This window comes from Epargyreus clarus, unplaced genomic scaffold, assembly GCF_041222505.1.
Source record: "Epargyreus clarus isolate Ecla_fem2 unplaced genomic scaffold, WU_Ecla_fem_2.2 ptg000033l, whole genome shotgun sequence".
Taxonomy (NCBI): domain Eukaryota; kingdom Metazoa; phylum Arthropoda; class Insecta; order Lepidoptera; family Hesperiidae; genus Epargyreus; species Epargyreus clarus.
In genome coordinates, this window is record NW_027332238.1 from 3007187 (window position 1) to 3079275 (window position 72089).

The 72089-nt window shown below is 36.7% G+C and overlaps 3 protein-coding genes across 8 annotated transcripts; 1 reads left to right on the plus strand and 2 right to left on the minus strand.

Moving 5' to 3' along the window:
* Positions 1-397: 397 nt before the first annotated feature.
* On the minus strand, positions 398-22754 carry Ns4 (Nucleostemin 4). Its single transcript, XM_073090978.1, has 12 exons — positions 22597-22754; positions 21467-21592; positions 18404-18548; positions 17751-17898; positions 17001-17141; positions 15534-15744; positions 4466-4639; positions 3888-4090; positions 3289-3404; positions 2338-2472; positions 1427-1524; positions 398-605 (listed from the first exon to the last, which is right to left on the minus strand). Exons 2-12 carry the CDS (start codon positions 21558-21560, stop codon positions 406-408), a joined length of 1665 nt encoding a protein of 554 aa, XP_072947079.1. The 5' UTR covers positions 21561-21592; positions 22597-22754; the 3' UTR covers positions 398-405.
* Positions 22755-24041: 1287 nt separating this feature from the next.
* On the plus strand, positions 24042-24684 carry LOC140755583 (U6 snRNA-associated Sm-like protein LSm4). The gene has a single exon (XM_073090865.1). It carries the CDS (start codon positions 24138-24140, stop codon positions 24546-24548), a length of 411 nt encoding a protein of 136 aa, XP_072946966.1. The 5' UTR covers positions 24042-24137; the 3' UTR covers positions 24549-24684.
* Positions 24685-26185: 1501 nt separating this feature from the next.
* On the minus strand, positions 26186-44570 carry LOC140755687 (uncharacterized). 6 transcript variants are annotated; one of them, XM_073091007.1, is made up of 6 exons: positions 44432-44570; positions 42135-42399; positions 41880-42015; positions 41271-41355; positions 34909-35019; positions 26186-34681 (listed from the first exon to the last, which is right to left on the minus strand). In XM_073091007.1, the coding sequence occupies exon 6, from the start codon at positions 34481-34483 to the stop codon at positions 29870-29872; it is 4614 nt and encodes a 1537-aa protein (XP_072947108.1). In that variant the 5' UTR covers positions 34484-34681; positions 34909-35019; positions 41271-41355; positions 41880-42015; positions 42135-42399; positions 44432-44570; the 3' UTR covers positions 26186-29869. The 6 variants fall into 6 exon arrangements, with proteins under 6 accessions (XP_072947108.1, XP_072947107.1, XP_072947104.1 ...); XM_073091006.1 differs by having other exon boundaries at positions 26186-31302; positions 31372-35019; XM_073091003.1 differs by having other exon boundaries at positions 26186-35019; positions 42311-42399.
* Between the last annotated feature and the right edge of the window lie 27519 nt (positions 44571-72089).

Below are 72089 nucleotides of genomic sequence, written 5' to 3' on the forward strand. Positions count from 1 at the left end.
ACAGAGCTACTGAGCTGAAGTGAGTTACTGAGCTAAAAGAGTGATATATATCACAGAGTTGAAAAGATATATCTCTCTCCTTTCACTTCAGTGATATATATTGCGCGCCTCTAATTTATAGTTCTTATAATTCAATCATTTTTAGCATACCTGATGGCCAAGAGCTACAATATATAAAAAATGCTATAATTTTACATTTTTTAGTCCCTTTTTATTATTTATTAGCCAATTTATTTCGGACCTATTTGGACTCATACCCGATAGACCAGAGTTTATAATACTTTACATTCTGTAGCTCTTATAGTTATGACATTTTTAACATAGCAGAAGGGCAAGAGCTACAATATATAGAATGTGCTACATTTTAATATTATTTGCTACATTTATTGCAGATATTTGACACAATTACTCCTCCTGTAGTAACGCCGCGAACTTATTGCACACAGCGGTGTTGTCCTCACTGTCCCCGCTGTCCCCGTCGCTCTGCTCCTCGTCCTCGCTATTGGACCCCGACTGTGACCCGATGTCCCCGCTCTCCCCCGCGTCGCTTGTTAACGCTTGGACCCACTTTATGTACTTTATTTCGGGACATGTTTCATATTTTTCTGTAATGAACAATGTATATCATTTTTTTAATATTGAACAATCTATAATCAAAGTGGTAGAACTCAATTTTGGCACCACCGCCACACCTATTTCTGTTATAACAGCAGTGTTAAGCGCTGCTGTGTTGTGATTTGAAGGGTGTGGTTAGGGAGACATACTTTTTCCGAGGCGTTTCAGCTTAGTCCTCAGAGCTAGTGACGCATCTGTAGCCGAGCCCAGGTAGGACTCTATCCAGGATTGATCACAGATGTCCATGGGCGGCAGTAGTCACTTAACATCAGGTGGACTGCATGCTCGTATACTATTCTCATAATATAAAAGTAACTGCGGATCCGCTAGGATTAAGCTGGACACCTTGAATAAGTATGTCTCCCTTACCACAGCCTTCAAACCGGAACACAGCAGCGCTACACTGCTGTTATAACAGAAATAGGTGTCGCGGTGGTGCCGGAGTCGAACCGCAGAGGGTTCTTTACGCAGCTGTTATAACAGAAACAGGATATGGTAAAAGTAACATAAAATTTGAGGAAGCTAAAATATATAATGATTTGCCTGAATACATAACAAACACTAAATCTTTTGATACATTTAAGAAACTTCTAAAACAATAACATTAGATTACATTATATATATTACGCACATACAATTTAATAGACACGCATGCACACACACACACAGACACTATATAATACTCACGACTCCCGGACACAGCTTTATTATTATGTAAACAGTTTAAGTTTTCTCATTTTAAGTGACCATGTATGTCTTATGAGAAAATAAAGATTCTTTAAACCCAAATAGGCGTGATAGCGGTACATACCTCTTTCTTCAGTGAACTTGGGCGGTCGCAGCCACAAACATATCTTTCCGTCGAGTGCCATTCTCAAAATGCTATTAGCCGCTCTGTATGTGTCCAATCTGTAATCGAAATGGTTTCCTAAGTTATATTTTTAACGATTTAATTATTTGCAAAGTACAAGTCATTCGAAGAGGTACGCATTACCGATTATTTGTTTATTTTTTATTTTTGGTATTTGTTATTATAGCAGCCGTTAAATAAATGCATCATGAGAAACGAGTGAGACACAGAAAAACACCCAGACCCACAACTTACACAGGACACAAACAAACACACACAAAGTTAAGCGCACAAAAACACCCAGACTTACCTAGCAACAGGTATAGGCGCACACGCACACATACAAAGACACACAAAACACCCAGACCCAAAGGTCGCCTAGCAACACGTATAGGCGCACAGAAACACACGCGCGCGCACGCACCCATATACTCCCTAACTCACACACACACAAAGAAAGAAAGAAAGAAACATTATTATTCGGATAAATTGCAACACAAAAGAAATATAACGGAAAGACAAAAAAAAATTACATAAAACAAAAGAGAAAAAAAATAAAACAAATCATCTACAAAAGGATAATAAAAAAATGTACATTCAATTTTTACTGTAATATGTGTTGCAACGACCGAAAAGGAATAAAAAAATTAAATAATAAAAAAGTGAAATAAATATAAAGTGAGACGCACAAAGGCAGCCCAGACCCAGAGTTTACCCAGCAGCACACACACACACACACACACACACATACACACACACACACACACACATACACACACACACACACAAAGTGAGTAGCACAAAAACACTTAGACCCAGAACTCGCCTAGCAACACTTACAGGGGCGCACTCGAACACCCCCAGAGCCTCACCTGGCAGCCTTGGCGGTGATGTAGCCTCGCTTCTTCGCCCAGCCGTCGCAGATGTCCCTCGGGGACCACGTGTCATCGTTCTCCGGATGGTCGATGCGCAGGAGTTTCGGGAGGTCCAGCCTCTCTGCTAAGTACCTGAGGGTCAAAACAGGAGGGTTTTAAGAGGACTGACTTCTTTCTATAGGGGAGGCGGACGAGCATGCAGTCCACCTGATGGGAAGCCCCAGATAGGATTAGATTCCTACCTGAGATAGGCCACAGATGCGTTGCTACCTTAAAAACTAAGTTCGAACGCCTCGGAAAAGTATGTCTCCCTTACCACACACTTCAAACCAGAACACAGCAGCGCTACACTGCTGTTATAACAGAAATAGGTGTGGCGGTGGTGCCGGAGTCGAACCACAGAGGATTCCACCGCTATTCGATTTAAGTTATTTGAAATACCACAGGTTTCAACAAAATCTTTGAGAACACTTCTCGTCCCCACTAAGTAGTCCAGAACGCCTCATGTCCCTACTTAGTTTTCAGTTTTTCGTACACATCTATCGGCACCATTTAGTCCTCAGAACAGTTCATATCCCAACTTAGTTAATAGTAATTCTCAACTGTTCGAGATATCTCAATACATACATTTATTTAGTCCTCCGGAATATGTCATTTCCCATATTAGTTTCTAGTTATTCGTACACATCTCGACACACCATTTAGTAATCAAATCAAATCATTTTTTATTCAAAATAGGTTCTTTACAGAACACTTTTTGAATGTGAATACAACTACCACCACTTCACAAGGTGTTTCGTTATGGAGAAGAAGCGGCGAAAGAAACTTCATAACACACATCTTTTAAAAATTTTTTTTTTTTTTACAATGGCAATTAGTATTCCGGAACGCTTCATGTGCCAAGTTAGTTTTCAGCCTATCCACATACCTAGATATACAGAATAATACCTGATGGTAGTATACGGTTCCCGCAACTGCGCGATGGGGTAGGAACCCATCAGGATCTGGATAGACCTGGGAACCTTCGACGGGAAGACCAGACCGGGACAGTCGCACAGACGAACCTAAGGACAAAGTTATATCTATATAGAATGTGAGGTTTAGTTGGTATGGAATTTGAGTGAGGGTCCAAGCTTCAAATCCCGTGAACTTTTTTTACAGAACTCTACAGGTATATAGAATCCGAATTTTCGTCCGAAACTTCGGGCAGATCCGAATTTTCGAAAATTCAGACAGATTGAAAATTCGGACGAATTCTATATACCTGCTGTAACGTGATGTTATTACATCGGAAGTGTTAAATAACTATTGGGTGAATCCGAAACTTGATCCGAACTTTCGTCCGTAACATCGGATAAATCCGAATGTTCATTCGATTTTTCGGCCGAAACTTCGGCCAGATCCGTAAATTCGTCCGAAACTTCGGCGACATCCGAAACTTCGGACAAATTCGTAAATTCGTCCGAAACTTCGGTCAAATCCGGAAATTCGTCCGAATTTTGCGGCCAAAACTTCGGACAAACCCAAAAAATCTCAGCAAACCTCACCTGTGGCGTCAGATATATAGTCTGGAAGTGCTTCGTGTGCCCCGGCGTGCGCGACACGGAGACCACCTTGCGGCCCATCACCGCGTTCATCAGCGACGACTTGCCCACGTTCGGTTGCCCCACACAGCCGATGGTCAATACACCGTTCTTGTAACGCTCGTGCGTGTAGAACGACGTGTCTGGTTTCTCGAGGATTGTTTCGCCTGTGGATTTAAAAAAATAGGTAGGTTGGTATGGGGGCTATAAGAGATCGAACGATCATATAAAGATCGAACTACAGAGTCCAGGTCGTTGCATCGAACAGTGACTTTCGGCTTGATTTGAAAGTTTGTCCGAAACTTCGGACAGATCGGAAAGTTCGTCCAAAACTTCGGACAGATCGGAAACTTCGTCCGAAACTTCGGACAGATCGGAAAGTTCGTCCGAAACTTCGGACAAATTCGAAACTTCAGTAAAATCCAAAAAATCTAAACTAATCTCACCTGTGGTACCAGGTGCTTGACCAAGGATCGAACCTGGAACCTCCACATCAAACCAGTATGTTTACAACTTCAACCTATGAAGGCAACTCCACTCACCCACTTCAGCCTGCTCATCATCATCAAACTCCACGTTGGTCTCCTCCCTGATCTTGGTCTCCCAGGAGCCGAGGTCCACCGCCCCGGCCACCAGGTCCTTGCAGGCCTCCAGGATCTTGGTGGCGCCCTCCGCACACATCCGCTGTCTGCCCTTACGTCTGCGTACTTGGAGCCCTAGGGACAACAGGGCACAAATGTTTTTCAAATGAAAAATTTTTTTTTTTGAAAATAATAATTGACCAAGTCATAGACAAGTATAGATATCTCACCGCCTTGTAATTGAAGGACGCCATTAAATGGCTTAAACGGCTGACAATTCTGTCAGCCATTTAATGGCTGTCATGGTGTAATTTACGCGGAACGCGAAATCTAAGTAAAAGTACGGAGAAATACCGTTTCATTCGTAAATGCTCTAAAAACTACATTTTTTTAATATTTATCAAACACGAAAATAGATGACAGTGACAATTTCAATTGTCAAAACTGGTTACATTTTCTTGTTAGGAGTGAGTAATCTTTACTAATCTATGGACCTACACAGGGCTCTACCTTCTGAGATAGAGCCGTGTGACAGACGGACAGACAGCGGAGGCTCAGTAACCCGTTTTTACCCTTTGGGTACGATTCGCACTTGACCATTTTTTCTGTAAAAACATAATGCACCAGATTGATCCACTGTCCCCCGTTATTAATATTCAATCTGACAATTTTGAACGAAGATCGTAATTTGAAAATGCCTTGTACGAAAGTATATCTTTAGTAGGCAAAACCGTGGATAGATTGGTTATTAATAACGTCTGTTAAGATCGAAAATAACCCGGACCGACCATCCACAAGATACGTTGTGAAATTATAAATTAAATCTTAAGGACACTAGAAATAGTGCCTTTCCAAAAATAGAAGAAGAAGAAAAACTCTTATACAACTACATCTGGGTTGTGAGTGGAACTTATAGTATCAGTAACGTAACATCGTTAGCGTGTTTCAGGATACACACAACGACATCTGTTGAATATATTTGTAAACAACTACAACTTCAGCGGCCTAGTGGTAGAAACTCCGCCTCTCCATCGAGGGATTCGAGGATCAAACCCCAGGTTCCTCAGATTTTTCAAAATTATGTGCGTATTAGAAATTAATTATAACTAACTACATATATAAAGATGAAGAAAAACTCTGATAAAACGAATTTCTAAATTATTTCTTTACAATTTTAAAGCATTATCATTTTTATTATATTTATACAGTTATTTTTTATTATTATTATATTATAATTTTAAATTATATAAAAAATCATTTAAATTGAAAATAATCTATGCTTTGTTCATAATTTAATTTGTTAATTAAAATTGCGTCATAAATAGTTATATTTTTTCTGTAAAAACTTGATGAACCGGATTGATCCACTGTCCCCCGTTATTAATATTCAAACCATGCAATTTCTACCTACCAAAGACCGAAATTCGACATATCATAAACAAATTGTCCTATGTCGATCATTAGTAGACAACAAATAGGATAGATTGAATATTAATAACGGGTGTGTATCTTATGTATTTGATCCAAAAATAACCCGAACGATGGCAGATGTAAGACCTAATATTATGTGGACAAAATACATTTTGCGAGGCCCTCTGCCACAACACAATGTAAACAGTGGCGACTGATGTCGGGGGCCCGCGGTGGGAAGTGGAACGGAGGCCCCAAGTCTGAAAGGTTGAAGGTGGTAGAACCCTTTGTGGTTCGACTCCGGCGGCACCACCGCCACACCTATTTCTGCCTAATAACAGCAGTGTTAGGCGCTGCTGTGTTCCGGTTTGAAGGGTGTGGTAAGGGAGACAGACTTTTTCGAGGCGTTCCAGCTTAGTCCTCAGGGGTAGCGGCGCATCTGTGGCCGACCTCAGGTAGGAATATCTAATCCTATCTGGGGTTGATTACAAATGTCCATGGGCGGCAGTAGCCACTTACCATCAGGTGGACTGCATGCTCGTCTGCTACTTCTATATTATAGAAAAAAATACAAAATTACAAATGCCACATAGATTTATTCGCCGACAAATACGTATTTCACCGATGGGTTCATTCCGGCGACTTTCTTTCGTTGACCGCTAGAGGCTTACGCCACCTCTGCTCTGACCGACCATTCCCAATATAAATTGTGAATAATAAATTAAATTTTAAGGACACTAGAAAGAGTGCCTTTTCAAAAATAGAAGCAGAAATAATATATGTAACAACTTCGGAGTTGTGGGTGGTACTTGTAGTATCAGTAACGTAACATCGTTAGCGTGTTTCAGGATACAGACAACGACATCTGTTGAATATATTCGTAAACAACCAAAGTTTGTGCAGCCTAGTGGTGGAAACTCTGCCTCTCCATCGAGGGATTCGAGGTTCAAACCCTAGGCACCTCCTATTTTTTTAAATTATGTGCGTATCAAAAATAATTGTCACTATAACGATGAAGGAAAAGTGACAAAGATTTATTTCAAAAATCCTTTACATTATTGTTATGTTTAGTATTTTTGAAAAGTTCTATGACAGTTTCACCTGTTTTGTAGGGACCCGTAGTCAAAGGGTTAAAACGGTACCCTATTATAGTCCGTGTAAAACTGCTAGTCCGCTCTGAATATAAAAATGAATCGCGTCGCCATAGCAAATTGTATGACTGCTCGCAACAACTTCAGAGCGGACTTGCAGTTTGGCGACAACTGTACTACATTATTATTGTAAAATTATAAATAAGAATTTAGGTTTAAATAATTTAAGGACACTACAAAGAGTGCCTTTTCAAAAATTTGAGAAATTCAGTTATTTTGGATTGTATATATCATTTATAACAATTGGAACTTATAGTATCAGTAACGTAACAACGTTAGCGTGTTTCAGGATACAGACAACGACATCTGTTGAATATATTTGTAAGCAACCAAAGTTTGAGCAGCCTAGAGGTAGAAACTCTGCCTCTCGATCAAGGGCTTCGAGGTTCCAACCTCAGGTTCCTCAGATTTTTCAAAATTATGTACGTACTAGTATTTACTACTACGTACATAATTTTGTACGTACATAATATAATTATTTAATTATATTACAATATAGCTGAAGGAAAGCTGCGATAAATCCAAGATTTCCAAATTATTGCTTCATATTTTAAATTGTTATTTTAAATTATTATATTTTATATTATAAATTATAATAATTTTGATATTCTTTTTTAATTTTAAATTAAATAAACAATAATTTGACTGAAGTGGAAAATAACCTTTGCTTTCTTCATATTTTTTGTTACTTAAAAGTGCGTCATAAATAGTACTTTTTCTGTAAAAGCCTGATGCATCGGATCGATCCACTGTCCCCCGTTATTAATATTCAATCCTTCCAGTTCTTACCTTTACGAAACCAAAGATCGAAATTTGACATTGTCTAACATTCATGAACAAATCGCAAATGTAACGTATCTTCAGTAGGCTTCAGTAGGCAAAACATTGGATAGATTGAGTATTAACAACGGGCGTGTGTATATCTTCAGTTGGCAAAACAATGGATAGATTGAGTATTAATTTCAGTAGGCAAAACATTGGATAGATTGAGTATTAACAACGGGCGTGTGCATATCTTCAGTAGGCAAAACATTGGATAGATTGAGTATTAACACCGGGCGTGTGCATATCTTCAGTAGGCAAAACATTGGATAGATTGAGTATTCACTTCAGTAGGCAAAACAATGGATAGATTGAGTATTAACTTCAGTAGGCAAAACATTGGATAGATTGAGTATTAACTTCAGTAGGCAAAACATTGGATAGATTGAGTATTAACACCGGGCGTGTGCATATCTTCAGTAGGCAAAACATTGGATAGATTGAGTATTAACTTTAGTAGGCAAAACATTGGATAGATTGAGTATTAACTTCAGTAATCAAAACATTGGATAGATTGAGTATTAACACCGGGCGTGTGCATATCTTCAGTAGGCAAGACATTGGATAGATTGAGTATTAACTTCAGTAATCAAAACATTGGATAGATTGAGTATTAACAATGGGCGTGTGTATATCTTCAGTAGGCAACACGTTGGATAGATTGAGTATTAACACCGGGCGTGTGCATATCTTCAGTAGGCAAGACATTGGATAGATTGAGTATTAACAACGGGCGTGTGCATATCTTCAGTAGGCAAAACAATGGATAGATTGAGTATTAATTTCAGTAGGCAAAACATTGGATAGATTGAGTATTAACAACGGGCGTGTGCATATCTTCAGTAGGCAAAACATTGGATAGATTGCGTATTAACTTCAGTAGGCAAACATTGGATAGATTGAGTATTAACACCGGGCGTGTGCATATCTTCAGTAGGCAAAACATTGGATAGATTGAGTATTAACATCGGGCGTGTGCATATCTTCAGTAGGCAAAACAATGGATAGATTGAGTATTAACTTTAGTAGGCAAAACATTGGATAGATTGAGTATTAACACCGGGCGTGTGCATATCTTCAGTAGGCAAAACATTGAATAGATTGAGTATTAACTTCAGTAATCAAAACATTGGATAGATTGAGTATTAACACCGGGCGTGTGCATATCTTCAGTAGGCAAGACATTGGATAGATTGAGTATTAACTTCAGTAATCAAAACATTGGATAGATTGAGTATTAACAATGGGCGTGTGTATATCTTCAGTAGGCAACACGTTGGATAGATTGAGTATTAACACCGGGCGTGTGCATATCTTTAGTAGGCAAGACATTGGATAGATTGAGTATTAACTTCAGTAATCAAAACATTGGATAGATTGAGTATTAACACCGGGCGTGTGTATATCTTCAGCAGGCAAAACATTGGATAGATTGAGTATTAACAACGGCCGTGTGTATGTCGACAATACGATACGTGTGACAGGATCCAACATAACCCGGACCGATCATCCACAATATACATTGTGAGATTATTAATTAAAATTTAAGGACACTAGAAAGAGTGCCTTTTCAAAAATAGGTAGCGCTGCGAAATAGTGCACTACAATGAAGTGTTGTGCTGTGAAGTGACTTCTGATGAGTTGTGAGTGGAACTTATAGTATCAGTAACGTAACATCGTTAGCGTGTTTCAGGATACAGACAACGACATCTGTTGAATATATTTGCAAACAACCAAAGTTTGTGCAGCCTAGTGGTCGAAACTATGCCTCTCCATCGAGGGATCCGAGGTTCAAACCCCAGGTCCCTGACTTTTTTCAAAATTATGTACGTACTAGAAAATAATTATAACTTACAATATAGCTGAAGGAAAGCTGTGATAAAACGTTTTTCAAAATTCATATTTTAAATTGTAATTTTAAATTATTATTATTTTATATTATAAATTACAATAATTTTGATATTTATAAGAATTTTGATTGTTTTTTTTTAAATTTTTTATTATACAAAAAAATATTTGACTGAAGTTGAATAATAACTTTTGCTTTCTTCATATTTTTTGTTACTTAAAAGTGCGTCATAAATAGTTACTTTTTCTGTAAAAGCTTGATGCAGCGGATCGATCCACTGTCCCCCGTTATTATTATTCAATCCTTGCAGTTCTTACTTACCAGAGATCGAAATTTAACATTGTCTAGTATTCATGAACAAATCGCAAATGTAACGTATCTTCAGTAGGCTTCAGTAGGCAAACATTGGATAGATTGAATATTGACTTCAGTAGGCAAAACATTGGATAGATTGAGTATTAACACCGGGCGTGTGTATATCTTCAGTAGACAAAACATTGGATAGATTGAGTATTAACAACGGGCGTGTGTATATCTTCAGTAGGCAAAACATTGGATAGATTGAGTATTAACACCGGGCGTGTGTATATCTTCAGTAGGCAACACATTGGATAGATTGAGTATTAACAACAGCCGTGTGTATATCTTCAGTAGGCAAAACAATGGATAGATTGAGTATTAACAACGGCCGTGTGTATGTATTCAACAACACGATACGCCTGATACGATCCAACATAACCCAGACCGATCATCCACAATATACATTGTGAGATTATAAATAAAAATTTAAGGACACTAGAAAGAGTGCCTTTTCAAAAATAGGTAGCACTGCAGAATAGTGCACTGCAGTGAAGTGTTGTTCTGTTAAGTGACTTCTGATGAGTTGTGAGCGGTACTTATAGTATCGGTAACGTAACATCGTTAGCGTGTTTCAGGATACAGACAACGACATCTGTTGAATATATTTGTAAACAACCAAAGTTTGTGCAGCCTAGAGGTAGAAACTCTGCCTCTCGATCGAGGGATCCGAGGTTCAAACCCCACGTCCTTGAGTTTTTTCAAAATTATGTACGTACTAGAAAATAATTATAAATTACAATATAGCTGAAGGAAAGCTGTGATAAAACGTTTTTCCAAATTATTTTTTCATATTTTAAATTATAATAATTTTATATTATAAATTACAATAATTTTGATATTTATAAGAATTTTGATTGTTTTTTTTTAAATTTTTTATTATACAAAAAAATATTTGACTGAAGTTGAATAATAACTTTTGCTTTCTTCATATTTTTTTGTTACTTAAAAGTGCGTCATAAATAGTTACTTTTTCTGTAAAAGCTCCGGATCGATCCACTGTCCCCCGTTATTAATATTCAACCCTTCCAGTTCTAACCTACCAGATATCGAAATTTGACATTGTCTAGTATTCATGAACAAATCGCAAATGTAACGTATCTTCAGTAGGCTTCAGTAGGCAAACATTGGATAGATTGAATATTGACTTCAGTAGGCCAAACATTGGATAGATTGAATATTAACTTCAGTAGGCAAAACATTGGATAGATTGAATATTAACTTCAGTAGGCAAAACATTGGATAGATTGAGTATTAACAACGGGCGTGTGTATCTCTTCAATAGGCAAACATTGGATAGATTGAGTATTAACAACGGGCGTGTGTATATCTTCAGTAGGCAAAACATTGGATAGATTGAATATTAACTTCAATAGGCAAACATTGGATAGATTGAGTATTAACAACGGCCGTGTGTATGTATTCGACAATACGATACGTCTGATACGATCCGACATAACCCGGACCGATCATCCACAATACACATTGTGAAATTATAAATTAAAATTTAAGGACACTAGAAAGAGTGCCTTTTCAAAAATAGGTAGCACTGCAGAATAGTGCACTGCAGTGAAGTGTTGTTCTGTTAAGTGACTTCTGATGAGTTGTGAGCGGTACTTATAGTATCGGTAACGTAACATCGTTAGCGTGTTTCAGGATACAGACAACGACATCTGTTGAATATATTTGCAAACAACCAAAGTTTGTGCAGCCTAGAGGTAGAAACTCTGCCTCTCGATCGAGGGATCCGAGGTTCAAACCCCAGGTCCCCGAGTTTTTTCAAAATTATGTACGTACTAGAAAATAATTATAACTTACAATATAGCTGAAGGAAAGCTGTGATAAAACGTTTTTCCAAATTATTTTTTCATATTTTAAATTATAATAATTTTATATTATAAATTACAATAATTTTGATATTTATAAGAATTTTGATTGTTTTTTTTTTAATTTTTGATTATACAAAAAAATATTTGACTGAAGTTGAATAATAACTTTTGCTTTCTTCATATTTTTTGTTACTTAAAAGTGCGTCATAAATAGTTACTTTTTCTGTAAAAGCTTGATGCACCGGATCGATCCACTGTCCCCCGTTATTAATATTCAATCCTTGCAGTTATTACTTACCAGATATCGAAATTTAACATTGTCTAGTATTCATGAACAAATCGCAAATGTAATGTATCTTCAGTAGGCTTCAGTAGGCAAACATTGGATAGATTGAATATTGACTTCAGTAGGCAAAACATTGGATAGATTGAATATTAACTTCAGTAGGCAAAACATTGGATAGATTGAGTATTAACACCGGGCGTGTGCATATCTTCAGTAGGCAAAACATTGGATAGATTGAGTATTAACAACGGGCGTGTGTATATCTTCAGTAGGCAAATCATTGGATAGATTGAGTATTAACAATGGGCGTGTGCATATCTTCAGAAGGCAAAACATTGGATAGATTGAGTATTAACAACGGGCGTGTGTATATCTTCAGTAGCCAAACATTGGATACATTGAATATTAACTTCAGTAGGCAAAACATTGGATAGATTGAATATTAACTTCAGTAGGCAAAACATTGGATAGATTGAGTATTAACACCGGGCGTGTGTATATCTTCAGTAGGCAAAACATTGGATAGATTGAGTATTAACAATGGGCGTGTGTATATCTTCAGTAGGCAACACATTGGATAGATTGAGTATTAACAACAGCCGTGTGTATATCTTCAGTAGGCAAAACAATGGATAGATTGAGTATTAACAACGGCCGTGTGTATGTATTCAACAACACGATACGCCTGATACGATCCAACATAACCCAGACCGATCATCCACAATATACATTGTGAGATTATAAATAAAAATTTAAGGACACTAGAAAGAGTGCCTTTTCAAAAATAGGTAGCACTGCAGAATAGTGCACTGCAGTGAAGTGTTGTTCTGTTAAGTGACTTCTGATGAGTTGTGAGCGGTACTTATAGTATCGGTAACGTAACATCGTTAGCGTGTTTCAGGATACAGACAACGACATCTGTTGAATATATTTGCAAACAACCAAAGTTTGTGCAGCCTAGTGGTCGAAACTATGCCTCTCCATCGAGGGATCCGAGGTTCAAACCCCAGGTCCCTGACTTTTTTCAAAATTATGTACGTACTAGAAAATAATTATAACTTACAATATAGCTGAAGGAAAGCTGTGATAAAACGTTTTTCAAAATTCATATTTTAAATTGTAATTTTAAATTATTATTATTTTATATTATAAATTACAATAATTTTGATATTTATAAGAATTTTGATTGTTTTTTTTTTAATTTTTTATTATACAAAAAAATATTTGACTGAAGTTGAATAATAACTTTTGCTTTCTTCATATTTTTTGTTACTTAAAAGTGCGTCATAAATAGTTACTTTTTCTGTAAAAGCTTGATGCAGCGGATCGATCCACTGTCCCCCGTTATTATTATTCAATCCTTGCAGTTCTTACTTACCAGAGATCGAAATTTAACATTATCTAGTATTCATGAACAAATCGCAAATGTAACTTATCTTCAGTAGGCTTCAGTAGGCAAACATTGGATAGATTGAATATTGACTTCAGTAGGCAAAACATTGGATAGATTGAATATTAACTTCAGTAGGCAGTATTAACACCGGGCGTGTGTATATCTTCAGCAGGCAAAACATTGGATAGATTGAGTATTAACACCGGGCGTGTGTATATCTTCAGCAGGCAAAACATTGGATAGATTGAGTATTAACAACGGCCGTGTGTATGTCGACAATACGATACGTGTGAGAGGATCCAACATAACCCGGACCGATCATCCACAATATACATTGTGAGATTATTAATTAAAATTTAAGGACACTAGAAAGAGTGCCTTTTCAAAAATAAGTAGCGCTGCAAAATAGTGCACTACAATGTAGTGTTGTGCTGTGAAGTGACTTCTGATGAGTTGTGAGCAGTACTTATAGTATCAGTAACGTAACATCGTTAGCGTGTTTCAGGATACAGACAACGCCATCTGTTGAATATATTTGTAAACAACCAAAGTTTGTGCAGCCTAGTGGTCGAAACTCTGCCTCTCGATCAAGGGCTTCGAGGTTCAAGCCCCAGGTTCCTCAAATTTTTCAAAGTTATTTGCGTATTATAAATTCATTTGCTATAACGGTTAAATTCGCGGATAAACTTGTTTACAATAATAATAATAATCTTTTATTTCTACTAAAATTAAATCACAAACTAAATTAGTTTTTATAATATAGGAGTAGCAGACGAGCATGCAGTCCACCTGATGGTAAGCTACTGCTGTATGGACATCTGTAATCAACCACATACAGTGTAAACTCTATATAACGGCACTGAAGGGACTGTGCATTGTATGGCGTTATAGAGAGTGGTCGTTAAATGGAGAGAAAAAAATCAGAATTAGAAAAAGAAAAAGTTTATTTCAGTCTAGTGTTAGTAGTTATGTAGATAAAAAATAATCTTATTTGAACGCTATTGCGTGTAGTCTGCAATTTTTTCTGACGTCTTTTGCTGCACCAGTAATTTTGTTGTATTTTTTTAATTATTTTATTCATATCTTCTGATATTGAGGCATCTTGGTGACAAAGGAAGTAATTTTCCATTAATTTTGCGAATTTCTTAGAAAGTTTCGTATGCATCTTGCCGACAGTCGAGTTTATTGCGGGCTAGGATAATAAAGCGACAAAAGAACGTACACAGGTGCGCAGTTTTTACTAATTTTAGCAACTTAAAAGGTACTTTTTATTACTCAATTGTGGTCGTTATTGAGAGTGGGTGTAATACTATGTACATATATGCTAGAGTGTATCATTGTATGGAATACAAGCTAAACCAACTAAGCCAATTGTTTTCGACGCTTTAGAGAGTTTGTCGTTAAATCGAGTGACGTTACATGGAGTTTACACTGTATGTGATAATATTTTTTTTTATTACTCAGGTTAGGTTTCGAAAGTTTTCACGTCTGCGGGCACTCCCGAAGTGTAACCTATTTTTTTTTTTTTTTATATTTGAGCCTAACGATAAAGCGGACGTGCTACCTGATAGAAAGTAGTCAACGTCGCCTATGGACATTTGCAACACCAGAGGAGTCGGCAATGCATCACTGGCTGAAGGAGAGCTCTTTTTGCACCTTTTTTGAAGAGCCCCATGTCATAGCGCTCTGGGAATAACTCAGGAGGAAGTTCATTCAACATCTTGCACGTTCGCGGCAAGAACGTCCGTGCAAACCGACCCGTCGAGGACCGCCACGGGTCCAGTTGGTGTGGATGGAACTTCATCCTTCGGCGAGTGGTGCGATGGAGGAATGGTGACGTAGGCACCAGGTCAAATAGTTCCTCGGAACACGGTGATTTTTTTAGTATCAAAGTAGCACCAACATAATATGGTAATTTATGTGTAAACTTACCAGCCTTATCACTGGTACCACCAGCGAGGTTATACCCCGGGCAGGAGGTGAAGTAGACCACCTTCAGCCCCGGGCACCGCGCACTGAGGTACTGCTGCCACCCGGCCACCACGGACGCTGGTACCAGGTCTATCTTGTTCAGCACTAGGATCATGCTCTTGCCCTGCTGGTTCACTACGTAGTCGTATAGGGAGGGGGGAAACATCATGCCCTGGAAGTCAAATTTAAATATATATATATATATATATATATATTTTTATAATATAAGAGTATCAGACGAGCATGCAGTCCACCTGATGGTAAGTGGCTACTGCCGCCCATGGACATCTGTAATCAACCCCAGATAGGATTAGATATTCCTACCTGAGGTCGGCCACAGATGCGCCGCTACCCCTGAGGACTAAGCTGGAACGCCTCGGAAAAGTATGTCTCCCTTACCACACCCTTCAAACCGGAACACAGCAGCGCCTAACACTGCTGTTATTAGGTAGAAATAGTTTGATGATGACTTCCTGCTCGAGAGATGGCGCCACGAGTATTCTGAATCATGCTATCGAAGATTTCTAAACATCTTGCATATATACAAGTTCGGAGCACTACTGCTGTCCGGACATGATCACTGAACACACAGTGATCTCCCTTTGCTAAAGTTATTTAGTGATCTGTACGCAAACCCTAAAAATAAAAAGAAGTTGATAATAAATGAGGACCCTCCCCATACAAGAAACCAACATTTTTCGACGTTTTTAGCTTTATCTATTGAACTGTAATAGATAGATTTACTAATAGATTGATTAATAGATAGATTAATTTTTCACAATACATTCACTTCTATGGCTGCTATGGTAACAAATACTAAAAATAAAAAAAAAAAAAATTTTGGTGGTACTGAACCCTTCATGTGCAAGTTCAACTCACTCTTAGCCTATTATTAAGTTTAATTTTAGGATAGAATTCGAACACCTCTCATATTTTATACCACATCTGCATTAGCTTGACCTGTATGTATGTATGTAACGGAATCTTTGAACTAAATTTTCACCCACTTTGAACGGTCAGAATAATTTAAAATTTTGTACAATTATCAAGAACTGATGACAATACAAGATTTTAATAATTTTGTCCCATTCTCCTCATCAGGATCGTCAGGATTAACGATTTTCCTTGTTGAATTTGAGCATGGTTTTCAGTTCTTTAAACTATAATTTTTATAATATTTAAGTGGCAAACAGACATGCGGTCCACCTGATGGTAAGTGGCTACTGTGACCCATGGATATCCATAATCAACCCCAGATAATTTTGGATTCCTATGTGAGGCCCTATATTACTGCCCTGAGGACTAAGCTGGAACACCTCAGAAAAATATATATCTCCATCCACATCAAACCAGAACACAGCAGCGCTACACTGTTATCACAGAAACAGATGTGACAGTGGTGCTAGAGTCACACCAGAGGCTACTTACAGCGAATCTGACATCCACAATCAGCAGGAGGATATCACACATCTCCAGCACCCTCCAGAGCTGCCTCCAGGTCTCCAGGTTCAGCTCGAAGTAGGACATGTCCTTCCAATGAGGTGATGCTTGCAGACGGTCTACATACTCCTGGAATCATTTGGGTACAAGTCACAGAAAAATATTGAAGTACCAAAGAAGCCTTCATCATCATCACCAACCCATCTGTTCCGGCTATTCTGTTCTGTTCTGGCTATTCCCTGAAATGGCTGCACCGATTTTGACGGGACTTTTATTGGCAGACAGCTAATGTAATAAGGAGTAACTTAGGCTACTTATATTTTAGAACTAGCTGTGCCCCGCGGTTTCACCTGCGTTAGAATTACTTGTTAACGCGGGTAAAACCGCGGGGCACAGCTAGTATTATAATATAATGAGACAACATTAAAATTATACCAACCCCGCTGTTTACTGGGGGGTTGTCTATATGGTGTTGGTTAATACATCACTGACTTACCATCAGGTGGACTGCTTCTTCGGACTAATACGCACTTGTCCAGCGCGGTGGACTATGACCTAATCGTTCTCATTCTGAGAGGAGACCCGTGCCAAGCAGTGGGACAGTGATGGATTGATTAAAAAAAATCTTTCTTCCACCACAAAAAAATCGGTTCATAAAGGAAGAAGTTATGGTCATATACCTACGGTCAAATTGAGAAACCTACTTTTTTGTTAAAAAGTATTAATATTCCTTCTCACCTTGAAATACCTCTGCTCTTGAGCGTCTAACTGTGCCGGAGTCATGTCGAAGTTCCACGGAGGACGTTTGGGGAACGATATCTCCTCGGGGAAGAAGTCTGAAGGGTCCACCTCCATATCCCTCTCCGATACTGGGTTGAGAGACTTTCTGTCAACAATAATCTTAGTTCTAATAAAATCTATTGAACTAACATGACAATGTTAACTATATTGTAGGTTGTAAATACAATCCATCTGAAAGTGGACATTTCTGATCAATCCAAGATAAGATTAAAGTCCTACCTGAGGTAGCCCACAGAAGCGTTACCACCTTTGAGGGTTTGGAACGCCTTATACAAGTTTGCCCTTATCACACCCTTCAAACCAGAACACAGCATCGCTTAACACTGATATAACAGAAATGGGTGTGACGGTGGTGCCTTTGGAATCAAACCATAGAGTATATAACTACCACCTTCTAAGTGTTTTTTAATATAGGAGAAGCAGACGAGCATGAAGTGTAGCTACTGCCGTATGGTCATCTGTGATCAACCCCAGTTAGGATTAGTTATTCCTACCTGAGGTCGGCCACAGATGCATCACTACTCCTAAGGACTAAGCTCGAACGCCTCTAAAAAGTAGATAAAAGTATAACAAAATGTTTGAACACTCACAAAGCCTCCTCCTTCTTCATCTTCAGCTCCTCATCTGTCTCCCGGTAGAACTTCAGGGCGTACCGGTTTCCCTCACCACGCCCTCTGGACCGACCAGGCTGGTAGTTGACTGACACCACATCGTACGAGGTGGTGCCCCCTGGTGCTGTGAACGTTAAGATGCATTTATCAGCCGCGAGAATAGAAATGAGGTTCAATTTAGAAGTTCCAAGTTCGAATCCTGTACACAATCAAATCTTTTATTTTAAGTTCTATATGTATTAAAAATTAATTATTACTTGTGTGGTTTTAAAATAATTGAATCAAATCATTTATTTGCAAGAACATAGTATTTAAATTAAAATAATTGATTAGGATAGTTTCCTGTGTGAAAAGTCTTGGGTTTTCTCAAACTTACACTTTTACCAGGGGCACAAAATTCAAAATATGTCAGGGGTACAAAATTCAAATCTTGCCAGGGGTACAAAATTCAAATCTTGTCAGGGGTTTAAAATTCAAATCTTGACAGGGGCACAAAATTAAAATCTTGTCAGGGGTTTAAAATTCAAATCTTGCCAGGGGTACAAAATTCAAATCTTGTCAGGGGTTTAAAATTCAAATCTTGACAGGGGCACAAAATTAAAATCTTGTCAGGGGTTTAAAATTCAAATCTTGACAGGGGCACAAAATTAAAATCTTGTCAGGGGTTTAAAATTCAAATCTTGCCAGGGGTACAAAATTAAAATCTTGTCAGGGGTTTAAAATTCAAATCTTGTCAGGGGTTTAAAATTCAAATCTTGACAGGGGCACAAAATTAAAATCTTGTCAGGGGTTTAAAATTCAAATCTTGCCAGGGGTACAAAATTAAAATCTTGTCAGGGGTTTAAAATTCAAATCTTGTTAGGGGTACAAAATTCAAATCTTGCCAGGGGTACAAAATTAAAATCTTGTCAGGGGTTTAAAATTCAAATCTTGTCAGGGGTTTAAAATTCAAATCTTGACAGGGGCACAAAATTAAAATCTTGTCAGGGGTTTAAAATTCAAATCTTGACAGGGGCACAAAATTAAAATCTTGTCAGGGGTTTAAAATTCAAATCTTGCCAGGGGTACAAAATTCAAATCTTGTCAGGGGTTTAAAATTCAAATCTTGTCAGGGGTTTAAAATTCAAATCTTGACAGGGGCACAAAATTAAAATCTTGTCAGGGGTTTAAAATTCAAATCTTGCCAGGGGTACAAAATTAAAATCTTGTCAGGGGTTTAAAATTCAAATCTTGTTAGGGGTACAAAATTCAAATCTTGCCAGGGGTACAAAATTAAAATCTTGTCAGGGGTTTAAAATTCAAATCTTGTTAGGGGTACGAAATTCAAATCTTGCCAGGGGTACAAAATTCAAATCTTGCCAGGGGTACAAAATTCAAATCTTGTCAGGGGTTTAAAATTCAAATCTTGTTAGGGGTACAAAATTCAAATCTTGCCAGGGGTACAAAATTAAAATCTTGTCAGGGGTTTAAAATTCAAATCTTGTTAGGGGTACGAAATTCAAATCTTGCCAGGGGTACAAAATTCAAATCTTGCCAGGGGTACAAAATTCAAATCTTGTCAGGGGTTTAAAATTCAAATCTTGTTAGGGGTACAAAATTCAAATCTTGCCAGGGGTACAAAATTCAAATCTTGCCAGGGGTACAAAATTCAAATCTTGTCAGGGGTTTAAAATTCAAATCTTGTTAGGGGTACAAAATTCAAATCTTGCCAGGAGTACAAAATTCAAATCTTGTCAGGGGTCCAAAATTCAAATCTTGGCAGGGGTACTAAATTCAAATCTTGTCAGGGGTTTAAAATTCAAATCTTGCCAGGGGTACAAAATTAAAATCTTGTCAGGGGTTTAAAATTCAAATCTTGTTAGGGGTACAAAATTCAAATCTTGCCAGGGGTACAAAATTCAAATCTTGTCAGGGGTTTAAAATTCAAATCTTGCCAGGGGTACAAAATTAAAATCTTGTCAGGGGTTTAAAATTCAAATCTTGTTAGGGGTACAAAATTCAAATCTTGCCAGGGGTACAAAATTCAAATATTGCCAGGGGTACAAAATTTTAACCCAGCCAGGGATACAAAATTTAAACCTAGCCAGGGATACAAAATTTAAACCTAGCCAGGGTTACAAAATTCAAATCTTGTCAGGGGTTTAAAATTCAAATCTTGTCAGGGGTCCAAAATTCAAATCTTGGCAGGGGTACTAAATTCAAATCTTGCCAGGGTACAAAATTCAAACCTAGTCACGGGTACGAAATTCAAATCTTGTCAGGGGTTTAAAATTCAAATCTTGGCAGGGGTACTAAATTCAAATCTTGCCAGGGTACAAAATTCAAACCTAGTCACGGGTACGAAATTCAAATCTTGTCAGGGGTTTAAAATTCAAATCTTGGCAGGGGTACTAAATTCAAATCTTGCCAGGGTACAAAATTCATACCTAGTCACGGGTACGAAATTCAAATCTTGTCAGGGGTTTAAAATTCTAATCTTGCCAGGGGTACAAAATTCAAATCTTGTCAGGGGTACAGAATTCAAATTATGTCAGGGGTACAAAATTCAAAATATGTCAGGGGTACAAAATTCAAAATATGTCAGGGGGTACAAAATTCAAAATATGTCAGGGGTACAAAATTCAAAATATGTCAGGGGTACAAAATTCAAATCTTGCCAGGGGTACAAAATTCAAATCTTGCCAGGGGTTTAAAATTCAAATCTTGACAGGGGCACAAAATTAATTAATTTATTTTTATTTTTATTTATAATATTGCTAATGACGCTCATGACTGTACCTATGTTTGACAATCCATGTGGCGGAGTGATCACAATATCAATGTGACATGCATACAGTTCCTAGTTTGATCCCCGGCCTGACATACATCTAAATGTACATTTACATATCTGTTCTGGGTCTGGGTGTTTGTGTATTTGTCTATGTGTGTGTCCATGGCACCCACACAGGGAATCCTAATAAGGGGCTATGAGTGTAGTAAGTTAATTTTTCCTGTTAATGGTTAAATTACATTACAGTTTTTTCTAATAATAAAATTTCTTACTTGAAAGGAGAAGAGTTTTGTTTTGTTTCTTAGCTTGTAGCTGCTGTTTCTTGGCCTTTCCGCTAAACGGTGTCTTTCTTCGTGCTTGTGGCATTGTCGATCTATACCTGAAAATACAAGTTATACCTGAAAATATAAGTTATATAATGTAGGAGTAGCAGACATGCCACAATCTACTCCATGTTAAGATGCTACTGCATGGACAACCCGTGTGGCGGAGCGGCCACCATACCGGTCTGACGCGCAAAGGGTCCCGGGTTCGATCCACGGCCCGAAAGATATCTAAAATGATGAATTTAGATTTGTTTCGGGGTCTGGGTGTTTGTGTATTTGTCTATGTGTGTGTCCATGACACCCACGACACAGGGAATCCTAGTGTGGGGCTGAGAGTGTAGAAAGTGTTTATTTATTTTATTATTTATTTATCTGTGATCAACCCCAGATAATATTACATTCCTACCTGAGGTCGGCCGCAGAAATGCTGCTACCTCTGAGGACTAAGCTGGAACCTCTCGGAAAAGTATTTTTTTTTTATAATATGGGAGTAGTAGACGAGCATGCAGTCCACCTGATGGTAAGTAGCTACTGCAGCCCATGGACACCTCTAATCAATCCCAGATAGGTTTAGATATTCCTGCCTGAGATCGGCCATAGATGCGCCACAACCCCTAAGGACTAAGCTGGAACGCCTCGGAAAAGTATGTCTCTCTTACCACACTTCAAACCAGAACACAGCAGCGCTACACTGCTGTTATAACAGAAATAGGTGTGGCGGTGGTGCTGCAGTCGAACCAGAGGGTATTAAGCCGATAGCACGCAATATAAAGGATGGACCACGTGTATAAACATTGTATCTGTCCGATATTAACTTAAGTATGTAAACACACCGACCGGCCGTCTTTAGTGAATCAAAATTGCATTTTTACATAAATAGCTCCATATTACCCGTTGTTCCTCCCATCGTGGTTGGGTCAACGACCTCAGCCATTGATATAGACCGCAAATAAGACCTAATTAGCAAAAAACACGCGGTTCCTACCTACTATGTATGGAACCGGTTAAGAATTTATATAGTATTTTTTCTTATATTTAAAGAGTGTATACCTGAATCGAAGTTTATATGTACTTACTCGCATTCAGCAAGAAATTGTGAAAGTTAGGTGTAAGGTTTCTGAACTTTTTTACTGTTATCTTCAAGTAAATTCTGGAAAAACTTAAAGAAATTCGTCTTCGAAATTAAAATGACAGACATGGACTGGACATAAACTGAAACTTCGATGACAGATATTGACAGTTAGCCACAGATTGTTAAATAGTAATAGACAATTTTTAAATCATGTGCACAGATAATTTGTTATAGTGATTATCTTATCGCGTATTGAAGTCATGAAGTTATAGGTAAATATGGAGGCCAGACTTAGAACAAAATCTTGAGGCAAATACCTACGTATCTCCATCCCGCTTTCTGTGGGCCGACCTCTCTTTCTAGTGTGGACTATAGTATTGCTATCTTCTTTTTTAAATCTCCTAGAAAATTCTTAGAATTAGTCACCACACTAGCCTAACCAGAAGTTAAACACTGTCAAATAATTTACCTTTAAATAAATACTTGGACTATGATTAGTTCAATTGAAAATCCCAAAATCGTAGGTCACGTATGCATATCTGGGTTGGCAATTCAACGAATTATAATCCCATTTCTTAAGGATTCGGTAATGTGGCAACATTGGCCCTATGTGCCAAAATAAATAAAGGTTACCCTACTTAGACAGAGAGGGTCTGCCCACAGAGAGCGAGATGGTGATACATAGGTTTTGCTTCAAGTAGGTATTCGAAGTGTGTTCTCCATATTTACCTATAACTTCATGATTGAAGTAAAGCAAGATGGAGATCAAATGGGGATGTACTTCCCTACTTACATTTTTTTTACCCTTTATTTATTAACACTTTCATATAACTTTCAAGTGCTTTTCTTTAGCTATTTTTAATTTACGAATCCAACGATTTAATTACTGGCTGTATCTTAATTCAACCAATACCCCAATTGATACTTTAGCCCCCTCACACCTAGCTAATACTTCAGTGAAAGCGGGGGCTGCAGCCGACCATGCCCAGACTCTCAAGCGTCGTAAATATAGTAATTTATTAGACAATTACTTGTTTGCGGCGCTTGCTTTAGAGACAATGGGTCCATGGTCATCTGACATGAAAAAATTCATGTCAGATATGTCGACCAAACTTGTCACTGCTTCCGGTGACCAAAAAGCTGGCGGCTATTTTGCACAAAGATTAAGTCTGGCCGTGCAGCAAGGAAACGCCGCCAGCGTTTTGGGAACCATGCCTCACACGGAAATTTTAGATGGCTTATTTTATTTATAATTTTCTTGTATATTTTGTAAATAAGTCCTTTTTTAGTTTATAGTTTAAAGTTTATTTTATTACTTAAAATTTCCTATATTTAGTAATTATAATTGTAAATAACATAGATATAATATTTAACATCGAATAAATCTTCATGTAACCAATACCTATATCAATATTTTGTCAGTCCGGTCATTAATATCAATTGTCAATGTCAATGTCACTCTGAACTGAAAGCAAGTAAATAAATAATTCTTCTAACCTCATTTATTTGTTTAAAAACAGTTTTTAGGAGTAAAAGTTTACAAAAATGCTTCCATTATCATTATTACGAACTGCGCAAAACCATCCAATGTTGGTGGAGTTGAAAAACGGCGAAACATACAACGGGCATCTTGTAAGCTGCGATAATTGGATGAACATAAATCTACGCGAAGTTATTTGCACATCGCGAGACGGAGATAAGTTTTGGCGGATGCCGGAGTGTTATATCCGTGGTAGTACGATCAAATATCTTAGAATCCCAGACGAAGTCATCGATATGGTTAAAGAAGAGACTCAGGTAAAAGCTCGGGGGAGAAGCGAGGTGTCTAAAGGTAGAGGGGGACAGAATATGCGAAGCGGTCGTGGAGGAAGCCGGGGCGCGTTCGGAAACAGAGGCCGACCGGCGCCGCTAGCGCGCGGTGGCGGGAACGCGCGACCACAGAATAAAAAGAAGTAATATTCCACTTAACTGCGACAATGGTTATGTAGCCTCTCTTTACTAAATATATGAGAGTACTCAGTCGAGGTTATCGTGATTACCAAGTGGAAAATGGTGAATCTGTATACTTTATAATTAAATTAAGGTGAATAAAGTCTTTGTTTTATTTTTAATAAATATTTAGGTATAACTTAGTATTTAGCGATTAACGTTAATTTTAGGACTGATCATATGGAATAAAACTTCTGAAGAAAACAATATTTCTTTTATTAAATTTAAGGGACGGGAAACTTTCAGGGTGGTACCTATTTATTTGATAGTTAATTGTATTAGGCGTTACTTTGCAGAAATCCATGCTATTAAGTTAAGATTAAAACTACTTTGCAACAATCCGCTACAAATATGTATGATGGTATATATTATAAACCATGCAGTATGTACCACCGTCCCTCCCTCAAAGGATGCGTGCAGATGCAAAAATTAAAAATATACACCACCATACATACCACCACCAACACGTGTTTCGCTCCAAAACGGAGCATCATCAGGGTAAGTTGACTTTACGGCGGTTAATCGCTAAGTCAATCTATTTATTTGAATCAAAGAGTTTTGTACCTTAAGGATCTATAGTAAGTGTGTGGCTGAGGTAGGGATCAAATTCTATCAGAGACTGATTAAAACATCCATGGGTAGCACCACGGCAGCACAGACCACTTACCATCAGGTGGACTACATGTTCATTTTCTACCTACTTCTCTATTTTAGAAAAAAGAACTACCTATGTTTTACAAGTTTTTATTTATTTTGGGATGAGTCTCTTTTTGTGCATTGGTTTACGAATGGAAATTAAAAAAGAAAATAATATGTGATGAAATGTTAAATATCTTTCGTAAATGATTCTTAAAAAATATTTTTATAATCTAATATATAAAATTTGTTAGTTACTTCCTCTGAAACGGCTTTACTAATTTTCAACAAATTTTATATGCATATTCAGTAGGTCTGAGAATTGGCTGCTATCTGTTTTTCATACCCCTAAGCATAGATTAGTAAAGATACTTTGCTGCCTTGAAATTGAATGAAGCCACAAACGGCTTATTAGTAAGTTCCTTTTTTGAATTCTTGACAAATAAAAACATTTTTAAAGAAAATTTACGAATAAATAACTAATACTATGTAATTTAAATAATAAATAAATAATTATTTCAAATATTTTAGGGACATTTTAGCACGGAGACGTGGCAAAACTTTTTTATACAACTATTTCAATTCTCATAACTGGGTACATTTTCTTGTTAGGAGTGAGTAATCTTTACTAATCTATGCCCCTAAGTGATAAGGGTTGTTCACCCTTAACATTTTTTTATTTATATGGCAACACCAGGTTTGCCGGATCACCTAGTAAGTAAATATATTAGTCATTTGGGGCTCTATGGCCTCACAGGGGCCCGAGATTGAATAAGGAATACCTATAGATAGAGGTACCTATAGATTAAATATGATTGATATGATTTGACTGACAAAACGGTGTGGTCTGATATAAATCAACCACTACTGGTGGGGTTGATTACAGATGTCCATACGGCAGTAGCTTACCACCAGGTGGACTGCATGCTCGTCTGCTACTCATAAAAAAAATAGAAATAATATAGATGAAAAAAAAAAACGCAATTTTTGTATCATTTTAATAAAAATACAAAATAACAATAAAAGCACAATACAGGTACAGTATCTTACTTATTCATATAAAAAGACAAAAATAGTATATTCAAAAAGTATTTTCTATACATCAAAACATTTATTTAAAATATTTGTTATTATTTTAAATAATTAACAAATATACGCTTAAAATCACATTTTGGTAAGCTTGCATATAAATTCGCATTCTACACTCACAGCCCCACACTAGGATTCCTGTGGGTGCCATGAACACACATAGACACAACACGCAGAACATTCCTTTCCATCTTGATTCTCTTGGCTAGCGGTACATCTGTGGCCGATTCAGATAGGAATCTAATCTTATCTGGGGTTGATTACAGATGTCCATGGGCAGCAGTAGCCACTTACCATCAGGTGGACTGCATGCTCGTCTGCTGCTCCTATATTATTAGAAAGAGATTATCTTGATTAAAATGCATGCAAGCTCAATTATCGACGGATGGAATTACAAATGCATTATTAATTATTGTATAGTCCGCGCCAAACTGCTAGTCCGCTCTGAAGTTGTTGCGAGCAGGTGTAGTCATACAATTTGTTATGGCGACGCAATTCATTTCTATATTCAGCGCGGACTAGCAGTTTTACGCGGACTATAACATAATATGTATAACTAACTTAAAAATAACTGGTTTTTATGGCACAATTATAAATCACATACTGTGTTAAATTGGAAACAAAAATCGTTTTGGCAGTTTCACTGCTTTTCAATAACCAATCTATAGTCCGACAAACTTTTCTGTGCGGTAGAGAAACTGGTGATAATGTTGCTAAGTTGTGAAAACTACTTAAAAAGTGGAAAATAATGACGATTTTTATCAGTATTCAGTATTTAATATAATATTACAATTTTCTAATAATATCCAACGTAAAAATATATTCAATTTATTGACAAACTAGCTGACCCGGCAAACGTTGTTGCCATATAAATAAAAAAATGTTAAGGATGAACAACCCTTATCACTTAGCGGTATGAAAAATAGATAGTAGCCGATTCTCAGGCCTACTGAATATGCATATAAAATATCGTGAAAATCGGTAAAGCCGTTTCGGAGGAGTACGGTAAGTAACATTGTGACAAGAGAATTTTATATGTAAGATAATAAGACTTCCCGCACTCGTTAAGAGTTGGCGCCACGAGTCTGAATCACGCTATCGAAGTTTTCTAAACATCTTGTACATATACAAGGTCTGAACTGAGACTGTCGTAGCACGGCCGCTGTCCGGGCATAGACCAAACTCATAGGGAGATCTCTTTGCCAAAGAAATAAAAACATCTTGAAGACGTTTTATTATGTAACGGGTACTCACGATATGCGTTTTTTATTGCCGATATTTCGACCCAGTTGCATGGATCGTGGTCACGGCAAGTAGTTTATGCAAGTCACAAATAGTGCAAAGTACGGTGCGTAAGGATATTGTTAGTGTTGTGTGTCGTGATATGAAACCTAGAAAAGAAAAACGAACTAGACGTGGGGTAGATAGATTAATCTACCACTAGTACTTGTCAACGGTTTCTCCCCGCCACCTCAGTTTCGCCGTGACCACGATCCATGCAACTGGGTCGAAATATCGGCAATAAATAATAAAATAAACGCATATCGTGAGTACCCGTTACATAATAAAATGTCTCAATTCCGCGATAATTTTAGTCTAAAATCATATATCTTGAAGACGCTCTTGAAGTTGACAACAAATCCCTCTTTTCGCAAACCCCCACACGCACAGAAAAGTTTTTCACACTATATCTATCTATACTTATGATAATTATAAAATGACGTAACATAAAATAAAAGCTCTTTTAAAAGTTTGATACTTTTTGGAAAATTAAAACATTTACTACAATAAGCGCAAAATCAAAACATTAGCCGTAAAAATACATAAAAATGTCACATAATAAATCAGATTCTAATTTAGAGAAGTGTGTGTACTAATGTACACATAGAGAAGTTAAACTTCTTATACGTACTCACTTAAATATTATTGAAGTTACACTTCTTTGGGCGTTTGTGTCAAATGGTGTGATTACAAGAATTACAAAAACAATTAACACCATAATTTAGTTGCAGATACTTTTATAGAAATTGATTTTTGAAAATAGTGCAGTTTTCGTCAAAATAGGCAATTACTTATTTTAGGATTTTGCTACGAAGGCCCGCTTGATAAATTTGCGCTGTATACGCACGCTTTTCTAATTTTTAATCAGCGAAAGCCAAAGAAGTGTAACTTCTTACATAAGTATATACGCTTTTTACCACGCTTTTATCAGCTTGACCTGTATGTATGTAACGGAATCTTTGAACTCGATTTTTACCCCTTTGAACGGTCCGATTAATTTTAATATTTTGAACAATTGTCAAGAACCGATGACAATACACGATTTGAATAATTTTATCCCATTCACCTCAAAAGGATCGTCAGGAATCAGGATTACCGATTTTCGATGCGATTTTAGCATGGTTTTTAGTTTTTAATCTATAATTATTAACCATTCCAAGAAGTTTAAGCAGAATATTATCAATATTTTAATTACACTAAAGAAGTATAACTTCTTTAGTACACAAGTAAAGCTTTTTAATTTTGTGTAAAACTATTCATTTATATCTTATTTCTAATCAACTTAGGGTGGGTTGCATCACGTAACTTTAACATTTACAAAAGCTTAAACCGTCAAACCCTTTGTTAAAAATTATTTAGTTCCACCATTTTGAAGTTCAAATTGCGTCATAACTAACACTTAACATTAAAGTTAAAGTTATAGTTATAGTAATTGTCAACTTCCGTATCCGTCAACATCGACCAAAAATGGTGATGACAGCGATAAGCGCGATGACAGCATTATGACAAATACATTAGAATAGAATTCTAATTTAATTGTCATAATGTCGTTTGTCGCTGTCATCGCCATTAGAATAGAATTAGGCAACACAGAATGGTTATATTCCATTGTTACCCTCAAAATTATTGTTATATTTAACTTTAACGCAAACTTTAAACAGGCTTTCGATGCAACCCACCCAAGCCCGCTTCACATTCTCGCGAGAATCTTCCGAGAACGCAAGAAAAACCCGTTTCGTACTCCACATTCTCGTTTCTCGTGCTTTTCTCGCGTTCTCGCGAGATTCTCGCGAGAATGTGGAGCGGGCTTTAATCTAGTAACTTAACATACATTACGTAACAATATAATTGGAGGTAGAATTCGTTTTATTCTTACAATAATACCCTAAATTGAAGCGTTATAAGTCAAAAATTGTGATTATGAGCCCTCTGAAAACATAGTTCTATGAAAAACATGCTCAAAAATTCGTATTATTTAATTTAGAAAGTGGAGATTCTGATTTCAATTGAGTTAGAAAATATGACGTCACTGGTAATCCAGTCTAATTTATCTATTTATTTATTAAGTCAGAGTCAGAATTGAAAGTGTCCGAGCTGTGAGGCTTAGCTTTATAAGATCTAGTAGCGGTGGTTACTGAAACTCTTCCAGTAACAAATTCAGTGTCTCATTCATCAATGTCTAAGTCTATGTCTGAGACTATAGGTAGAAAATTAGAAATAGCTGTTTCTGAGACTCCTGGCCTGTTCCTGTACATTTTGATTAGAAACAGTAGTATCTGAGACTACAAGTACATAATCACAGTAGAAGTGCCTGTAACTGCAGGTTCAGAATTAGAAATAGCTGTGTCTGACACTACAGGTACAGGGTCAGAAATAGTAGTGTCTGAGACTACAGATACAGAAGCAGTAGTGTCTGAGACTACAGGTGTAGAAGCAGTGGTATCTGAGGCTTCAGGTACATAAGCAGTAGTGTCTGAGACTACAGGTACATGATCAGTAATGTCTGAGACTACAGGTACAGAAGCAGTAGTGTCTGAGACTACAGGTACAGAAGCATTAGTGTCTGAGACTACAGGTACAGAAGCAGTAGTGTCTGAGACTACAGGTACATGATCAGTAATGTCTGAGACTACAGGTACAGAAGCAGTAGTGTCTGAGACTACAGGTACAGAAGCATTAGTTTCTGAGACTACAGGTACAGAAGCAGTAGTGTCTGAGACTACAGGTACAGAAGCAGTAGTGTCTGAGACTACAGATACAGAAGCAGTAGTGTCTGAGACTACAGGTACATGATCAGTAATGTCTGAGACTACAGGTACAGAAGCAGTAGTGTCTGAGACTACAGGTACAGAAGCAGTAGTGTCTGAGACTACGGATACAGCATTAGAAACTGTAGTGTCTGAGACTACAGGTACATGATCAGTAATGTCTGAGACTACAGGTACAGAAGCAGTAGTGTCTGAGACTACAGGTACAGTAGCAGTAGTGTCTGAGACTACAGGTACATGATCAGTAATGTCTGAGACTACAGGTACAGAAGCAGTAGTGTCTGAGACTACAGGTACAGAAGCATTAGTGTCTGAGACTACAGGTACAGAAGCAGTAGTGTCTGAGACTACAGGTACAGCATTAGAATCTGTAGTGTCTGAGACCACAGGTACAGGATTAGAAACAGCTGTGTTTGAGACTACAGCTATTTGTGATCCTGTGCTTGTATCTGTATTCGATTTCGTATTAAAAGTATAGGGCTCGACTAATCCAAACGTAAATGGATTTAACGTGTCCGTCCTAGGCTCAAGGAATGATTTTGTGTTGGAGCCACTCACCTCGAAAGTGGGTTTAAAGCCAGAGGTCACAGGTTCAACTGTGGTCGACTTAGTGCTGGAAGCAGTAACCACCAAAGTGGGTTTAGCACCAGAAGTCCCAGGTTCAGTTCTAGGCGAATTTGCGCTGAAAGCAGGGGTCCAACGTTTAAAAGAATTTGAACTGGAAGTCCCAGGTTCAGCTGCGGTCGACTTTGTGTTAGAAGCACTCACCCCGAAAGTGGGTTTTAAACCAGAGGTCCCAGGTTCAGGTGCCGACGGCTGTGTGTTAGAATTACTGGAGCCAAAGACTGAAGACAGTAAATTGCAAGTCCCAGTTTCAAAGGTAGAGGACTTCATGTTGGGTGCACTAATCCCGCTAGTGGTTTTAAAGCCAGAAGTCCCAGGTTCAAGTGTAGATGACTTTGTGCCGGAGCTAGTCACCCCGAAAGTGGGTTTAAAGCCAGATGTCCCAAGTTCAGCTGTAGCCGACTTGGGGTTGGAAGAACTGGGCCAAAATGTAAAAGCATCTGAACCGGAAGTCTTAGGTTCAGCTGTGGTCGACTTTGTGCTGGAAGGAGTAACCCCGAAAGTGGGTTTAGCGCCAGAAGTCCCAGGTTCAGCTGTAAACGACTTGGGGTTGGAAGCAGTAACCCCGAAAGAGGGTTTATCACCAGAAGTCCCAGGTTCAGCTGTAGATGACTTTGTGCTGGAAGCAGTAACCACGAAAGTGGGTTTAGCACCAGAAGTCCCAGGTTCAGCTGTAAACGACTTGGGGTTGGAAGCAGTAACCCCGAAAGTGGGTTTATCACCAGAAGTCCCAGGTTCAGCTGTAAACGACTTGGGGTTGGAAGCAGTAACCCCGAAAGTGGGTTTAGCACCAGAAGTCCCAGGTTCAGCTGTAAACGACTTCGGGTTGGAAGCAGTAACCCCGAAAGTGGCTTTAGCACCAGAAGTCCCAGGTTCAGCTGTAAACGACTTGGGGTTGGAAGCAGTAACCCCGAAAGTGGGTTTAGCGCCAGAAGTCCCAGGTTCAGCTGTAAACGACTTGGGGTTGGAAGTACTGGGCCAAAATGTAAAAGGATTCGGCTTGCAAGTCCGAGGTTCAGCTGTGGTGGTCGACTTTGTGCTGGAAGCAGTAACTCCGAAAGTGGGTTTAGCACCAGAAGTCCTAGGTTGAGATGTAGATGACTTTGTGTTGAAGGTACTGGGCACAAATCTTGAAGAATTTGAACTAGAAGGCCGAGGTTTATCAGTAGATGATTCCGTGTTGGAAGAACCAAACACGAATGAAAAGTCATAAGTCCTAGGTTTAGCTGTAGTCGACTGTGTGTTAGAATTACTGGAGCCAAAGACTGAAAACGGTAAACTGGAAGTCCCTGGTTCAGCTGCGGTCGACTTTGTGTTGGAAGCATTCAAACTGAAAGTGGGTTTAAAGCCAGAGGTCCCAGGTTCAGGTGTAGACGACTGTGTGTTAGAATTAGTGGAGCAAAATACTGAAGACTGTAAATTGGAAGTCCCTGGTTCAGCTGCGGTCGGCTTTGTGTTGGAAGCATTCAAACTGAAAGTGGGTTTAAAGCCAGAGGTCCCAGGTTCAGGTGTAGACGACTGTGTGTTAGAATTAGTGGAGCAAAATACTGAAGACTGTAAATTGGAAGTCCCTGGTTCAGCTGCGGTCGACTTTGTGTTGGAAGCATTCAAACTGAAAGTGGGTTTAAAGCCAGAGGTCCCAGGTTCAGGTGTAGACGACTGTGTGTTAGAATTAGTGGAGCAAAATACTGAAGACTGTAAATTGGAAGTCCCTGGTTCAGCTGCGGTCGACTTTGTGTTGGAAGCATTCAAACTGAAAGTGGGTTTAAAGCCAGAGGTGCCAGGTTCAGGTGTAGACGACTGTGTGTTAGAATTAGTGGAGCAAAATACTGAAGACTGTAAATTGGATGTCCCTGGTTCAGCTGCGGTCGACTTTGTGTTGGATGCATTCAAACTGAAAGTGGGTTTAAAGCCAGAGGTCCCAGGTTCAGGTGTAGACGACTGTGTGTTAGAATTAGTGGAGCAAAATACTGAAGACTGTAAATTGGAAGTCCCTGGTTCAGCCGCGGTCGACTTTGTGTTGGAAGCATTCAAACTGAAAGTGGGTTTAAAGCCAGAGGTCCCAGGTTCAGGTGTAGACGACTGTGTGTTAGAATTAGTGGAGCAAAATGCTGAAGACTGTAAATTGGAAGTCCCTGGTTCAGCTGCGGTCGACTTTGTGTTGGAAGCATTCAAACTGAAAGTGGGTTTAAAGCCAGAGGTCCCAGGTTCAGGTGTAGACGACTTTGTATTGGAAGTACTGGGCCAAGAATGGTCCGAACTAGAAGTCCCAGGTTCAGCTGCGGTCGAGTTTGTGCCGGAGCCACTCACCCCGAAAGTGGGTTTAAAGCCAGAGGTCCCAGGTTCAGGTGTAGACGACTTTGTGTTGGAAGTACTGGGCCAAAAATGGTCCGAACTAGAAGTCCCAGGTTCAGCTGCGGTCGAGTTTGTGCCGGAGCCACTCACCCTGAAAGTGGGGTTAAAGCCAGAGGTCCCAGGTTTAGGTGTAGACATTGTGTTGGAGGCACTCACCCCGAAAGTGGGTTTAAAGACAGAGGTCCCAGGTTCAGGTGTAGACGACTTTGTGGTAGAATTACTGGAACCAAAGACTGAAGACAGCAAATTGCAAGTCCCAGGTTCAGTTGTAGATGACTTTGTGCTGGAGCCACTCACCACAGAAGTGGGTTTAGCAACAGAAGTCCCAGGTTCAGATCTAGACCAATTTGCAGGGGTGCACCGTTTAAAATAATTTGAACTGGAAGTCCCAGGTTCAGCTGTAGAGGATTTCATGTTAGATACACTTATCCCGCTATTTGGTTTAAGGCCAGAAGTCCCAGCTTCAGTGGTAGACGTCTTTGGGCTGGAAGCAGTAACCCCGAAAGTGGGTTGAAAGCCAGAGGTCCCAGGTTCAGGTGTAGACGACTTTGTGTTCGAAGTACTGGGCCAAAAAGGGTTCGAACTGGAAGTCCCACGTTCAGCTGTGGTCGACTTTGTGCCAGAGCCACTCACCCCAAAAGTGGGTTTAAAGCCAGAGGTCCCAGGTTCAGGTGTAGGCGTTGTGTTGGAGGCACTCACCACGAAAGTGGGTTTAAAGATAGAGGTCCCAGGTTCAGGTGTAGACATTGTATTAGAGGCACTCACCCCGAAAGTGGGTTTAAAGCCAGAGGTCCCAGGTTTAGGTGTAGACATTGTGTTGGAGGCACTCAACCCGAAAGTGGGTTTAAAGACAGAGGTCCCAGGTTCAGGTGTAGACGACTTTGTGTTTGAAGTACTGGGCCAAGAAGGGTCCGAACTGGAAGTCCCAGGTTCAGCTGTGGTCGACTGTGTGCCGAAGCCACTCTCCCCGAAAGTGGGTTTAAAGCCAGAGGTCCCAGGTTCAGGTGTAGACGACTTTGTGTTGGAAGTACTGGGCCAAAAAGGGACCGAACTGAAAGTCCCAGGTTCAGCTGTGGTCGACTTTGTGTTGGAAGCATTCAAACTGAAAGTGGGTTTAAAGCCAGAGGTCTCAAGTTTAGGTGTAGACATTGTGTTGGAGGCACTCACCCCGAAAGTGGGGTTAAAGCCACAGGTCCCAGGTTCAGGTGTAGACGACTTTGTGTTTAAAGTACTGGGCCAAAAAGGGTCTGAACTGGAAGTCCCAGGTTCAGCTGTGATCGACTTTATGCCGGAGGCACTCACCCCGAAAGTGGGTTTAAAGCCAGAAGTCCCAGGTTCAGCCCTAACCTGCATTTTAGAAGCATCAAAATCAAACATTGTTTTTGAGCTGTAAGATTTAATTTTGTTATGGCAACTGTCACTTCTATTAAAGTTCTTAGATCCGAACCTAACCACCCTCGGTCTTGACAAACCATTTACCTCAGGTATATAGTTGTATATATTAATAGTTCTGTTTGCAGTATCCTGGGTTACACCACTGTTAGTATGTATGTTTTTTTGTATAAAAGGTTGACCTTTTGGTTGTGTGTTCGTAGTTCTTGTGTTAGGGCTTACTATACAGTTGTATATGTTGATTATGAGGCCCTCTGTCTCCATCGCTCCACTGGTCCGCTTTGGTTTGAATTCTGAAACATAATTATTAGGGACGTCCATTAACATAAGGTGTTTAGGGGGAGGGATTCGAGCTAAATTTCATCTAAAGAAGGGGGTGTCGGAAAATATTTCGTATTTCTTTTCCAAAAAACAAAGTAAAGTAGCGGAAAATGTATTAAAATAAGCAAGCAAACTTTATTAAGAATGTTTCTTCATTAAAATATATTTACATTGTAATTCTAGCCTACTTTATAACTGGAGTAGCAGACTGTGAAATAACGTGCACTTTGCTTTTCAACGACTGACATTTATTTACGAATCAACAACGTTTATACTATGTACACAACAGATGTCGTTAGTAGTATTTAAATTAAATAATATTAGTAATAATTTGTTACTACATTATAACACCCCTACTTAACGAAATATTACAATAAACTTAAAAACATAAATTCTCTAACTAAATAAAACAAAATCTCACTGAGGAACAAGACCTATCATTTCCAAGAATTTATGATGTTTATTTGAAAATAAGCCTTTGGTCAATAAATCTGCAGGCATATCTTGAGTCGATACATACATAACTTTAACTAAATTATTTTTTATAGCTTCTTTGACATAATGATAACGTACATCAATATGTTTTGTTCTATTGGGTGATTGTGAACTAGTTGCCAATTTCAATGCACTTTGGTTATCACAATGTAATGTTATGGTACATAGTTTACCTGTAATCTCGTAAAACAAATTTCTTAAATATATGGCTTCTCTAGTTGCCTCTGATAATGCTACATATTCAGCTTCTGTGCTAGATAACGAAACCGTCTTCTGTTTTCTACTCTGCCATGATATCACAGACCCACACATGGTAAAGCAGAAGCCAGTATAAGACTTCCTGTCTAACATGTCACCAGCCCAATCAGCATCAACAAAGCCTTTTAAATTTAAATTATCTCTACTGTATTTTAAACAATAATGTTTAGTTTTCTGTAAATATCTTAATATTCTCTTTGCATGATTGTAATGAGTTTCATTGTAACTATTATTGAATTGACTCAAGTAGCTAATGGAATATGAAATATCAGGTCGAGACATGACAGCTAAATACATTAAACTTCCTATAAGTCTTTGATAAGGTACATTTGTTATACAATTTTCTGCTTTTTCAAGATTTAGCTTGCATTCTATAGGAGTATCTATTGATCTACAGTTAGACATATCAAATCTTAATAACAATTGTTCTATATACTGCTGTTGATCAATTGTTATAGTATTAGACTTCTTGTTTACATTAATCCTCATACCTAAATAGTTTTTTACACAACCTAGATCTTTAATCTTAAATTCTGTATTTAGTGCATTTATCAATTTTTCTGTCTCATTTTTACATGTAGAGAAAATCAAAAAATCATCAACATGTACTGCTACAATTAATTTAACATTATTACTTAATTTTGTAAATAAACATTGTTCATAAGAACTTGTTTTAAAACCTAGTCTATCTAAACAATCTTTCACCCTTTCAAACCACATTAAAGATGATTGTTTAAGCCCATAAATAGCTTTCTTAAATTTTAAAACTTTACCTTTATCTTTACATTCATATCCTTCAGGAATAGCCATACAAATGTTTTCTTTTAAGTATCCATTTAAAAACGCCGTAGTCACATCAAGATGTGTTATGTCCATACCCCATTGTACACATAGAGCAAATAGCATTCTAAGGGTAGAATGTTTTACAACAGGGGAGAAGGTATCCTCATAGTCAATACCTCTTCGTTGTGAAAACCCTTTTGCCACCAATCTAGCACGATATCTTACTTTATTGTTAACATCAAACTTCTTTTTAAAGACCCACTTGCTCTGCACAATTGAACTATCGCTTGGTACATCTATGAGATCCCATGCCTCATTGTACTCAAATGCCTGTAGCTCCTCACGCATGGCCAGCTTCCATTGCTCTGCTTCAGGCCCACGCAGCGCTTCAGAGAAGTCAATATCCTCAGCATCTGGCAAGTTGTTTGAAGTACACATGTTTGTATATCCATAGCGATTTGGTGGACGTCTCACTCTCTTATTCTCAACTACTTCAACGTCTTCTAGAGCTTGTAACTCACCTGTTGAAATATCTGTTGGTATAACTGAGTCTGTTGAAGTATTATCTGTAGTCTCATATGGATCCACATAAGCCGATGAGTCAGAACTTGTACTGGCCAGAGATTCATTCATCAAGGTATTGTCCCCCACTGAATCTCTGCTCTCTTCACCTAATTCCTGTGAATCATGAGTTGTATCAGTTCCTTGAATCAAGTTCTTTTCTTCATTCTGAATCCATATAGCCTTCTCTTCCATTTTTTCACTATCCTCTTTTCCCTCCATGACTATTATATCTCTCTTTATGATGATTTCATTTTTATTTGGTACATAAACACGATATCCTTTTACATTGTCTGCATAGCCAACAAGAATGTATTGCTCGGCCTTTTTATCCCACTTTAATCTTCTCTCTTTGGGTATGTGGGCCATCACTGGGCTTCCAAACAGACGAACATGACTTAAATCTGGTTTCTTTTTGTACCACGCTTCATATGGTGTCATATTTTCAAGGCTTGAAGTTGGAGAGCGATTTTTAAGATATACAGCAGTGTTTGTTGCTTCAGCCCAAAACTGTTTACCGAGCTTTGCGTCAAACAACATGCATCTTGCCTTCTCAACAATTGTTCGATTAGCCCTTTCACAGACACCATTTTGTTCCGGCGTATAAGCAACGGTTTTCTGATGAATAATACCATTTGTTATCAAGTAATTCTTCATTTCTTTACTACAAAATTCACCACCATTGTCCGTGCGTAGAATCTTTATTTTCTTATTCTGTTGATTTTCAATCATCATTCTAAATTCTTTGAATTTAGTAAATACTTCATCTTTATTCTTCAAGAAGTATATGAAAGTCATACGACTATAATCATCTATAAACAATAGAAAATACCGGGCTCCTCCAATGGATTTTATTTCCATTGCACCGCAAACATCTGCATGTATGACCTGTAATGTCTCAGTACTCCTTTCTGTGACACGTGAAAATGGTAGTCTTGACTGTTTACCTTCGCAACAAATTACACATTTGTCCTTCGTCATGTCACTAGTACCATCAAATGTCAATCCATTCACAGTTCCATTTTTCATCTTATTCAAATCGCCGCTGTTAATATGTGCTAGCCTCCTGTGCCACATCTTCGCAGATACTGACGTCTGTGCTACTAAGCAACAATCTGCCTCTTTAGTTTGAAGCTTGTAAACACCATTAGTAGACACTGCAGTTGCTACCAACACATTATTCTTATTACGTATGTAACAGTGACTTTGCTCAAAAAATTACATTGTTTCCATTTTTGATCAATTCGCTCACTGATAATAAATTTGTTGTTAGACTCGGCACACATAGCACATCTTTAACAGTGATTTCGTAGTTATAATCCGTCGTTATCTGTACGTTTCCAGAACACAAAACTGGCACAACTGTATTGTTCGCAACAGTAATACTTGATAAACTCGGCGAATAATTTGCATTGTTTATCCAATCTTTTACCGCCGTCATATGTGCACTAGCGATGGGCGATTGTTCTAAAAAAAACAATCGAATAAATCGACAATCGACGGAATCAACAATCGATTGTCGATTTATTCGTAGTAACAAAAAAACAATCGAATAACAATCGACGTTCGAATAACAATCGACGTTCGAATAACAATCGACGTACGAATAACAATCGACGTACGAATAACAATCGACGTACGAATAACAATCGACGTTCGAATAAAAATCGACCTTGAAATAACAATCGACGTACGAATAAAAATCGACCTTGGAATAACAATCGACGACCGAATACAAATTATATCGCGCGGCCACATACGTGTGCTCAGGACAATATGCAGGTGCGTCGTGTTGCAAAGCTATCGTCACTTGCCACTGGTTGGAAAATGTAATGTATTGTATTACATTTTAGTCAATTGTATATATTGTTGAGAAATAATTATACCATAAATCATTTTGTATCAAATACTATGGAGTATCATCGATAATCCAGATGTCGTAGTCATCCCCTAAGTTCGTTTCATGACAACGTTTTCAAAAAGAGGTCATCTGAAAAATATAATATACGTCTTCATGGCGCATATTATAGAAAAAGATTATCAGAAAATATAAAATATGTCTTTTTAGCGTATATTATAGATAAAAGTTATCACAAAAAATTATGTACTCATAGTTACATTAAAATTAATCGGTGAAATACTATATCTTTGAAGAAAAATAATGTTAACAACGCGAGTGGCCACGAGGCGCAGTGAGCAGTGCGAGAAGCAAGGTGTGGACGCACCATTAAATAACGAAATGCAACGAAGCAGCGGAAGGGTGCACGACGCACGTGCGCTTCCCCTACCAAATATATAAGACTGACTCAGATTTCTTAAACACAGACTTTAGGGGCTACTCGCTGCTAGTAGCTTTGTGTATACTAAATAAAATTGACCAACAACCAAATAGCTTCGATAGTTGTATTTTTACGTAACAATCGCGTATCGCTTGACTGCGCTGTTACTAGTTTTGCGTGTACTAAACAATCGAGCAACAATCGAACAATCGACGAACAATCGAACAATCGACCAACAATCGAACTATCGAACAATCGACGAACAATCGAACAATCGACCAACAATCGAACTATCGAACAATCGACGAACAATCGAACTATCGAACAATCGAACAATCGACGAACAATCGAACTATCGAACAATCGATGAACAATCGAACAATCGACCAACAATCGAACAATTTCGATTGTTCGATAGTTATTCGAATACAATCGAAGAATTTCGATAGTTATTCGAATACAATCGAACACAATAACAATCGAATAATTCGATTGTTTTTAGTAACAATCGCGCATCGCTAATGTGCACTTGCGCCGGAATCAACGTACCATTCATGTCTGCTATATTTTCCATTCAAAAATACCACGCTAAATGCATTGCTTTGCTTATTTTTCTGCATTAATGGACAATTATTTCTAAAATGACCAATTTGTTTACATTTGTAACATGTAATTGTCTTCTTTTCATCTGTCACTTTATTTGACGTCGTGCCATATTTATTAGGATTCATTGTGTTCTTTCGATTGCAGTACGGTTTTTTCGCAGCGAATGCAGCGCCACTGGTATCTGTCTCGATAACATTTGAAACCTCCATATCAATTAGCTTTGACTTTATGGTATCTGTGGTAATTTGAATACCCGAGTGTTCAATGGCCATTATCATGGGACTATATTTTTCTGGCAAACCTGCGAGCAATAATGACCCTATCCATTCATCTGTAATTGCAAAACCCGTGCCTTTTAATCTCTGCGCTGTCTCAATTACTTGCGTTACATACGAAGTCATTGTATCACAATTTTCTTGTCGAATTGATATTAGATGTCGCAATAGGGTTATCTTTCGTGAAAAACCCGAATCATCAAACATATTCTTGAGCTTTTTCCATAACTCTTCCGAACTTGATGTTTCTTTAATATGCACGTACAATCCAGTATCAATAGTTAAAACCAATTTTGCCCTTGTTTTAGCATCTTCTTCTGGCTTTCTTTCGACCGCCGCCATTGGTTTGATGTAATGTAACATTCCTTCAAGTATCAATAGGTTTTCGGCCGCAAAACTCCACTCGTCATAATTTTGCCGTCCTTTTAATTTGGGAACACTTTGGATATAGCTCATAGACATTTTTTTACAAAGTTCAGCACTTTTCTTAAACTGTAAACTAATTTACTAAGAAAAATAGGACGATTGCCCATAACCTGTGAAATAACGTGCACTTTGCTTTTCAACGACTGACATTTATTTACGAATCAACAACGTTTATACTATGTACACAACAGATGTCGTTAGTAGTATTTAAATTAAATAATATTAGTAATAATTTGTTACTACATTATAACACAGACAAGTATGCAGTCCACCTGATGATAAGTGGCTACTGTCGCCCATGGATATCTGTAATCAACCCCAGGTAGAATTAGATATTCCTACCCGAGGTCGACCACAGATGCGCCGCTACCCTTGACGACTAAGCCGGAACGCCTCGGAAAAGTATGTCTCCCTTACCACACTTCAAACCAGAACACAGCAGCGCTACACTGCTGTTATAACAGACATAGGTGTGGCGGTGGTACCGCTGGAGTCGAACCCTAGAGGGTTCTACCACCTTCCAAATCAAGATAAACTTACCGCTGGGAAAGGGTGTCTTCTCCGGACCGACCCCATTACTGTAGTCCTCCAATCTTAATTCTTCAAAAGACTTGTTGCTGTATTCCTGAAAAGTTAATTTATACAATTTACTTTTTAGTGTTCCGTATTCAAAGGGTCAAAACTACCCCATTACTAAGCCCCCGCTGTCAGTCTATCTGTCACAGGGCTGTCTTAAACCTTTAAAGATAGACACTTGAAATTTATACAGAGTATGTATAATCGGGGTTGCTATCACAACAATTGCTAAAAATAAAAATATCTTTAAAACAATCAGGGTTGCTACACAATACAATACAATAAACTGCTGTTTTCGACGGTTTTGGGATCTATCTGACAGTAAGTGGCTACTGCTGCCCATGGACATATTTAATCAAGCCCAGATAAGCTTCCAACTTGACGTCGGCCACAGATACGCTACCCTTGAGGACTAAGCTGGAACACCTCGAAAAAGTCTATCACTTACCATACTTTAAACCAGAACATAGCTATTAACACCGCTGTTATAACAGAAATAGGTGTGACAGTGGTGCCGCCGTCGAACAGAGGGCGAGAGGGAACTTCAAATAATACTTTAGTTACTCAACTCACCATCATATAAGTTAAAAAATGACATCTTCCTTCCATATTTTTCTTGACGGGGTCATCTGTTATGAGGAATCGTCTTATTTGAAATTTCAATTTAGTTGTACCCGCTATTTCTGACCCTGAAGTTGTGGCAGCGTTTCTGTAAATAAACTTTCATTATAGTCCGACAAACGTGCTGATTTTTCAAAGTTATGTGCATAAAAATGAATTATGACTTGTTTTAACAGTGACGGAGAAATTGTGAGGAAACCTGCATACCTGAGAAATTTTATAGGTTTTCAAAGTTGTGTGACGTCTACCAATCCGCACTTGGCCAGCGCAGTGGACTATTGCCTAATCCTTCTCATCCTGAGGAGACTCGTGCCCAGCAGTGGGTTAGTAATGGGTTTTTGTAAATGATGATGATGATGATGATGGTGATGATGATCACTTACTCAAGATACTGTCAAGTTTTTGCAAATTTTGAGTGCTCCTTGACAAGTTTTATAAATTTATTCTTCTAATACATGTAATCTCCATGTATCTGAAATAAAGTAATCAAAGTTTCAAAAATCCTTATTTACATAGTAATAAAGACAATAAAAAGTTATTGGTCATGTAATTTTTTGTTTGTTTTAAAATTTTTCATATTTGTTACCATAGCAGCCATAGAAGTAAAAAAATGTGTGAAAATTTAAACTATCTACCTTTTTATTAGGATAAGTATGTCTCTCACCACACTACAAACCAGAACACAGCAGCGCTACACTGCTGTTATAACAGAAATAGATGTGGCGGTGGTGCCGCCGGAGTCGAATCACAAAAGGGTTCTACCACCTTCTACCTATTACAGTTTCATATACAAACAGAAAAATGGCAGTTTCTTGTATGGCAACTCCCATCTATTTTGAAAATCTTTTGTTTTTAGTACAGTAGAGCGTCGATTATCCGAACTAATTGGGGGACGTGGGTGTTCGGAAAACCGGTATTTTCGGATAATCGAACTAATGTACATATACATATATTGATTCAGTCATACAAATTTACGTACAGTTAAATGAAAACCATATAATTTAGTGCTCGCTTGAAAATTAGACGTCCCTCCTAGTTTTTCGTTAAATTGAACTGCTTTTTCACACAGTATTGGGCCAGAAATAGGTTCTCCTTGGCATCTTTTTTGAGTAAACCACTTAAATACAGCGAATCACAAAAGGGTTCTACCACCTTCTACCTATTACAGTTTCATATACAAACAGAAAAATGGCAGTTTCTTGTATGGCAACTCCCATTTATTTTGAAAATCTTTTGTTTTTAGTATTTGTTAATATACCTGCTACAGTGAGACATAGTTTTCACAATTACTAGTGATTATCTATTAAGGTTCAAGAGATAGAGCCTGTGACAGATGGACACAAAGCGCAGGCTTAGCAATAAATAAATAAATTTGAAGGTGGTAGAACTCTTAGTGGTTCGACTCCGGCATCACTGCCACACCTATTTCTGTTATAACACGTGTTAAGCACTGTGTTCTGGTTTCTAGTATGGTTAGGGAGACATACTTCCTAATTGTTCTTATTACTCAGATATAGCATTGCATTTGTGGCCGTCTTCAGATAAGAATCTAATCTAACCTGGAGTTTATTACAAATCCATAGGCAGCACTAACCACTTACCATCAAGTGGACTGTATGCTCGTTGGCTACTTCTAAATTATAAACGAGCTTTTGCCCGCGGCTTCGCTTGCGTTACGAAGTAATATTTTCATCCCCTATCTAATCCTCTTGGGGGTAGAATTGATCAAAATCCTTTCTTAGCGGATGCCTACGTCATAACATCTACCTGCATGCCAAATGTCAGCCCGATCCGTCCAGTGGTTTGGGCTGTGCGTTGATAGATCACTATGTCAGTAAGTCACCTTTGATTTATATATATTTAGAAGTATGAAGATTTATTTATATTGAAAATATTTTATATTTATAATTATCTATACTGATATTATTAAGAGGTAAAATTTATAACTTTGTTTGTAAAGGTTAATCTTCGGAAAAACTCAACCAATCATGAATATTCTTTCACAATCAGAAAGCTACTCTATTAAGGAGTGCTATAGGCTATATTTTATTATGTTTGAATAAAAAGCGGGCGAAGCCGCGGGTACTGCTAGTCTACACTCATATTATAAATAGGAAAACTTTGTTTGTTTGTTTGTAATGAATAGGCTCAAAAACTTCTGGACCGATTTTAAAAATTCTTTCACTATTCCAAAGCTACATTATCTACGAGTAACATAGGCTATATTTTATATGAAATATATTTGATAAATAGATTTTGAGTCGGTACAAAGTTTGCCGGGTCAGCTAGTCGTTTATAAAGAAGTCACAAGCCTTACCTCTATGTTCTTTATTTGAAATTTTCAAAATGGAATTTCCAATGTTTAAAAGTAACCTCATTACAGGAAGGAAAGTAAACACATAATTATCTGTCATTCACACAGTTCATTGTTTTACTGATTTACATTTTTATAAACACGCAACCACTTGACTTTAATAAAAAACCAATATATAATATTTACTTACTTTAATATTAATAAACGTAGTGTAAAATACAAAAACCGCCATAGAAAACTTTATATTACTCTTATTTCCATATACATTATATACGCTATACAAAATTTGAGGAAAACCTTTGATTTTAATTTTTGAACTGACTACTAGAGACTAGAAGAATAATTGTATGTAATGATGTCACTGACAGTCTTAGGGATGCCTCTAGGGATTGCGATCTGAGATCGATTAATCGAAGAATCGATCTTTTGGGCCCAAAATCGATGATTTTATTCGATCTTCAGCAAAGTGTCGATTCATTGAATCTTTCATCCTAGAAGATCGAAAGTCAATCTTTTCGAAGTTGGTTGCATGTATTATAGACATTTTTGTTGACGGACACGCATTTTAGTGCTTGTTTCGTCCTGATCTCCTTTATTTTTGCTATATTCCCCCTGTTCTAGTTAAGAAGATCGAAGATCGATTTTTGGACAATCGATTCTTCAGGCCTCGATTTATCACATTTCGGTTCGAATCGATTCAAGAATCGATCGTTTTCGGATAGAATCGCCATCCCCACTCAGTCTGTGGTCCGCCACATATATAATAATACTCTATGGGTCCGCCAGTGACATAATAGCTTTTCAAAGACTACAGTATTAAAGAAGGGAAATTGAATATCTTTATCGCACGATTACGTACCAAAAATTTTTCATTTTTTTTATTTATATAATATAGGAGTACCAGACGAGCATTGCATTCCACCTGATGGAAAATTGCTACTGCCACTCATGGACATCTGTAATCAACTATCTCGCCAAACTACTAGTCCGCTCTGAAGTTGTTACGAGCAAGTGTAGTTCTAAAATTTGCTATGGTGACGCAATTCATTTCTATATTTAGAGCGGATTAGCAGTTTTACTCGGACTATAATACCAGAGGTCGGCTAAATGCGCTGTTACTCTTGAGGACTAAGTTTGAACGCGTGGGAAAAGTCCCTATGTCTTCCTTACCACACCCTTCAAACCAGAATACAGCAGCGCTTAACACTGCTATTATTATGCAGAAGTAAGTGTGGGAGTGGTGCCACCGGAGTCGCACAATTTAGTTTAAGCCAAGCTACCAATGGTGGTACGGCCATCTTTAAGCTATTAATACACCTGCAATATGTATGTTCTGTACTTACTGTATTATTTATAGTCTTTGGTAACATATTCCATTTTAATCATCTTCTGTCATTTAGTCCATAATTTGGGAATTCCCCAAACAAAATTGCCAACATTAACTTTCTTCGGAATAATAATTATTATTGCTTGTAGCAACACTTTCGATAATGTAGCTTATATTAATATATTATTTATACGATTATTAATAATGAAAGATTAAACTTCTTATATTGTGATACAATTAGTCGATAAATCAACTTATAAATTTTGTTAAAGTTGCCATTCATCGATAAATAACAAGTGGGGTTATTATATTAATATCGATATTATACGTCTAACGGATAACCTTTTATTTATTTATTTTTGTAATAAATAATTTTTCAATTTTCACAGGTATAAAAAGTATTTCTTTATGCAGAAATTCACGTAAATTACGAACTTAAAAACTAAAATATGGCCTAGATTTGTTAAAAAAGTGAAAGATTTTAAAATTACTTATATATTAATATAATTTTAAATATTAAAAAAATCTCGTCACCGTGTTCTAATTTTGGTACAGAGACATCTATTTGTGACATAAAGTAAATTATATGTTAAATAAAGAACGTCAATCAAAGAACGTCAAACATTCCGCCCACCATGGACAAAATGTCCATAATCTTAAAGTTAATTAAGTACATCATGTCTCCAAATTACCGCCCACCATGAAAAACGTTGACAATTGGGCACTTCGAAATAAGCGGACTGTATACAATTCAATAACTTAAATTAAATTAAAAAACATTCAATTGAAATAAAAATAATAGCCTTAAAATTACAACATAGCACAATCTAATAAGAAAATATGCTTTTTTAACTTGCTATGGGTAATACAATTAGTTTTGAAATAGGTCTTTTTATTACAGACCCTTTGCAACGTAAAGACACGACTCTCGTAATGTGATCTGGACCGCAATGTTTTTCGACAATAAGCCATCTTGCAGGGGGCAAGTCATCCTCAATGACTAACACTACATCACCCACGTTTGGTTCAGGCGAATTGCGTGACCATTTATGTCTTTGATGAAATTGAACCAGATATTCACGAGACCATCTGCGCCAAAAGTCCTGGACCATACGTTGAGTCAAATGCCACCTTTTTAAAGTGCTTATATTTGAATTTTCAAAATTAGCATCAGGGACAAGTAACAACGGTTCCCCAACCAAAAAATGTCCAGGGGTTAAAGGACATGGATCCTCTGCAGAACAGCTGATAGCAGAGAGGGGCCTAGAGTTTAGACACGCCTCGATTTGTGCAAGTACCGTGGTCATCTCCTCGAATGTTAGAGTGCTGGTGCCAATGATGCGTCGAAGATGATGTTTTGTGGACTTAATTCCAGCCTCCCAGAGCCCTCCGAAATTCGGAGAGTGAGGTGGAATGAAGTGCCAGCTGGTACCATTGGTTGCCAGCCAATCTGCGATGTCGGTAGATATGCGAGACCTTTCCAAGTGAAGTAAGTTCTTCAACTCCTTATTAGCACCTACAAAGGTAGTGCCGTTGTCACTCCACAAGTCTTCACAGCGGCCTCTTCTGGCTGTAAATCGCTTAAAGGCGGATATAATGTTGAGTTGAGTTGATAGGATCGAGCTGAGTAACGCATGCAAGTCACACATTTGTGTATATATTGCCGAACAACACCCTTTGCGCAAATAATCCAATACCTTGTTCTCAGATAATTAAGAACTAATTGGGGTCCTCCGTGTAACGTACGTTCATGAGCGTCAGATATTAATAGTGTAGTGAGGTGAGACTTATGTGGAATAATAATCGGGTGTTTCATGTCCGGTTGAAGATCAGCCTGTTGCAATCTACCACCAACTCTTAAAATGTTATCATGGTCCAAATAAGGACACAATGAAGTGATCTTTCCTTTCTTATTGACTTTACCTGTTGTCTTCAAATTATTTATCTCATCTCCAAAATAATCAAATTGACATTTTCTAATACACGTTAATAAAGCTTCATTTATTTCATTAAAAGTTAAATTCGAAGTAAATTTTGATTTATTTTTTAATTTCAAAAATCTTCTACAATAAGCAGTTACTCGGGTTAATCTCTGTAAAGTTGAAAATCTCGATATAAAATTATCTTTTTCCCCTTGCTCTTTCACTAAATTAACTACAACATTTGATTTTCTTTCTTCTAAATTAGTATCAAGTAATGAACTCTTCTTATATTCAATCACTTCATTTCTAAGCCAACTAGGTCCGGACACCCATAGATCAAGTTTGTCTAAGTCACACGGATTCACTCCACGTGACGCGCAGTCTGCTGGGTTTTCCTTTGACTGGACATGAAACCATTGATTATTATTCATAACTCTAAGAATCTCTGACACTCGATTGCCTATGAACGTTTTCCAACGACTGGGGTGGCTACTCAACCAAGCAAGTACCACTGAAAAATCAGTCCAAGCCTGTATATTATCCCTCACAATTCCTAAAGTGTCTGAAACTTCTAGCAGAAGTTTTGAAAGCAGCACAGCGCCGCACAATTCCAAACGTGGTATAGAAACCTGTTTGATGGGAGCCACTTTAGTTTTCGAGGCTACTAGACTGACGTGAACATAGCCATTCGAATCAATAGATCGCGTGTAGACCACAGCTGAGTATGCATTTAAAGAAGCATCGCAGAACCCGTGCAATTCAAGAGACTTGTCTTGACGACTTGTATGAATCCATCTTGGCAGACGAAAGCTCTGAAGATTATGAAGGTTACTTCTGTAATCCAGCCATTCTCTTAATAGGCAATTAGGCAATTCTTCATCCCAATCAATGCCTGAGAGCCACAGTCGTTGGATGAACACCTTAGCTGTTATTATTACAGGTGCAATCCAACCAAGAGGATCGTAAAGGCGTGCGATATCAGAGATCACCCTTCGCTTGGTTACGGGTGTCTCCAGTGGAGGGAGATGGACAGCATACTGGAATTCGTCTGAACTTCTGTTCCACTTCAATCCTAAAATTTTCAAAGACGCATTTATTTCAAAATGAAGAGTTTCGTCATCTTTCGATTCGGAGGATTGTAATTTAGTCAGAAGATCGTTGCTATTGCTCGACCACTTCTGAAGCTGGAAACCTCCTCGGCCGAGCATCTCATTCATTTGATGATAAATCTGTTCACCTTCCGCCACAGATTCACAACCTGAGAGAAAATCATCAACGTAGAAGTCCTTTAAAACTCGTTCTGACACTAAAGGGAAATCCTTTCCTTCATCATATGCTACCTGTTGAAGAGTGCGAACTGCAAGGTAAGGAGCTGAGGACGTACCAAATGTGACACGTAATAACCTCAAATGTAGCAATTCAGTATCTGGGCTTTCGCGCCATAAGATACGCTGATAATCCACATGTTCGTCGGACACTTTTATTTGACGATACATCTTCACGATGTCAGCAACTAAACATATTGGATGGCAACGCCAACGCATGATGGTATGACGTAAATCGGGTTGTAAGGTAGGGCCTACCATCAAATCATCATTCAACGAAACTCCATTGCATCCCGAACAAGAAGCGTCGAAGACGACCCTGACCTTAGTGGTACTCTTATCTTCGCGTACCACGGCGTGATGCGGTAGATATACCGCAATCTTCTCAATTTCCGACTGGGGAACAATCTCAGCATGTCCCAGTTGAAGATACTCTTGAATGACAGACTTGTACTGCATTCCCAGTTCAGGATTTTTCATAAACTTCTTCTCCAGTATGTGGAAACGTTTTCGAGCTATCTCCTCTGATCTACCATATTGACTCTGCGGCTCTTCAGATTTGAAGGGCAGCTTGACAATGTATCTTCCGGTAGCATCACGTATAGTTGAGCTAGAGTAGAAGTCTTCGCATCTCTGCTCTTCTTCTGTCAGTATGACCTGATGTCGGGTTGAAGACTCGTCGGATTCTAACTCCCAAAACTTTCGCAAAAGCTCGTCAACATTTGTACGTGCGACTACGCTGCAACATACTGGTAATGTCATCGTTTTGCTGACTTCGCCTGATAAAATCCACCCAAGCTTAGTTTTCTGCGCAATAGGTGTACCAGGCGGACCTTTAACTAAACCTTCCTGAAGAATCTCGCCCACTACACGCGTACTCAACAGTAAGTCAATCTTCCCAGGAGTATTGAACGATGGGTCAGCTAATTCTAAGGATGCAAACGATGATGGTAAAACCTGAATAATCTTCCTTTCAGGAAGAAGTGATGTGAGTCTTCTCAACACATAAGCACTGACGGGTAAAACAAAACTGGGATCTAGGCGTGATTGTATTTTAAAACTTACTATCCATCTAGAGGGCATTGTAGCACCTTCATCATCGCCTAGTCGGATAATGTCAGTGTAAGCTGATGTTTTCTTCAGGCCGAGCAACTGAACCGCGGACTCTGTAATAAAAGAGACCTGAGAGCCCTGATCCATCAGGGCCCTTAAGACAATTGGTGATCCAGTCTTTGACTCGACGTCGACCAAGGCTGTGGCTAACAGTCCATGGTTGTGAACATCTGCGTAACAACATACACCAGCGGTGGGCTCAATTTGGTTGGACGATGTGGCTACTGGTGCAATAAAATTATTTGTATTAATTGTTGCAGCAGTGGTGATAGATTTAGGGTGAAGTAGTGTGTGATGCCTTTTCTTACATAAATGGCATCTAGTGGCTTGGCGGCAAGAATAAACATTGTGAGTTTTAGACAAGCAATTAAAACATATTTTATTAACACGAGCGAACTCACGACGAGAGTCAGTGTCCTTTTTTGCAAAGTCCTTGCAATGGCATAACTTATGATCACCGGAACATAACATACACATTTGAGAAGCTACATGGAACGAATTTGTATTATATCGGTTGACATTAGGCTTTTCCGGCTTACTATCTAAGTACTCTAACGATCTAAACCTAGATTCTAAAAAATCTTTGAAATCATCAAATGTAGCTAGTTCGTCGCCTGCGCTAATCTGTGACTCCCATAGCTTACGAGATTCAAAATCTAGTTTGGCACTTATAATAAAAACAATAATAGTATCCCAAGAGTTAAGATTAATATCAAGTGTGCGCAAGCCATGAAGACAATCCACAGTAGTATCTAACAGATTTTTTATTGCTAATGAAGATTCTTTGGAAATTGTCGGTTGATTAAAAAGACGTTTTAACAGACAATTAGACAAAAACCGTTTATTATTATAACGCTTTGTTAAAATTGACCAACATTCTTTATAATTCGAAGCAGTTACTGGAGTGTGGCGTAGCAGTTGTTCTGCTTCCGCTGATAAATGGCTCTTTAAATAATGTAACTTCTGAACGTCATCTAATGCATCATTTTTATCAATAAGTGAGAGAAACAAATCATGGAACGTAGTCCATTCTGTGTATTGTCCTGAAAATGTTGGCAAAGAAATTTTTGGTAACTTTACATTACTATTATTTGTTTTAACCTGTTTACCTTCACTACTTACAGACGTGCTACTACGCATGCACTCCTTTAACTCAGTCTTATACATAAAATAAAATTCCTCTGCTTGGTCATACATTTCCTTTGTAAAATATGAATTATTTAAATCTTCATCAGTAGCTACTTCTATAATATTTTTATGTATTTGAATGAAATCTTTCCAGCGGTCTTCAAGTGATTCTAATCGCGTTTCTAGATAGACTTGAGTAAGCCTATCCTTTGGTGATTTTTTAAAATTAATTCTCGCCTTCTCAATTAACTTTTTGTTCTCAAACTGGACCTTCAGGAAAGACTCCATAATTGTATAATTATTTTAAATTTAAATATTGTATTTTCGTTGAACCGTAAAAATTATAAGTGTTTTTGACTTAAACTAAAATCAGCACAGCACAAACATATTAAGGAAAGAAAATTGCAAGTTTTTACAAGTGTTTTTTAAATTAATTTAAAGAAATAGAAAATTGGACATGGATTCCACGTCTGAACAATTTTAATGAAAATATTCTAAGTCCAATTTCTACCTAAAAAATTACAAGTCTTTAGTAAGGACGCACACAATAAAATGACTCTACTGACCGAAAAGATAAAGTTGAAAATTGTTTGAGCACAGCACAAATTATTCAAAGTCAACTCACGCTGTTGCCAAGTAACCACCTTTGTTGTTTACTCCACTTGATATTCCATTTAAGGCTTCATCCGATTCCACATCTTATTGCGTCTGGTTCCTTGATAGACAGTGGACACCACCTCCAAGTGGCACCCTCTGCCTGAACAATCCGTCGACTCCTAGGTGCGGAGTGACGCGCGGCAGCACCTTCGGCGGTCGCTGCTGGGGTGAGGCTGCAACTCGTGCAGCACTCAGGCACTTCAGTGACAATTGGCCACTGGTTTCTGTGCCTTAACAAAAATTGGACCCGGACATGGAAAACTAGTCTTAATATCCGACACGTAAGGACCAAAATAATGTCCAAGGGTCCAAAGGGGAGCAAACGCAATGAAACAACTTTTCCAAATGAGCACTGATATTTACTGATATTACTTTGGGGTATATATATGCCCAGTAAAAAATCTCGTCACCGTGTTCTAATTTTGGTACAGAGACATCTATTTGTGACATAAAGTAAATTATATGTTAAATAAAGAACGTCAATCAAAGAACGTCAAACAGATATTAGTAGACAAAGTATGTAGTATGACTGCTAATGCCGCCTCTGCCACACTCAATCGACCTTTATTTTTTATATTTTGTATGTCCCCGTTTTTATACGCACGACAACAACTTTACGTTAGCAACATGGTCATAAAACTGACAAGCCACCATGATCAAAAAAAAGTTTGTCGGATTCAAAGAGTATAGTAACCGTATGTTGTAGATAAAAATATCTATATTTATTATTTACATCGATAATTTTATAAACTTTATCCCTACAACGAGCTTTTGCCCGCGGCTTCGCTCGCGTTACGAAGTAATATTTTCATCCCCTATTTTACCCCTTGGGGGGTAGAATTGATCAAAATACTTTCTTAGCGGATGCCTACGTCATAACATCTACCTGCATGGCAATTTCAGCCCGATCCGTCCAGTGGTTTGGGCTGTGCGTTGATAGATCACTATGTCAGTCAGTCACCTTTGAGTTATATATATTTAGATTGCCTTTTTAAAAAGAATTAGTACTAAATTGTTAAACTAAACCATTTTGGCTACACTAGCGCGATTTTGAAGTGTCGAATTCTTTACTGCTTACAGATGGATATTTGCGTTAATGTTTCTCATAGATTTAAGATCCATCTAACTTTAATTCTTCTAATTGTATTTTTGTAATAATATCTTCATATATATATATTTCTTATGTGCGTGTGTATGTCACTAAACTCCTCCTAAAAGATTGGACTGGTTTTGATAAAATTTGTTGTGTGTATTCAAGGGGACTTGAGAATGGTTTAGATTCACAATTTAGTCGGTGGAAAAAGGTTTTTTTTATTAATTTTTAATTCGTAAGTAGTTGTTGATTTTGGAATATTTCACATTGGATTCGACAGACTTCTATTTATCAATCCCGTAAGTGATAAGGGTTGTTCACCCTTAACATTTTTTTTATTTATATGGCAACAGAAAGTTTACCGGGTCAGCTAGTTCCTACATATAATATTCTTTAATTTTATTTCTGTACTCTGAGGCGGCGTACATAGTGGCAACACGATTAAACTTAATTGCCGACGATATCATTTGTAAAACTGTTTTTGCTTCGAAATAAATCTTTAAATCGCTAAATATTTTAACAGATCTTCCTATAAGGTGGTTCTCGTTACATCTACCTATAATAAATTGGTTTAAAACCCCATACGACATGGTTTTAAACCAAATATGTTTAGAAATATGTACAACAGATGTCGCTGTACGAAATCTTGGAACACGGTGGCGATGTTATCACAGCGGAACTATATAACTTGATAATTGAGTCAAAGAATACAAGTCATCTCGATCAATTAATTTTATTATAGAATTTTTGATGAGGCACTCTTTCTAGTGACCTTTTTATACATACACTAGCTGACCCGGCAAACGTTGTGTTGCCATATAAATAAAAAAATGTTAAGGGTGAACAACCCTTATCCCTTACGAGTTTGAAAAATAGATAGAATATTTGAAACTGCGATGGTAGCGAAGTCTGACGAATCCAATGTGAAAAATTCCAAAATCAACAACTACTTACGAATTAAAAATTAATTAAAAAAATCCTTTTCCCACGGACTAAATTGTGACACGGGGACTAAACCATTCTCAAGTCCCCTTTGAACATACACAACATATTTCATCAAAATCAGTCCAGTCGTTTAGGAGGAGTTCAGTGACATACACACGCACATAAGAAATATATATATGTATATAAAGATTTCAGGTTATTGTACTTGACAAAATCTTGGAATATAAAAACGGACAACTGAAAACAAACGATTAATAATCGATTTTTCTTTGCTTAATTTAATCGATTTGTGGCACTGAATTAAAAAGTGGCTTAAAAACTAGGGATTTGAAAACAAGAAAAATATAGATGTTTCGTTTTACAAAATAACGCTACTTTCGAAACTGAATTCAAAAATATATTATTAACAGCAGAACTATAAAAGAAAAGGCACCTTTATTAGTTTAGCGCTTGTCTAGCAGCATGATATGTTTTTAGCGAGGTATCTACTCTTTCTAGTGTCTTCTTAAGGTTTACTACATTATTAAAAAAAATATTTAGTTAATAAAAACTATACTTGATTGTCGCTTATCAACTACTATACTCTTTGGTCGCTTATGGCTTAAAAAACTACAAAAAACTAAGTCGCCGGGCTTAAAAAGAAGCTAAAACTGATTTTACAGTTCAAAAAACACTTCAACTAGAATTTTCCGTACGGCAACACTGAACACTAATCGTCGAATTTTAATGACTTTTCATACGACTCCGACTTTTTTAAGGTAGCAACATTGCGGTCAATTGACGTTTTCTGTTCGCCTAACATCTGATGCCGTTCATCGATTTAATTAATAACCAACTAGTTTTTGCCTGAAAATAATTTGCAAGAAAATAATATAACATACTAACATACATAAAACTGTAAATTCGTACCTTTAACTTTCCTAAAGATCATCACTTGATCAAATGCATAGTTTACAATTCAATCCTTACTAATATTGATTAAAATAATCGATGTTTTGGGTCTGAGAGACCGATTCTCCGATTAATCGATCTTAGATTGCCATCCCTAGTTCCCGTGGGATTTCCGGGATAAAAACTATCATATGTCCTTTCTCGGCTCTCAGACTATCTTTGTATAAAATTTCATTAAAATCGGTTCAGTGGTTTAGACGTGTACAAGAGACAACCAGACAGACAGACAGAGTTACTTTCGGATTTATAATATTAGTCTTTACTAATAATATATTAAGTAAGGATTTATAAAACGGTTTATAACCTCACGCGATGTGGTTTTAAACAAAATGTGTTTACAAATATATACAACAGATGTCGCTGTACGATCTTCAAACACGGTGACGATGTGACAAGGTAACTTCATTATTTTTGGCTTCTGGCATAACATTGAAATATTTTTGGAGAGACACTCTTTCGAGTGTCTTTTTAAGGCTTTAAAAATACATTTGTATTGTATTATATTGTATTGCATTGCATTTTGTTGTATCTACTACATTTTTTTAATATTTTTGCAATTTTTCATAATAAAGCGATTTTTGAAACTGAATTAAAAATTGGCCAACGAAAAAAACTTTCAAATTAGTTCTGAAATCTGAAATTTGACGAAAACAAAATAAATTTATCAAAAATCGACACATACCTGTTAGGAATTTACGAGTATAAACTGCAAAATTTTTAATCTGTTTCTTGCTACTTGTCAAAACTGTCAGATGTTTTTGAAACTTATTTCCATTAAAAGAAATAAAATCTTTATTTATAATGGCAATCGAGTGTTATTTTGGCCCTAACCCATCAGGTTATGAGCCCAGCACGCTTCCACTGCGCAACAACAACATTACCCTCTGCAGGTATTTTCTACTATCTGGCCTTAACATTTTTACACTACTATAAAAATAAAACGGTTTAAAACCCCATGCGATGTGGTTTTAAACAAAATGTGTTTTCAAATACAATCAACAGATGTCGCTGTACGAAATCTTGAAGCACGGTGACGATGTTACTACAGCGGAACTATAAGAGACAAGGTAACTTTATTATTTATGGCTTCTTGTTAGCTGCATGACAATATTTTTGGCGAGACACTCTATCGAGCGTCTTTTTAATAGAGGTGAGATATACTAGGTAAAATGCTTACTGAGTCTTGAAGTACGCGTCCGCCTAAAGTTTTATTCTAAAAACTAGGTCCACGAGTACTTAGACGTATCTAGTTTAATCTGTTTAATGACGTTTCTATAACTAGCGTATAGCTATACTCCTAACATCGAGATATAGTAATGGAGTATTATTACGATTTATGAATTATTAAAGTCTATTAAGCAAAGTTCATAAACGTTTTCGTTTTAAAATATTTTAAATTAAATCGTATTGATAACTTGAATCAATTAAAAGTCAGTTATTTATATACCAAATTATTTAGAAATTACTTAATATTTTACAATTTACTTGATCACAAAACATTGAATGAGGTTTAAAAACGCATAACAAATAAATCGAATTACAAATATCAATATCGTGCATATTCTCGAGATCTTGTATTTCATATTAATTATCGTAGATAATATTACCTGCGCAGGTACTAATACCCAGTAATAGGTATGGTATCATAATATACGATAGCTAATATATTAAATAATAGGATTACCTAAAAATAACCCTATAATAACATCTCCTATAACATCTCTACCACAAAGGGTTCTACCACCTTGAAAATACTTACATGCAAATGATATTTTTTTTTTCTAAAGACAAGCAAAAATGTTTATATAAGTATAATTATATTTTTTTATGCCTGTCGGTAACAAATTATTGAGATAAAACAAAGAAAAAAAAGAAATGCCAAAAAAATTAAAATTCACTGTTATATGTAAAAAGTCAAAAATATTTTATTCAAAGTAGATTCTTTACAAAACTCTTTTTGAACGTCATTAAATCTACCACTTTGCAAGGTGTTTCGTTATGGAGAAGCGGCGAAAGAAACTCCGTATTTTTAAGTAAAATTATACACTATGGCAGGGATGGCGAACCTTTAAGTAACAACGTGCCATGTATTCTATGGAAATGTTTGATAAGGTCATAGACGTGCCATCATAATTTTGACTTAGTGATTATCGAGAAAATAATAATAATAAATATTATAAAATCTTTATTTACTTTAAAAAGGTACAGGGTAAGGTTTATAAAAGGTAACTTAAAATAAAATTAGTGAGATTTCTGTTGTTGCAGATTAGATGATAAATTACTTATATTAGGGTTGTAAGATGTAACTTTTAGCAAGATGCATGCTAAACTGGATTCATCTGTTAAACGGTTTCTAACCGTGTTCTTAATATTATTCATCTCTGAAAATAGGGACTCGCAAGCATAGGTAGACGAAAATATCGTTAAAATGGAATGAGCCAGTATCTTCAAACATTTAAATGTGTCTGGTAATGCATTCCATATTTCCAATATTTTATTATCAGCATTTCCACTAATGTTACCTGTTAGTCTTTCTCTTTCATTTATTTCTAATTCTGCCCTCATATCAATAAATTTTTTAACCCATATTGAACTTGATTGAAAATCAATCAGCTGCATTTCAAATTCTTCGATTTCCAACCAATCGAATTGGGACAAGTTCATTTTATCAAATGAAGTCACATCAGGGTACATAATAAACTTAAGTGTTTCCGATAATTCCTTGAAATGAGAAAATCTCATTGAAAATTCCTTAATTAAATAATCAATCACATAAATTAATTCGTCGGTAACTTTTTCTTTGTCTGGTGCCTCATGTATATCTAAATCGTTCATATATTTTTTTAAGTTTGGAAAATATTTGTAGCTTTTGATGTCGATATCGTTCCTGAAAACTTGCAGTTTAGCCTCAAAAGCGCGAATCAGATCTATCATAACAATAATTGTTTTGGCTTTGCCTTGAAGCTTCACGTTTAGAGTATTTAAATGTTGGCATATATATCTGTAAAGAACATCAATTTTGAAAGCCACGTAACGTCCAACAATTGTGAATATTGTTCAAGTTTTCCCTCATTTTGCAGAAACAGTCTGATTTCCTCCAAGCAATTAACAAATCTTTCAAGTACGTGCCCGCGACTCAACCAGCGAACATTATTATACATCAGTAAGCCGTTGTACACCGAGTTAACTTCATCCAACAAAGCATCGAACTTTCGCTTGTTTAAAGCCTGTGATGAGATAAGGTTGACTATTTTCGAAACAACTGCCAGTACATTATCAAGAGACGTTAAGCCACTCTTAGCACACAAGGCTTGTTGATGAATGATGCAGTGGAATTCCAGAATTGAATGTCCTACGTCTGTTTTAAATAAACTAATGAAACCATTTTTTTTACCCACCATACTTGGAGCACCATCAGTTGTTACAGAAACAATTTTTTTTAAATCAATTTCTATTTCTGCAAGCGAATTTTTAACGGCCATACAAATATCTGTGCCCTTTGTAGTTGTTTCCAATGATTTCATAGCTATTAATTCTTCCTTAATGACATTTCCCGCGCAATATCGAGCAAAAACAGCTAATCTTGCAGATTTAGTGACATCAGTGCTTTCGTCAAGACATAGCGATATAAAAGGAGCAGAGCTAATGTCAATTTTTTGTTGGTCTGTTACATTTTCGGCCAGTTTTAAGATTCGTTCCTTTATTGTGTTTCTTGACAGAGGAGTATCTTTGATGCGCTGAAGTATCTTCTCTTTGTTATCGAAATCATCAAAGAGAGAAGGCGCGCATGCTAACCAAGCTTCCTTCAAAACCTCTCCCTCTTGAAAAGGTTTACCATGCCGGGCAATAACATTTGCAGCCACGTAACTTGCCGCGCTCGTATGACAATTTTTGGCAACATAGTTAAACATTGATGTTGACTGTTTATTTCTGTCTTTCAATGCATTTGCAATTAATTCCTTTTGCTCTGCTTCGCTTTTTTGACTAATGAATTTGTGATTTGTTTCAAAATGTCGTTTAACAGACGATGTTCTACATACCACTGTTCCGGAACATAAAACACACACTGCTTTGTCACCTTTACTAATCATGCCATACTTCTCAGTCCACCAAGTTTGAAATTCTCTGATACTTTTACTATCTTGCACTTTTTGCTTTTTTGCTGAACTTGCCATATTAAATAACAGTTAAAAGTCATACAAATAACTCAAATATACTTTAATACATAATTATACGAATGAAAAATGCTATATTATGCGTATATAAACAAAGCGTGATTAGCAATTGAAATCTACGACGACGTAAACAAAGACAAATGAGCGCAAACAACGCAATAATGCCGCGCAGCGCCCTTTCCGCCGAGCCGCCCCCACCCCGCGCACCTAACCCGAATTAACCCGAACTGTCCCGAACAATCGGCAGCGTAGGAGCACGCGCTCGCGTTCGCTCGTCATAAAATACCTACCAGGTATATTATTATTGCGGATAGGTAGGTCGTACCTATTTCATATTTTTCTTGTGATCGGTGACGTGCCCAAAATATTGTGTCGCGTGCCATCAACGGCACGCGTGCCATTGGTTCGCCATCCTTGCACTATGGTATGCTCAGAAAATAAAAGCGTACTGGCAACACCGGCTAGTTAGTCAAAGAGACGTGCAACCAATCAGAGGCCGTTACGTCATTAGCGAGGCAATGCTATTGGAGGAGGCGGTGATTGCGATTTGCGCTGGAAAAGAGAACTGACGCATTAAGTTAATTGATTGTTGTTTATTTTTAGAATTTTATTCTAAAAACTGAATGTACAAAAGTTGTGTATTTATATTTGTATATATACTGATCTTGTTTCCTAAGCCTAACTAATATTAAAAAATGTGTATGTGAGTTTGAACATCGTCACCATGTTTTAAGTTTAATACAGCGACATCTGTTGATTGTATTTGTAAACACATTTTGCTTAAAACTACATCGCATGGGGTTTTTACCATAATGTGTTTACAATTACGATCAGGATCGTCAGGATTAACAATTTTCCTTTTTGTGCGATTTTAGCGTGTTTTTAAGTTTTTTAACAAGGTATTTTTTTTGTGTAAGCACGTGCTACACTAGCGCCACCATAATTTCTTGACTTTCGACGGATACTTTTTGGTAAATAGAGGGTTCTCACTGGCGGGCTAAGGAGGAAAGGGGGGGGGGGGGTAACTTGACCTCGGGGCCTCGATATGTCTACAAGTTGTCTTGTATAAAATTAAGCCGTTGTTTATTTTAAAGAAGCAAGAAGGTTGGTTTTAACATAGAAAAGAAAAGCAAGTAGAAGTGGTAAGTACGAGCGAATGTATCGGAACCGTTGTCCCCAAACTCACACTTGCGTTTTTCTTGTTACATTCTTTTTTTTTTTTTTTTTTTTTTATAATATAAGGGTAGCAGACGAGCATGCAGTCCACCTGATGGTAAGTGGCTACTGCCGCCCATGGACATCTGTAATCAACCCCAGATAGATATTCCTACCTGAGGTCGGCCACAGGTGCGCCGCTACCCCTGAGGACTAAGCTGGAACGCCTCGGAAAAGTATGTCTCCCTTACCACACCCTTCAAACCGGAACACAGCAGCGCCTAACACTGCTGTTATTAGGTAGAAATAGGTGTGGCGGTGGTGCCGCCGGAGTCGAACCACAAAGGGTTCTACCACCTTTGATTAGGTAGAAATAGGTGCTATAACACTACTAAAGTAAATATCATTTTATTGGTCGTTTATAGTTAACTCGAAACTATTCTAAAATATACAGAATGAATATGTAAAAACAACTTAGGCGCATATAATATTAAGGTTTATTTTGCTACAACATTTAAAAGCATTTACGTCATTTAGTATTTGAAAATGTAGTTCCGCTACTTGACCATAGATGGCAGTGATTGGGCTTAATGCAATTATAGCCCTAAGCACATTAAACTTACGGACCAAACTTGCGTAATATTTCTCCTACTGGAATAGAGCAAATCTAAAATTATCGATACTCATCGATCTACTGTGAGCTATAAATGTGGAATAGAATTAAAATTAAACAAGGACGGACCAAACTTGCGTAATATTTCTCCTACTGGAAAAGAGCAAAAGTATAAAATTATCGATACTCATCGATCTACTGTGAGCTATAAATGTGGAATAGAATTAAAATTAAACAAGGATTAATTATTAAGAAGTAAAACAAAAAAAACATAAGTATTACCTACATAGGCAGGTTACATGTCATGAACGTAGGTTACGTAAGTAGAAGTCCTAAAAATGAATGCATGAAACGAAAATGTGCTAACAATCCTTAACAATTATATAGCATTTGTCTATTTCTCCTTACTAGTAGCACTCATAAATCCAAGCTATGGAAAAATAATTAGATATATCATGAGAGATATGATATGTGAGTACACCTCAGTAGCTATTACGTAGCCCACCCATAATACGATACTTACGCCCACCCATATTACGATACTTTTCGCCGCAAAACCCTAATTTTAGATTTATATAATTTTATTTTTTAAATAAAATATTTTACCTTTATAATAATGTATATTATAAAATATCGATAAGAAAAATTATACTTGCCCCCATCACTTATTGAGTAGCGTGGATTTTTCTAGACGTTTTGGTATGGTGGAATCAATTAAAAAATGAACTTTATTTGAAAGCAGTAAGGTTGATTTTAGCATGACTGTATGGAAATTATTTATAAATTTGATATTTTTAAGATTTTAGGAAAAATAAAATAAAATTGTACTCAGTGATGATAAGAAACACCTCCATTTTTAATTGTCTTCTTTCTGCTATCATTTTTACATTCCAAAATAGCAGAATATGTCTTAATAATTTATTTTATTGAATTTGACAAACATCTGTCTCGGACCGATGCTCAAACATGAGTAAACTCGTTTGAAGGCAAGTGAGAGTAACACCGCCTAGTAGTGGAAGCCGCGCCACGCCTACTTTGCACTTCCACTTGTTTTTTCTGTTCCATGGGTTTTAAACTAAAATAAGTTTGCAAATCTGACACATAGATGTCACTGTACCAATGCTGGAACGCGGTAACGATGTTACTTTGGCGATACTATAAGAGCTGAGTTTGACAGGTCAGGTCATACTTGACAGGTCCCTTTTCATAATCATAATCATAATCATAATTCTTTATTGCATAAATATGGTATTACATAGGATGTTGTACAATTTATAAAGTTCAAACATATTTCACCGGGTAAGGTATGCAATTTTAAGTTTTACATACTAAGTATTAATCTACATTACATTAAACACGTTACACTAATTTAACAAATAATTCATGTTAGAAAATGGAATACAATATTCTGTCAATTATAGATATTTATGTCAATATTAAGTATGTATCATGTCAAATTATATACTCAATTAATTGTTATTCGAGATTATAATGATTATTAATAACGCTTCCTCCGTGTCAAAAACTCAGTTAAAGAGTAGAAACAATTCGTTAGCAACCAATTAAACATTTTTTTCCTAAACATTACAAAAGGTAGATCTTTAAATTCTTCAGGTATGGTATTATAAATTTTTACACACATGCAATAGCAATTCTTTCGATAAAGTTTGGTTTTACTTATTTGTGTTATTATCAGTTTATTTGGATGTCTATTGCTACGTTCACTTATGTTATCTACGGTAACAAATTTGTAGTGATGTTTTTTAACAAAAACGGCCATTTCATAAATATACAGGCAGGGCAAAGGAAGTATGCCTAGTTCTTTAAAAAGTGGTTTACACGATTCCCAAGGTGCAATACCAGTCATAGCTCGAATGCATTTTTTTTGAGCTAGAAATGCTTTATTCCCGTCAATAGAGTTGCCCCAGATAATGAGCCCATAACGTAGGTTTGAGGCAACGTAACCATGATATGCCATTAAAGCTGTCTTCCTGTCACAAGTTTTGCTGAGACGTCTAAGAACATAAACGAATCTATTAATTTTAGTACATACTTGATCTATGTGATTCCTCCAATTACAGTGGCAGTCTAATTCTAGACCAAGAAATTTTGTGGTGTTAGCGCGTTCAATAGATTGACCATTGTATTCTACATTCAAATGTAGCTGTTTTCCTCCCTTATTTACAAATTGAATATATTTTGTTTTGGCTATATTTACTGTAAGGCAATTATATTCTAGCCATTCAATAATATTTGCAGTTGTCCTATTTACCTCTTCGTTGTGATTTAATTTATCTTTAGTTACTACAATAACTGAAATGTCATCGGCGAATAGCACACATTTGTGTTTCGTTACTCTGGGTAAGTCGTTAATATAAATAAGAAAAAGAAGAGGACCAAGTATGCTACCTTGAGGTACTCCACGAGTGTTAAGTTTGATAGTAGATCGATGAGCAGTTAATATTGAATGCTCATTGTATGACGATATCTCAACAAATTGTTTTCGTTCACTTAAGTAACTTTCAAGCCATTTTAACGCTACACCTCTTATTCCTATATGTTGTAATTTTGATAAGAGTATACGATGATCCACAAGATCGAAGGCGCTTGACATATCGAAGAAGAGACCAGTTATATGATTCCTATTACTGACATTATTTGTAACTTGTGTAACAAGATCAAAAATGGCTAAAACTGTCGACTTGTTAGTTTGAAACCCAAATTGTTCCGAAGCCAGAATATTATGGCTTTCTAAGAAGCTTAGCAATCTGGATTTAATTACTTTTTCATATACTTTTGATAAAACGGGGATAAGCGTAATTGGTCTATAATTATTAATAGTCATACGATCACCTTTCTTATAAATAGGCATCACTTTTGATAACTTTAGGCGCGATGGAAAGATACCTGATTCTATTGAGATATTTATAAGCACAGATAGTATTGGTGATAGTTCGTCAACGCAAATTTTAACAATTTTGGTATATATCTCATCGTAACCTGTCGCGCGGGTGTCATTGAGCGATTTTATTATTTTAGATACTTCAGATTCATCTGTCGGTCGTAAAAATATAGTATTGTTTACCTTAGGAGTGGACGTCGAATTGAAATTATAAGATTGAAAGGGATTTGATTTATTTAATGTCAGATTGATATAATAGTCATTAAAACTTTCTGCAATAATGTCAGGGTTTACTATTATTTTATCGTTACATTTAATTTTTAGGGTGTCATATTTGTTCATAATGTTATTTTTCTGCTTTATTATATTCCAGGCAGTTTTACATTTATTTTTTGAGTAATAAATTTGTTTTTTGTTTGTGATGATTTTTGAAACATTTATACATTTTTTAAATAATTTAACATATGTTTTATAAAGTAATTTGTTTTCATTGGAATTTCTTTTGTAATACTCAAATTGCAGCTTTCTTTTTCTTTTAGAGCTGGTCTTTAAGCCTTTTGTCATCCATCTTGGACCGCAATTAGAATTTTTAATTTTTATCTTTTTTACGGGAAAGCATAAATTGTATAGTAATAAAAACGAATCATGAAAAAAGTTAAATGCCTTATTTGTATCCTTGCATGTTATGGCTTCCGAAAAAGATACTGTTCGCAGGTGTTTTTTAAACAAACTAATATGATATTCACTGTAATCCCTGCAAAATTTATACCAGCAGTCATTAGATTTTTTCTCCGGTACAAAAGGAAAATTTAATAACTGCATTGTTTCGTGATCTGATAAACCAAGATGCAGTAGTTTACATTCGCAGTTATCAAAATTGCTTATAATATGGTCAATACAGGAATGTCTCCTTGTTGGTTCCTTAACGTGCAAAACGAAGTTAAAATTATTTGTGATATCAATAAACATTTTACTTTCTTTTGAAGTTATTAAAGTGTTTATATTGAGATCCCCTGCAATTATTATTCTTTTTGGATCCTTTTTCCTGTTTATTAGGTGAAACAATAAGTTTTCAAAATTATTTAAGAATGTGAAGACATTTGAATCCGGAGTTCTATAAAGACAGATAACTATAATGTTGTGGCCAATTACCTCAATACCGCAACATTCAAAAATTCTTTCTATACAGTAGTTACTTAATGTTTCAAGCGGTTTTGCCGATGTACCTTTTTTGACCAATATGCATACACCACCTCGTTTTTGTTTTACTCTAGAATAATATGAGATTAGGTCATAGTTATATAACTGTATATGACTCTCATCTCCAGATTTTATGAATGTTTCAGAAAAACAAAGTACGTCTATTTCCAACTTTTCAGTCTTAAGTTCATTTATAGCTAATTCTAACGTGTCACATTTGTTGAGCAAGCCAGCAATGTTTTGGTGAATTATTTTAAAATCAGTTTTCTGTACGAAAAAACTGGTTTTCGTGTGTATTGTTGCAATTTTCTAGTATAGGAGTAATTTTTGGAAAGTAAAATGGGATTGTACCACGTTTTGGTTTTACATGAGTTTTTACTATATTTGTAATTGGTACTTTTTTTGTCATATTTTTAAAGTAGTACGGAATAGTTCCTTTGCGCGCAGTAATAAAAGAGTTCGTAATCGGCGTAGTTGGAATAGGAGTTTTATTTATATTTAGGTTTCTTGTACGAGTATGATTGCTATTGCAAAGAAATCTTTTTTCATAATCAAGCACATCAATGGCAAAGTTAAGGGCCCTGCAAGTATCATTAAGAAATGCCTTATTGTTTTGGTAGTTATGTAACATAGGTATGGGTATAAATTTGCAGTTCGAATAACTACTGCATACATGTTTTAATGTGTAGTTGAGCTTATTTACATTTAAGTGAACATTATTTCTTAGGCCAATTACAAAGACATTTTGTTTTTCTAAGTAACTTAAAATAACACTTAGGACTGTAACAATCTGCAGGGGGCTCGAGTCATGTTCACCAATTGAAAGTATTATTTTGTCGCCTTCCCTAAATGAGTATATTTTACAAGTTTTTATAATTTCTTCAGATGACGCAAACGGTTTGATAAAAGAGGTCACATCATACTTTTCGTAATTTGTTGCTGTTCTAGTATTAATTAAATTTTGTGCTAGATTTACACACTGTTCTCCGCCAAAAACATAGATACATTTATTTTGCCGTTCTGAGTTGTTGTTTTGCAAATATTCTTTGTCCTGTTTTACAGTAGGTGAGCTTTTTTTAAGTAGAGTAGGGAAACACTTTACAGTCCTAGATGTTTCTTGAGCTGCTAGTGCAGATATGATTGGTTGTTCATTAATTTGGTTAAATGTAGGTGTTGCATTTTTAACGGTGTCCTTTTTATTTATGGTTACTTCAGGTTTGCTTTTTATATTTATCTTCCTAATGTTTAAATGCGGCTGTCCTGGTCGAATTGGTGTGTAGTACATATTTGCGCAAACACTGCTTGCCGAGTTTAAAGGAGATTTTGTCGAAGTTCTCCTTTTCATATCAATCAGTCGTCTACCTATCGGCGACAAATTCTTACTATTCGTGCTTGCCATTGTATAATCTTGAGTCAACTTTTTTAGTAATTTTATTTGATTGCACTTATCCTGTATAGTTTGTTTTAGTTTATTATTTTCTGAGCAAAGATTATCTATTTCAATGTCCGCGCTTCTAAGTTTTCTCTGCAAATCTTCTATTAGTTCGTCTTTTAGATCACATGTAAGTTCGTTTGACGAGGAGTTTAATGTTTCACTGTGTAGACTGATAAACGTCGAATCTAATAAGGTCGAATTTAGGTCAATTTTGCCGTCAGAAGTAATATTGTCCTCCGATTTTGTCCGTTGAATTTTTTTACGTATCGTAATGTTATTCATTTTTTATGTATTTATGAAGATCAGAAATAGGGAAAAAAATATAAAAATTCTTCTCGAGACCAAGATTTGAACCCACGACCTAGCGGGCGGCGGTAGAGTACGCCTGGCGCTACACTACGGAGACTGTTGCAGTAGCGTGCGAAATTTGATGACTGTAGTTACTTAGCGAGTTCAGAGAACAGCTGACTCACAGCTGATTGTTCACTGATGTCGGTATTTGCACATTTTTTCTAATTGAAGCACCGTTTCTAAGCACCAAGTTCACTTTGTTGTTATAATGTTATTTGATGTTCAATTTTATAGTAATGATATTAGTCTTTATGAACTGTTTTATATTTAGAAAATTGTTGCACTGTTTGTAAAGGATGTTTGTATACGGTTTCGATCTCACTTTATTGTCTTATTGTGGTGAAATTTCGTTTTGTAGTTTTTGGGATTCAAACACTAAAAGTTAATTTTCCGAAAGTTTTACAACTGGATAACACTGTCACTTATATTTTCGTCTCTTGCGAACTGATTTATGTTAGATATATACACTGTTAATCACTTTGTAATTTTTAATAAGATTTTAATCACGGAGCGGTTGTTTACATGTCAGCGACCGTGGCGCCACCCATAGAAGTCTTTCCTCCATGCTATTCCATTTCAAACACTAAACGGAGAAATTTTATTTTTGGTGAGGCACTCTTAGTGCCTTTATATATGGATGACGATGCTTTTCGAATTCGATTCTTGAATCGATTCGAATCGAAGGATAATGAATCGATTCTCCAAAAATCGATATTCGATCTTTTCAGCTAAAAACTCATGGGAAGGGTACAGGACCCTTACCATGAGTTTTTACGTTTTGACAAATATGACTGCTTTGGTATTTGTTTACGTATTGGCCCATACAATTTCCAAGTTCTGATATAATCCGCTAGGGGCGCTGATTGGAAATAGTATGGGCAAATACGTAAACAAATACCAAAACAGTCATATTTGTCGAAAAGTAAAAACTCATGGTAAGGCTGTATTTGTACCCAATAGATCCCGCATGTGTACGTATTTAGTATGGTTAAACCTCGGGATAATGGAGGTGGATTGAACTCACATTGATGAAATGTCATTTAGTCCGAAAGTAACATTTGTTGACATCGGATGTCAATTAACATCAATAAATATGCCGAATGGCGCGGTAATAAATTGTACAAATTCCACAAGAAAATATTGCCGCGACAAAGAAAATATTTCCTTTTATGGGTAAGTATTTTTTTTTTTAATATGTAGGTATGTTTTATTTTATAATCAATTATTAAAAAAAATTGTGGTTTTACAAAAAATGCATTACATTGCTAATTTTGGTTATAAAGTTATAAAGCTTATGTATTAAAACCCGCAATGAAAAGTAAAACGATCGATATTTGCACTCGTCGCTCAAAGACTATTGTCCACAGACCTATATCTAAATAGATCCCGCATGTGTACGATTTAGCGTGGTTAAACCTCGAAATAAGGAGGTGGATTCAACTCACTTTGATGAAATGTCATTTAGTCCGAAAGTAACATTTGTTGACATCGGATGTCAATTAACATCAATAAAAATGCCGAATTGCGCGGTAATAAATTGTACAAATTCCACAAGAAAATATTGCAGCGATAAAGAAAATGTTTCCTTTTATGGGACAGTAATATTTTTCTTAAAATATGTATGATTTATTTTATAATCAATTATTAAAAAAATGTTGTGGTTTTACAAAGACAACTAGTAACCGAATGTGTTTTTCATAATTTATAGTACTCGTACATTGCCAGTTTTGGTTATAAAGTTATAAAGCTTATGTATTAAAACCCGCAATGAAAAGTAAAACGATCGATATTTGCTCTCGTCGCTCAAAGACAATTGTCATTGGTTATTTCAAATTGAGTAACTGGTGTTGTAAATGCCAGTTTCTTGTTCTCGATTATTTAATCGATTTTGGAAATGGATGAATCATCATCAACCCATTACTGTCCCACTGCTGGGCACGGGTCTCCTCTCAGAATGAGAAGGATTAGGCCATAGTCCACCGCGCTGGCCAAGTGCGTATTGGTAGACTTCACATACTTTTAAGATTTTTTATAAATCTCTCAGGTATGCAGGTTTCCTCACGATGTTTTCCTTCACCGTTTAAGCAAGTGATAATTAATTTCTAATACGCACATAAATTTGAAAATCAGAGGTGCGTGCCTGGGATTTGAACCTCGGACCCCTCGATCGAGAGGACGCGTTTCTTAACCACTAGGCTATCACTGCTATTCACTAGGCTATCACTGCTATTATGGATGATGATGGATCAATGGATGAATAATATTTGCTTAATAAATATTTTGTAACTATTTAACTGAATTGTTATCCGTGTAACGTTTAAGTATTTTTTAATTACATGATTATGTTTGGTTATTTTGTTCAAAATACTTACCATTAAATTTACAGGTTTCCAAGTGATGTCAAGGTTAAAGAGAGATGGATTAAAGACCAGGCATAAAGATTGGTTCCAATCAAACATAACCGAATTTGTTCTGCTCATTTTATTGAATTAATTATGGATGGATCATGGCCAGATAGAATAGTACATTACAATACGAGGACGAAAAATTTTTTTCTGACAAGTGTGAGTTTGCAGGCCGAGCCGCAGGCGAGGACTGCAATCACACGAGTCAGAAAAACATTTTTCGTCCGCGTGTTGTATAAAATTTTATATTACGGGGTCGGAAATGGGGGTTTTGCGCACGCGAAGCGTGCGTAAAACGTCAATTTACGCACGCCGTGATATAAAATTTATTTTTTAGTATAAAAAAAAAACCAAATAATTTATAAAATAATTATCAAATATGGTATCTTTGAGTTGTCGTGGTCATTTCGGCGGATTTTCTCATGTGTACATGTGTGTGTGATCACAAGTACGCCAACGCAACATCGACGCATCTCAATCTAATAGCGATATCTTTACAACTTTGTATAAATATTACAATATGTATCTTTTTGTATCAGTAAATTAAATTTATATAAAAAAAAACTTTAATCACTGTAAGGCATAGATTAGTGAAGATTACTCACTCACTCCTAACAAGAAAATGTACCCAGTTTTGAGAATTGAAATAGTTGCGTAAAAAAGTTTTGCCACGTCTCCGTGTTAAAATGTCCCTAAAATATTTGAAATAATTATTTATTTATTACGTAAATTACGCAGTATTAGTTATTTATTCGTAATTTTCTCTAAAAATGTTTTTATTTGTTAATTAGATTATAGAATTAAAAAAAAGAACTTACGAAAATAAGCCGTTTGTGGCTTCATTCAATTTCAAGGCGGCGAAGTATCTTTACTAATCTATGCTGTAAGGTTTTATTATTTCCAATGTGTAAGTAGAGAGATTTTTCTATTTTCCACAATTTTGTACAAAATAAGATAAAATATAAAAAAAATACTTTTTTTTTATTCATTAACCATTTACTCGTATAATATGGCACGAATAACATTCGCAGAGCACTAGTAAAATACTAGATTTATTTCGAGGAATTTCTCGAAAATCGATCTTCGATCGATCATTTCTGCAATTTTTGCTGCTCAACTTTTCCTTCTTTTTAAAATTTTTCGAATTTTCGATTTCAAAATCTATTTTTATAGAAGAATCGACACGACTTTTGAATCGATTTTCTATTTGACCGAGAATTCTATATCCATCATCTCTAAAACCTTCTTGACAAGTGTCAGTCGATTGGAAAAAAGTGGCACGCTTGGTTTTCATACAAATGCAGCAAGATGGGACTTCATACCCACCGGTCTCTCATATGCCGCGTCTGTGTTTGTAATAAGGGGGGTGGGTAGGGATTATTTGGGTCTCGAGGGTACCCTATTTGCACGAGCAAATTCTCAAGGGGAGGGGGACAAATGAAGGTACGTGTGTCATTTAGCTATGTCAGATAAGATACTCACGTTCAAAACGTATTAATCAAGGTTTTGCCGAAACTACTGAAGCTAGAATCATGAAATTTGAAATATAGCTTCATTTTATAATGTAGATGCGTACTAAGAACGGATTTTTTGATATTCCACCGTTAAGGGGGTTAAATAGGGGTTGGAAGTTTCTATGAAAGTCCGTCAATTTTAAAGCAACTTGATGAAAATCCATATTTAGCTCGAAATCGAATCTCGTAAGAGTTATTTCCAAAATCAACCCTTAAGGTGGTTAAATAGGGGTTGACAGCTTATTCTAAAATTTGCCATTTTAGAAGCCAGCACTATGAAAGCTAGCCATTGCCTTACTGGCTAGATATAGTAGAACTTTAATTCTACCGTTTCTGGAAAATCAACCCCTATGTGGGTTAAATAAGCGTCGTAATTTGTATGAAAGTCCCCCAGTTTTGATGTAAACTCTATGAAAATCGGTATTTGGACTTTCGATCCTAAATAATTAAATACCTATTTCACCATTATTGGAAAATCAACCCCTAATTTGGTAAAATAAGGGTTGACAGTTTATATTAAAATTGGCCAATGTGAAAGCCAGCACTTTGGAGAGTTTTGTACGAATTTTGTCTTGGTCGTGTTGGAACTTACACTGAAAACGCTTTTTCAGCTCTGATTTTATACCTAATAGCTATTTCTTTTTAAACTGTTACAACACAACAGGCTGTTATTTTGGATCAGGTTTTTGAAATTGTTATCTTACTGAAACAGGAACAGGCAGAACAGGTTTTTTGTTTTCCCTGTTACAGACAACTCCAAGTGGACACTAGCGATGCGCGATTGTTAGTAAAAACAATCGAATTATTCGATTGTTATTGTGTTCGATTGTATTCGAATAACTATCGAAATTCTTCGATTGTATTCGAATAACTATCGAACAATCGAAATTGTTCGATTGTTGGTCGATTGTTCGATTGTTCGTCGATTGTTCGATTGTTCGATAGTTCGATTGTTCGTCGATTGTTCGATAGTTCGATTGTTCGTCGATTGTTCGATGGTTCGATAGTTCGATTGTTCGATTGTTCGTCGATTGTTCGATTGTTGGTCGATTGTTTAGTACACGCAAAACTAGTAACAGCGCAGTAAAGCGATACGCGATTGTTACGTAAAAATAGAACTATCGAAGCTATTTGGTTGTTGGTCAATTATTTAGTATACAAAAAGCTACTAACAGCGAGGAGCCCCTAATTTGTGTTTAAGAAATCTGAGTCAGTCTTACTTGGTGGGGGAAGCGCACGTGCGTTGTACACCCTTCCGCTGCTTCGTTGCATTCCGTTATTTAATGGTGCGTCCACACCTTGCTTCTCGCACTGCTCACTGCGCCACGTGGCCGCACACTCTCACACCCTACTCGCGTTGTTAACATTATCTTTCTTCAAAGATATAGTATTTCACCGATTAATTTTAATGTAACTATGAGTACATAATTTTTTGTGATAACTTTTATCTATAATATACGCTAAACATATTTATATTACATATTTTATATTTTCTGATAATATTTTTCTATAACACGGGTCAACATGAAATTTGACTTTGATTGCAAAGCATTAAATTTCGGTAGTTTAGGTCGTAATAAGACGGAAAAAAAATATATGGCATGAAAAACTTTGCTTTTGTGCTTAGAAGACTGATT

Excerpts from the sequence above, each read along its gene's own strand:
- Ns4 (XM_073090978.1), bottom strand. The coding sequence starts at position 21,560 with ATGCCACAAGCACGAAGAAAGACACCGTTTAGCGGAAAGGCCAAGAAA. Across the intron at positions 15,745-17,000 it reads TTGTGGATGTCAGATTCGCT|GGCATGATGTTTCCCCCCTC; the intron begins GTAAGTAGCCTC and ends TTTGACTTCCAG. Across the intron at positions 606-1,426 it reads CAAGTTCACTGAAGAAAGAG|AAAAATATGAAACATGTCCC; the intron begins GTATGTACCGCT and ends TGTTCATTACAG.
- LOC140755583 (XM_073090865.1), top strand. The coding sequence starts at position 24,138 with ATGCTTCCATTATCATTATTACGAACTGCGCAAAACCATCCAATGTTG.
- LOC140755687 (XM_073091005.1), bottom strand. The coding sequence starts at position 41,915 with ATGGAAGGAAGATGTCATTTTTTAACTTATATGATG. Across the intron at positions 41,356-41,879 it reads ATTTTTTAACTTATATGATG|GAATACAGCAACAAGTCTTT; the intron begins GTGAGTTGAGTA and ends TTAACTTTTCAG. Across the intron at positions 35,020-41,270 it reads GAAGACACCCTTTCCCAGCG|AATTCAAACCAAAGCGGACC; the intron begins GTAAGTTTATCT and ends ATTATGTTTCAG.